Below are 71,562 nucleotides of genomic sequence, written 5' to 3'. Positions count from 1 at the left end.
TGACAGAATAGGAGTGAACTGTTCTGTTCAAATGTTCTTGGTGGATATGTCAAGTAATGAGAAAGAAAAAGGAAAAGTAAAAAGGAAAAGGAAAAGGAAAAGGAGAAGGAAAAGGAAAAGGAAAAGGAGAAGGAAAAGGAAAAGGAAAAGGAAAAGGAAAAGGAAAAGGAAAAGGAAAAGGAAAAGGAAAAGAAAAAGGAAAAGGAAAAGGAAAAGAAAAAGGAAAAGGAAAAGGAAAAGGAAAGGAAAATTATACAGTAGTCAGAGCCTCTCTAATAGTAAGAAACACTGGACTTATGGAACAGATCATTTGGAAAACTTCAGTCTTCATAACTAGCAATTTTTAACTGTAGGCTAGAGTGAGAGTCAGTCAGGAATTATGTGAGTGTGGTTATGTCAATGATCCTGCCTTCACATATATCTGGTGCCTTTATGCCTAGGTACAGTGAATCTGTTATTGCCAGATGACCTTTGTGCTCTTGCATCTCCTTCACAAGGGAACAGACACTTCCTAGATACTTCTCCAACCCTTTGGAACATAGCTGCAGGCATTGCTACCTGACAGGGACCTCCTTCCCCCATACCATGCACTTTCTCAGGTCATTAAGTTTCATTCCTTCCTTTCATGATCCTGAGAACAATCCTCACAAACGGTGCCTCAGAAATCCATCAATAGAACACAGTAGGATTATTATACATGGCTGGGTTGTGAAAGTATCACTTACACAGCCAGCTCTGGCTGGCTTTGGTACACCTTCAGCAATGAGTGCAGACACAGGGAGAATCTAAGAGCCTTTTTCTCCACTGCCTCATGCACCTTGCAGTGTCACTTGAATCTGATAAACCATTGGTCAAAAGGTGCTCCTTTCTGACAAAAGGCTTTCCTTTTGCCTTAGCACTGACATAAATATAAAACCAGCCAGCTCAGGAGTTTGGCTGGGTCAGATGGGTACTGCTGAGAGTCCTGCTTGCTGTTGGGCCCTGTCTAATTTTCCACTTCAACTCTGCATCCTGACTGTGGATGCTGTGGTGGTTTCTCACTTTCAGGTATCTTCAGAGCTGTTACTCCTCCAGATAAAAAATGATTCCTTTTATATTGATTCACTAACAGCATTTGGCTGCACTGGAAGTGGCCACTTAACCCAACAATTCTGTTCCCTTTAAATTGATCTCATCCCCATCTCTGTGCCTGGTCAGTCTGTTCCTGAATCTTTTTCTCCCTATAAAAGAGGCACTACCTCTTGCTTCATTTCTACCTCTTTCTGTATTCATGCCTTACTCAGCAACTTTCTGCCAATATTTATGGCTCTCTGTGAAAGAGGAATGACATTAAGTCATTGTTTATTCCTTCTTTGTATCTTGGTTAACAGCAGGTGTTTAAACTCTGCAATAATCTAAATACACTTATCCATTCCTGTAGTTTACAAGAGGTGAAATCGGCTGCAAGTTCATTTCCTAATCTTTAGGAAAAATAAATTCAGCCCTTTTCTCAAGATTTTTATAGAGAACATCTTCAATGCAGACTTTTGTCCTGGTATAGTATCCTTTTCAAAAACATCTGCAAACCACAGTCGTGCACTAGGATGATATGAAACAAAGAAAAACATACACCAAAGGATTTTCCTGTTCTCCTTTCTGCTTCTGGGTTTGACATAATGGTGACTAACCCAGAACAGCAGGTCATTACTGTAGCCTTTCTGCACTGTAGTTTTTCATACAGAGCCTACCTAAACCCCAGTGGGAGCTGACTGAAGTCCCTTCACTAAAAGTGTTCAGATGCATTGCTTGAGGCAGCAGCAGTAGGTACAAAACCACTTGTTTGGGACTGGGGAAGAAGGGAGGGAAGGATTTATTTCCTTTCAACTAGAAACACAGACTGAACAAAATGCTTCCAAGTAGTGAAAAATGGGATCAGGATGTAGAAGGAGTTAGGGACTCTGCTCTGATATTTGTTTTTTTTTTTCTGTGGTGAAAAAATGTGGACAGAAAATGCTCTTTTAATTTCTTTTGTAATTTTCAGAAAAAAGATTGAAGCCATATACCATGCTACCTACCTTTCAGCAGATCATACTGTGGTATGTAATTGGGTTGGAAGGTGATGAATTTCAGCTTGTAATGAGTATCAGACTGTGACATCAGAACCTGGCGCTTCTAGTAGCGGTTTCCACATCTGGACAAGCAACTGTAAGATAAACCATAGCCGCTATCAATGGAAGCATGCAATTAGCTTAGCAATCCTGGCAAATGCTCTCAGCAGCCCAGAACAGATAAAAGATGAAATCCACCTGTTGGGAATGAGCTGCAGCGGGCCAGAGCAATGAGCTGAGTCAGGAGCCTCTGGCACTGTCACCTCTCCTGATCTTCAGTGAATTCAGGAGAAAGGCTGACACTGTTTTGGCATTTAGCAGCAATAAAAAGGCTGCAACATGTAGGGAGTGAAAGACTGAGTTGCTTGGAAGAACAAAAATCCAGAACAACTAAATTCAGAACCAAATCTAAAAGGAGACTGTACTGAAAAATCAGGGAACATCAAGAAATTACTTGGGGGAAAGAAAAAATCCCAAGTACCCCTTCTGTATTTCTTTAAAATGAAAAAGAACAGCACAGAGGGTGCTGCACTGGCACCTCCAGAGTAACTTGGTGTTTGTGTGTAAGGATCTAAATAAGACTGTCGGCACAATATAACCATGTCTGCAGACTACAGGCTGGACAGAGCAAAATAATGTTGCTAAAGCTTTCAGAAGTATTATTTATACAAAAACAGAAAATTGCCCCAATTACTACAGCCTGTTATCAGAAAGAAAGATAAAAAGAAAAGAAAAAAAAGGAGTGTTTTTCTCAATAGAAGTCTTTTATGTTTATAAATGACAATATGGTGAAACGTTGAAATCCCTAGGAAAGTTACGATCCATAATCTTGTGGGGTTCTTTCAAGTTTGATAAATGAATGTCCTGCCAGCTTGGGCCCCTGAGCAGCAGTGGTTGCTGAGCTCCTTGAAAACTCCGGGATTATTTTGTCCTTCTGAAATATACCTTTTGCTGCCTCTCTTTTTTCCCCCATAAACTGCCAGGGTTTTCTTCCTATACTACAAATGTGCAGAAGTGGTGATGACAGCCAGGAGGATGTACATATGACTGAGTGCATAATCACTTCCACAAGCATCTGCTGCTAGTGCTTTCAAGAAACATGCAATCCAAGCTGGAGGCTATTGAGAATAGCGCTCATTTTCTCTTACTGGTTCCTTAGCAGTTTGTAGGTACATAGTTAGAAACAGAAACCCCCCCCCCCTTCCACTTAAATTGGTCATAATCTCTCCAAGATTCATGCTACAGAAGGAAGAGACCAAACTCTAATGAGTTCAGAATGGGTTCACTCTCTTAAAAGCATGACTTGTAAAGTTATGGGAAAGAATATGGTAACTTTTTTTTTCTTTAAAAGAAGAGGTTAAATGTAAGTATCTAAAAAATGTAGAAGTTTCAACCAATATCCCAAATTAATATTTATGTTTGTAGAATTCAAAGTGCTCTGCTTCTTTTCCATTCGAAAGAAAATAAAGCAGAACTCGTTTCCTGCACCAAATTTCAAATATATTCAAATTACTTTTTCTCCATTTCTCTGTGAGACATTCCAAGCTGTATCACTGTTCTTAGGAAATAGATTTTGTCCTCTGTACCAAGGAAGTTTATACCTGGAGAAATAGTTTCCAAAAGTCAAAATTTTCTCTAATACAAGGATTATTAATCACTGTTCTAATCTTTCAGATTATAGTTGTCATTGGCTAAATCAGATGATAGTTGTCATTTATTACATGAAACAGGGACCTGATTGATAGATTGAATACATAGCAGGTAAGTAAATATCCATGTAATTACTCTAGTATTCAAAATCTAGCTTTTATCATAGAATCATAGTTTCATTAGAGCTGGAAGGGACACTTAAAGATCATCTAGTCCAACTCCCCTGCAATGAGCCAGAGATACCTACAGCTACATCAGGTTGTCCTGAGCCCCCTCCAGACTGACCTGGAGTGTCTCCAGGGATGGGGCATCCACCACCTCTCTGGACAACCTGTGCCAATGCTTCACTACCCTTATCATAAAAGCTTTTTCCTTATGTCCAATCTAAATCTCCCCTCTTTTAGTTTGAAACCATTTCCCCTTGGCCTATCACCACGGACCCTGCTGAAGGATCTGTCCCCTTCTTTCTTACATAGATACTTTAGATACTGAAAGGCCACTCTCAGGTCTCCCCTGGAGCTTTCATTTCAGACTGAGCAAATGTAATTATACCAATAGTATCTGATTCTAGATTAAAAATAAATGCTTTGCCAAACCCAAGTTCAGATATGCTTTCACATGGATTAAGACTATAGCTAAACCTTGGCAAAACTGTGTATTCCAGTCAAGAGCATGGAGGAATTAAAAATAACCCTTTCAAATTTACATCCAGAGCCTTTCCTTTAGTCATCCCATTAAACTATTTGTGGAATTAAGGCAGCAGGTGTACACGTGGACGTTCGTGCATCTGCCTGATGAACAGTAACTTTACGTAACATGTTCACTGAATAATAGAATCATAGAATATCCTAAGTTGGATATTAGATATGGACCCATAAGGATCAAGTCCAAGTACACAGTATTTTTATTTTTCCTACTATATTCTGTACAAATTGGGCAAATGTAAGATGAATTAGTGATATGAATGAACATCACACACTGCAGGAATAATAAATTACTGGAATACTTAATCAAATTCCACATCCTTACCCATTGATTTTACTAAGATTTCTTATGTGATTGAAGAGACAAATTTGATGGATCAAACTCACATCTCCAGCTCTTGGAAAATGTCAGATGAACAGTAATTTATCAGCCAAAGCAAAACTGCTGAAGAAGCATTAGTTAATGCAAGTGTACTGCATGGACTGCCATTTCAGTAGATATCTCTCTAAACCAAAGAAGTGAAGCCAAGAGTCAGCCAGCATGGTGATGAGTACCACTGAAATGCCTGCAGTAGGAATCTGCTAAATAGCAGGGGCCCGCCTCATTCTTTTTGTGTTTGCTTTCCCTTGCATGTGTACTTAGATGAATTCCCATATGATATTAGCCATGCTTTAGCCAGCTGGATCATACTTTACAACAGCCTGACTCATTGACATTTTGGTGTTTGCTCTTGATTCATGTCAGCGGGACAGCAGAAGCTCCTGGCATTTTAAGTAGGCAGAGGGAGGAGTAATATGAGCTATATATCTATTTAATGTATGTGAGAACGCAGACTTTTCACTGTAGCCCAAGCTCAGCTGCACTGACTCAGAAGCAGTCCAAAGGTGCTCTCTGAGGACATCAGCAACATCCATCACACTCAGTCACTGTCATGCACACTGGCTCAGCATTGGCAGTGGGTGTGTTGGCAACAGGGCTGCAGATCCACCCATACTGCAGCTACTTCCTCCCAGCTCTAGGAAGAGGCAGGGAACGACAGGGCACAGCTTCTTCTCTTCACTACTTGGAGCGATGAGCAGGTAGACAGGGCACTCCTGATAGTTCAGAACAGCAGCTCAGCTCATCTCCTATCTCTCAGTGCCAAGTAGAGCTCTTGAAGTTGAGTACCCTGTCATTTTGTCACCCACTTGGTAAGAGGGCAGTCCTTGACATGGTGATCTACAAAGCTAGAGGGAAGCTGTGCGCTGCTGTTTGGGAAGCGGAGTCAGCTTAGGCTCATCCCCTGGAGGCTTTCTTGGTATCATTTCCCAGTGTCACCCCAAAGCACTAATAAATCTTGAAAAAAACTTGAATTTAGATGAGGTAAAATGAGGAACACAAAGTCAAAGCACTTAAAGTCTTTTACTCAAAGTGAAAAGAATGTCTGGATAGTGCTGACAGGCAAGGAATTAAGAGTACTAACTCTCCCAGACCTTAAGAGCAAGTTCGCTAGGAAATATGACCCTCTTTTGGGTCTTAGCAGGCTGCTAATTCATGTGTCTTTAACACACTTCTCAGTCCTGAGGTATATCCACTGGGAGTCGGACTGGATGATCCTGGCCTGACCTCAGAGCTGTTGGCCAGGTAAGATACCGACTCTGGATGGAAGAAGGATTTTCAGCACACACACCTGCCTGGGCATCTGGTTACAGGTCTGGTAGCTGGATTGTGCAGTTCCACAGCCATAATACTTAAGCTGGCTTCTCTGAGGACGTGTTCTCAAGCAGAACTTATGCTGGAGTGCAGAGCAGAGTTGGAGCAATGCTGAATCCATAGACATGGGTTTTTAAATGGAGTTTGTATGCATCTGTGGACACTTCTGGAACTATGAAGGGCTATTAAAAGAAGATAATGACATCTTTTCCCCATAAGAAGAAGGTTGTACAAAACAAATCCAGCTTTGCTCTTGCATAAGAATGGAGAATATTTTTATGAGAGAATTGAGCTTCTTTAGCATTCAGAAGAGACTTCTGTCTGTAGTTAAGTGGAGCATGTAAAGGAAATGGAGCCAAACTCTTCTGAGAAGCATGTGGTGGGAGGAAAAAAGGCGACAATATAATGCAGAACATGGGAAATTCCAGCCTAACATGAAGAAAAAGTTTTATATTTCAAAGAAGTTCAAGTCCTGGAACAGGGTCCCAGTGAATCTGTGGGTTCTTTGTCCTGGGGGGATACTCAAGTGCAACAGGACAAGGCACCAGGAATTCTACTCTAAATGGGCCCATTTGAGTGGGAGGTTGGAACAGGTCATCTCCACGCCCCAGTGCCTGCATAAACCCCTTCCTACAATGTTGATCATACAGTTTAAAATCAGAAAAAACACAATGGCCCTTCTTAACTACTATTACTCAAAATAACTAAATGTTTCTTGCATCTGTGGCTGTGGTTTACGTAGGAAGCCAAAAGCACATATTTGGTCTCTATCTGATAAGTTCTCCATCTGAATTTCTAAGACGACAGACACTTCTTAAAACACGTTGTTACTTCTTTTGGAATAAGTGGATAAAGGCTTTCTTGTGATAGGTGCTGTGCAAGACTGGAGTAAAGCGCAATGCCTGAATTCATACGCACATTTACACTCCTTTTCAGAGATCTATAAAAGACCTACAGGGACAGAAGTGGGTGTCAATATAATCTACATTCACTGCAAGACCTCAGCGTAAAAAAAACAACCAGAATCAAGCCTAGGAGTTTGATGCCCTTTGGTATCACTTAAATACATCCTCCCAAAGAGAACCTCACCACTGAGAGAGTCCCACCACTCCTTGTCTATCTTAGATTAAACTGGAAGATAAAGGGGAAAAAAAGGGACCAGATAAACAGTGGAGGTGCAAAGATTTTAAAAGATAGCTGCCATGTAGCTAGCAGAGAATTATGAAGTAAACTGTGGAAATTATAAAATAAATGTCTTATAGCTGTTGGGATGAATAAGGCAAAGGAGGATTCTAAATAATTTATCACTAGTGTTAGGAGTTTGAATGTTGTAACTTTATCTCCCAAATAATTATTTTGAAAGGCAGATATATATATACTTAAGCATTATACCAAGTTACTGTGTTCAGTCTCAGATCAGAGGTAGGAAGAAATGGGCACATATCCATCTTGCCTTTGGGCCAAGCTATTTAATCAGAACTGGGAATACAGACAAACCTTCTCAGCCTCCCCCTCTCCAGTGTCATTGTATAAAGACATACTTTGCAGCTCTCTCCATGAAAACGACCAGTAAAAATATCATGCTGCATGATTCCTTTTATCAAGTGGAAAATTATTTTTAATGTACTCCAGAAGAAAGGTAGCAAGTACGTACCAAGCGTTCTTGCAGTCATTATACAGGGGTATATGTCAGTCCATAAATCAATAGCTGGCCCAATGCCATTCACTTCTGAATAGAAACCAGCTCTTTTTGCAGAGTTCTGCTCATAGCAGCTGAGCAACAATGCTAAGTAGCATGTAGCTATCAGGAAAAAAAGCAGGCATGACAACACAAATCATGGAGCCCCTGATGAACATCTCTGCACATGGCTGCTTCTTCTAATCACCATCAGAATTTAATGAGACACCTGCAGTTTACAGACACTCATGTTCCAACATAAATTATCCTGAGAGCACAAAGTCTTCTTTTAAAAATTTTCTTCATTAAATTGCAAGCCACAAAGAGTCCATTGTCACTAGCAACACACTCCTCATTAATTTACAATTGCATGAAACAATATTCTTCTGTACATGACCTACCACAGATCTGAAGATTAAGTCAAAGCCTGTCAAGATTTCCCAATTAGCAGAGTTTTGAACTCTTCGGTTTTCATTAATAAAACAACGTTGAAGACATAGAAACTGATTCCTTGCAGTGCTTCAAATAGAGTGGTTCTTTATAGCCTGATTCATAGCAGGTGAGTTGGAGTGCTGCATGCAGCTGTGGGTCTGCTTGCTACAGCGTGCCGTACAAGCTCCCAGCTTCCCTTCCACTTCTGCATCACTCAGAGCAGCCTCTGCCTTCAGAAAACAAAGCAGTAGCCGGTTAGAAAGCCAGAAATTATGAAGGTAACATGGCTGCATTTCACACTGTGCCACCTGCTGTAGGCAGAACCATCTTCAATGAACTTAATGGGGCTGCAGCTTTTTACTATGTCTGAGAATCTTGCACAGGCTGTGTTATGCTGGCCTTGAAAGTGCTGTGCCTCCTCTTGCTTTATCAAATGGGATGCATGGGGAGCTGCTCCATGTCAGAAAGGCAGCAGTTTTTTCCTCCAGCATTATTCAGATCCTCATCTTCAGAACAAAAATCTACTGGAATAAGTTTATTTGAAAAATTATTTTTCAATAAAGGAGGTGGAACTTTCTCAGCTAAATGTAAGCGGAATCTTTGCTAGAGGAAATTTTAAGGTAATACAGACCACTGGGAGGGGAAAATTAACATTCAGGTCCCTACTGGCCACAGCCTAGCATCTCTCTAATGACAGACCAACATCCTTCTGAGAGTTTCAAGTGAGTTGTATTTGGACATCTGTCATCTGCTATCTTATTCTTGCTCTTGTTACCTCAGGGCAGCCAGGCACAGAGACAGTGCTTTAGCATTCCTTCTTGTAGAGAAGGGAACTTATTTTTAATAAGAAGAAACAAGCAAGTGACATCCAACACTGAATTTCTTGGAGTTTTGGCCTTTCTTATAAGACAGTGACAAAGTAGCCTACAAAAAGGCATGTTTCCATTGTAATCAAGTCTCAGCAGTTCAAAACTTCCTTCCTATGGGCAAGGGTGCCCTTGCTTGCTCAGTTCCTGCCAAGCAGGGTCATCTCTGCACCTCCTGCACCCAGGGCCAGCCCCATGACTGCCCTTTGTCGGCACAACTGGGTTATGCAAGCACAAAGTTGTAAGGTAGGCTGTGAGAGCCTCATAAAAACTTGACAGCCAACATCTAAGAGACATGACAAACCTCCCACCTCCAAATTACCTGAAGGTAACCTATTGATTCTGATTCTTCTTTGTGCGTGAATTGACAGCTGCCTATCACTGCCATGACCTCCAGGACATGGAGGCTGAGAATCCCACAAACATTGGTGGATTTATCCTCAAGAAACCTCTACAAAGTTAAGCTTTGTTACTATTCTTTTTGCTACATATTTTGAATAGCTTTTATTTATACTGATTTTTAGAGAGAAAATGGAGTAAAAGCTGTTCTTTGGGTTACTAATGCTCAGAGTCACAGCTCACCTCCTGGTCTGCAGCAGTGGCGGTAACCGAGGGGATTCCTGGGTTGGAGTCATGCCCAACACCTCCTTCCTTCAGGGTGAGGTGCTCCTGCCACAGCCTGGGGCCTCTAAGCAGGTTACAAAAGGTTGGCTCAGGAAGCTGAGATCAGGTTTGGTGCAAGTTTACTGACTTCCCTTTCAGGCTATGGAGGTGAGGTGGCATTTGGCAGTGTTTCAGGAGAAAGAACATGATGACATGTGGTAGGTAACACATAGCTACAATGGGTACAAGTGGGGAGTAAGAAGAATAATTATCAATGGCAGCGTTCAGGGAGCAGGAACCTTTCTTCCTGTTGAGACTCCCAAAGCAGCTCCATCAGGAAACTCATAATACCTGAGAGGCACAAGAAAAATATGAAACTTAGCAGGAAATCTGCTCATGATGAAGCCACCAAGTGAACTGGGGAGGTAAATCACTCATAGGCATGGACCAGATCCAAGGTAAACAGGCAATGACCCACCAGCCATTAGGGAAGGCTCTGGTAGTAAATTGCTCTGAAGAAGTGCACTGCTTTAAGTATTATTTTCAGTGGTGAGTTTCCACAGTTTTCTGCTTGGGAATTCTCTAGCAACTTTGTAAAGAATCACAGAATCATAGAATCATAGAATCATAGAATCATAGAATTATAGAATCATAGAATCATAGAATCATAGAATCATAGAATCATAGAATCATAGAATCATAGGGGTTGGAAGAGAACTGGAGATCAAGACCAACCCATTCTAAAGCAGGTTCCCTACAAGAGGTTGCACAGTGAAGCTTCCAGGAAGGTCTTGAATATCCCCAGAGAAGGATGCTGCCCCTCTGGACAGCCTGTTCTAGTGCTCTGTAAACCTCAAAGTAAAGAAGATCTTCCTCATATTTGTATGGAACTTGCTATGTTGCCCTTTTTCCTGCTGCTCCACACAACTGAAAAGAGCCTGGACCCATCCATTTGACTTTCTCTGTTTAGATATTTGTAAACATTTACAAGATCTCCTCTCAGTCTTCTTCAGGCTGAATGGTCCCAGGTCTCTCAGCCTTTCCTCAAAGGGAGCTCTGCAGAGCTTGTCTTGAGCAAGTTATCCTCTAACCTCTGCTGATGTATGCAGTTATTCCTCCCCAGATGTAGGACTCTGCACTTGCTCTTGTTGAACTTCATCCAGTTCCTCTCTCCCCATATATCCAGCCTGTTTAAGTCTCACTGAACGGCAGCAAAGAGCAAAATCTTCTGAAAAAAAAACCAATGTAAATAAAATCTGCTTTATGAAATACTACAGCAGCCCCATGTAATTTACTGGGAGCACTTGGATGACCTGGGTAGGAGGCTGTGCACGCTTCCTGCAAAGGCTGTGAGCATTCCAAAAGACCCAAATCCTGATGTCCAGCCCATCAACAACCTGATTCCCAGCGGCCTCATGCCACCTCTACATCCTCCCTTCCATAAAAACTCATCAGGCCACTAGAATATTTATATGATATATATATTTTTTTCCCTCTAAATGAGGCAGTATCTTTTTTTTCTTACATTTACAATCAGATAGGGGCTGTATCTGCTTATTCAGAACCTTTCTTATTCCCTGCAGTTCTTGATTCCAGGGAAGCCTCATTCTGCTGTGACTCTGAAACAGATACAACTGTGCCAGGCCACATCCAGAAGCAATTGCTAATCAGATCCTTAATTTGTACGTTCAGCTCACACGCACAGCAGGTGGGTGCAGGAATCTGATGGCTTTGGATTGTGAGAGGAAAAGGAAAAAATATGCTTGTTCTGTATTTGGCATGAAAATGATTAATCTTCTTCACGTTCTTTTAAGTTAAAACATGGGATATGGAGCGAGTGAGACTAAGATTTTAATCTTTTCACTGAAGTAAAATAATTAAAAGACTTTCACAAACTCATTTATTTCCACATGAAATATTCTATTTCAGGCATGCTTGAAAAAGAATTTCAGAAGTTGGCAATTCAAAGCAGGAGGCTGCATACTGATAACAGGAAATGTCTCAGTGCAGCTTCAGATCACAGGAACCCACTAAGCAAAGGAGCCAATTTTTCTTTCTACTTTTGAAGAAAATACCCCTGGTTAGAATGCTACTCTGAAATCAAAGCACATGAATGCTTGTTTTGCAAGAGAGACTCTATAAAAATGGACTGAAAGAGCTGCAGCTTCTTGGGTATCACACAGTTATTTACTGCAAAAAGAAAAGCTACCACATCCTTCCTCTTCTAATTACCTTTCATTTATTGTGTACAGACAGGAGATGTGATGCTGGGCATTTTAAAAACTGACTGAAGGTGAACTTTCTGCTGGTTGTCAAAGCGTATGATGTTCTAGGCCTAAGAGGGACAGAGGCAGGCAGACCTTCTCTCCATGGGGCATCAGAGCGGGAAAAGCTTCTTTCTGTGATGACAAAACACCTCCTAGGACATAATGGCCCAAGATTTCCTTGGCAGCTCTGTCAGGATTTTTCCTGACTGATGTTTCCACACTCACTCAGTACTTGGACATTTGGAGTTTGGCAGAACTGGAGAAAAAATCTGCAAGGGAATTTGAGGTTCAGAAAGTCACATTCACATTATTGACATTCTAATTTGCCGTAAACTCAGACTTAAGCCCAGAAGGAACCATTGAATGCTGCAATCTTCTGCAGATCACAGAGCACTGACTTTCATAGAGTTGCCCTTTGTGGAGGATTCATAAGCATTTGTTTGATTACTTATTTTGTCCGCATGAGACTTGATTGTTGATTTGAAGACATCCAGGCATGGAAAGTCCTCCACTTCTCTTCATAGCTTATTTCAATGGCTAATCACTCTCACTTGCTCCTCAATTAAATCTTCCTGATTCTGGCTTCCAGCCATCCATTCCCACTATGCATTTCTCATTAAGTAAGACAGCTAAGAGCAAGTCAGGGTCAGTTACTGGCAAACTACATTCTCTCTGCAAGAAAGTATGTCAGCATTTTTTTTTTTTTTTAATTATGAACTCTTTGTACATTTATTTAAATGAACTCAAAATAAAACAAAACAAGAACCCACTGACACCACCACCACCACCGAAACCACAGTGAAATTAAGTGGTAGCATTTCATTTCAAAAGGCATCAAGAGCTATGTGAGCATATGGTTTTAATATTTCTCTAGGCAGGCATTATCAACAATTGGCAAAATACAAAAAGATACGTGTTTTTCCTGTGCTCTGTATATTGAACATCTGCATTATTTTCTACCTCAAGCATCTGCTTATGAAGTTAGAGAAATCTGCTGACTAAGGAGGAGGCCAGAACAGCATGGGAAATTCAAAAGCCATTATCAGCCAACCACGTGAAGGGAATGACTGAAGGGAATGAAAGAGGGCTCAGAGTTTTACCTGTCTGTAGCAAAACTCATAGAGAAAAAAACCTCAAAGTCTCAACTATGGCATTCAGTACCTCTATTTTCTTCTTTGTAGTTGTTTCTTCTTGTCAACTCTACCCTAAAATCAAGATGGACAGAAAAATAGAGCCCTCAGAGCCTGGAAGAAACATGAATTACTCAAAAATGCTGGGAAAAAAATGAACAGAAGAGAGGAGGAAAAGAAATCTGGGCTTGCTTCCATTGAAATCAGTGGTAGCTTTGATCCCAATGCTAATGTGTGCTTTACTACATTGACTGATTTATTTCTTACACCCATTCCTTTCAGAGCCAATACCTGTCAATGTCACTCAGCATTTCAGTGTCTCTGCACTGGGGGAGGTCCATCTGCAGGCTGGGTTTCAAGGTACATAAGGACAAAATGAAAATCTGAGGTGAGCTCAAGAATGATTTGTGAATCCACCAGACCCTGAAGTCCACAGAGATGCAAAATTAGGCCAACAGCCCTAGGGCAAGGGCAGGAAGAGAATAAATACTCTAAATAAATAAATAAATAAATAAATAAATAAATAAATGTCTCATATGAATTTCAAAGCAGACCCCTAAAAAACAATCCAGATAAGATACGTTTTAATAACTGAGACATTGGTCTAACTTGAAATTGTTGCTCTTCAGCAGGCACAGGCAACGCTATGTGTAAGCAATCATCCTGAATGAGTGGGTCCCAGAAATACCATTACTGTGGTTATCTGACTGCACCCTTTCACACAACTGAATGAAACTGAAGACAACCTACATGCATTAATACGTTGTACCTTTTCTGCAGGATGTTCCAGCATCACATTAAGTGCTATTTCTAGAGACTGCCTGCAGCAGATTTAAATTCTGCTTGGGTTGAATAAAGGGAAGATAACGCTACTTCAATCTCTTCAAGTCATCTGGGTTTTGTTTTGATCATATTTCAGAAATATTCACATGCTTTCCATATTGTCTGTATGAGTATTTTTGTAACAAAGTTCTCTTTTCTAAGGTCATTTATTTTGGATTCATTGCAGCCATGCTGATAAACAGGAGACGAAGGGGCATGAGAACATATTTCCCCATTTTGTTGCAAACTCCAAACACCAAAATGTACTCTCCAGGTGCTAAGAATAGTTTGAGGGCAAATCTTACATATGGAAATTCCCATGACTTTTAATTAGCAGAGTCAAGAACTACAGGGATCAGCCACCTCTGTACCCATTCTTTAGATTATTCTTGGGGGAAGCTGAGGCTGAAGCACTCCTGCACCCATATCACGGCTCTCTGGGACAACCTGCCTGACCCCGAGCATGGGGCCTACCCTCAAAGCCATTCAACTCTCAGCCAGTTGTTTGCATTACACACACCACTATTTGCTCCCATATAAATGGCTCTGCTTGGTTTATGTTGCTATTTATCACTGCCAATCAAGATAAAAAAGGGAAAGAGTGAAACAAAGTCCTCAGCTGTGTAGGCTTCAGCAGCTGACACTGAATGGCACCATCAGGCTTCCTTGAGCATCTATACAGGCATATAGATATGATACTCTATGGCAAAGGCCAAAATCCACTGATGGCACCTAGGACAGAAATAGCTCCGCCCCTCAATCTTGAGCCCATTCAATTCTAATCCCTTGCATTGCTTAGATCCACTGGTACCATTAATCCATTTATTTCCACCACCTGGGATACTACAGGACCACTTCCCAGATATCATAGTATATCCAGAGTTGGATCCACAAGGATCATCAAGTTCAGCTCCTGGCTACACACAAGAACAATCACAATTCAAACCCTCTGTCTGAGAGCAATGCCCTTGAACTCCGGTGTCTGGGGCCATGCTTACTGCCCTGACCAGCCTGTTTCATGCCCACTGCCCTCTGGTGAAGAATCTTTCCCTAACTCCCACCTGACACTCCTTTAATGCATCTCCATCTCCATGCTGTTCCCTTGGGCCCTGTCGCTGTCAGAGAGAGCACAGCTCAGAGCTGCCCTTTCACTCCCTGTGAGGAGCTGCCATGAAGCCTCCCCTCAGCTACTCTACTCTACACTGAGCAAACGCAAGGACCTCAGGCACCCCTCATATATTTTTCCCTTTATCTGTGTACATGGTTGAAGAAATTCTCTTTTCAGCAGCAACCACTGAGCTTTGAGCATAAAAGGATAGAGGAGATGATAGAAGAAAAGTGGTTATGCAGCCAAAGGATCAGCATCACCTATCTAAAATCAGCAGCAATTGCCCTCAAACTTGCATCCTGGAAAAGCCACTGCTCTAGAAAACAAGTCCCAGGGTCCCTCTTTTAGAGGTCCCTTCAAATCAAATCCTGCAAGCATAGAGAACTGGCAAACTCCTTGGTCCTCCCTAGGCCATCACCTGGGGTGATGCAGGTGTGGAAGCCAAGGTAGGATTGTGTAAAATTTATAAGGAGAAGGCAAGGGAAACTAAACATTTCTGACTAAGAATGAATTACCTTGATTTCAAAAGATGAAAACAGTGAAAAGAAAGGTTACTTCAGTTCTTGCCAGATTCTCTTTTCAAATGACACCTGGCTCCACACTTAGTCACATCTCCCCTCTGAAGTAACAGAATGAACAATCTAAGCTGTATGAAAATCACTGCTGGCCTAAACATGACTCACTGGGAATGAAAGCCAGGCTCATTAATTACTTTCTGCAGAGCGTTCCCCATAGTGCATTATTCATGCTGAAGTCTTGAGCGTGCTGTAGTTTCTGAGGCAGAAGTGGGAAGACCTTCATTGGACTGCAGGCTCTGAGCCTTTGGACTGAGCGTGCACCAACGTGCAGGAGAGGAGGGATGGATATAGCGCAGAGCTCAGCATGACTGATTAACTGGTGCTAATACAAGTGCCGTCATAACCCTAAAGGGAGACATAATTCCATGTGCAAAGAACTCAGCGGGAAGCAGGCAACCAAGGTGCGGTTATAAATTGTGATGCTCACCTGCTCTCTGCTCTTATCAGAAGCCGGAGCCTCTGACCACGTGTCTCCCTGGACAAGTGCAAGCAACACATCATGGCACCACACTGCCTTCATGTTTGTACAGATCTCCTGAGCTTACCTAACTGATGCAGTCAAAGGTGATAATATCTACAAGTAACAGTGAATTACTGCATAAATATCTTAGCCTATGTTCACGAAATAAAATTTAAAAAAACCCTCAGTGCTAAACCTTTGGCAATGAGCATATTAAAAGAGTGCTGCATTATTATTCTGAAACCCTCTCTCTGATGGTGCAAAGAAGCATTTACAGATGATGTGAAGGAGCCACACTTTGCGTCAGATTTCCCTTGGGTACTCTGTGAAACTGCACAATAAATGAGCATTGCTGTAACTTAAACAGATACCAGCTCTTCAGAGACATGAAAATAAGAATGTTGTGCTGATAAAATGTAGCCCTGGCAGGTCTATTACACTCTTCACAAAACGTAATAGTTTTTTTCCAACAGGAGCTGTCTTAAAAATTAATGATGCATACTTTCAACATTATGCCATTACTGATGCACAGCTAAGTGGGTTCAGATGAGACTGCAGCTGGGCATGTGGGTGGGTATGTCCCTGATGCACTGGGGGGTGAGCTCAGCAAAAAGCTTTCCTGCTGCACCTTTGTTTGTCTGTCTTATCTATGGTGATGTTTTATCAGATCTCCCAGCCTGTGTTCTCCTGCTCAGTTGCCAAGAAGGCTGCATCAGATCTCCATCTTGAGTAAACAATTGCATATGACAGGACACAAATGCATCTTTTTGATTGAAGCTTGGGACAAACACACAAATAATTTCAGTTGCAAAGCAGAAAAAACCTTCTTCTATAGCACCTTCTAAACTTTTTGGTTTGAACGCTGAATGCAATACTTACTTAAAAAGATGTAATCAGATCACAGCTTGTCTCTGAGAAGATGCAGAGTCATACAGCACTCAGTATCAAACTTCCCATTGTATTATTGTCCCTGCCTAACAACGCAGAAAGTAAATGGCTTTTAATTTGGATTTATTTAAAATTATTGATCTCTGCAGTCGCACATCAGACATAAAGGGCTCTCTGCAGTTTAGTACAGCATGGTGCCTGCTCCTGCTCCTCCAGCCCAGCAGCGGTCTGGGAGAGGCAGTGGGACCCATGCTCAGAGCCATGGGTTGCAGGTTTGGCTCTGCAAGACATGAGGGTTCATTTTGTGAGGGTCAGCATCCCACACCCTCCTGTGGCCTCAGAACTAACCAGACACTGGTAGGTCAATAGCCAGTGAATGCAAGCATACCTAGTATTAACAGTAAGGCTGAAACTCATTTTTCTCCTTTACGTCTGAAGGGTGGTTTACACTATTTGAGTTTACACTGCTAGCATCAATCGATTCCTCTCTAAATGAGAATTAATGAAGATGTATACTTACACTATGCTGGGCTGGCCCAGTGCCCAGGAAAAGGGAACCATGCATTTCCCATTACTGGATGCGTTCAGTTTCACTGACGGGCAAAATCCTGATTTCATTGTTACTCTTTCCAAACTGCAAAATCTGCAAAGGTGGAATATCCAATTAGTGCTAGAAGACTGAAAAATAATAACCCAGGTTTGGCCCACCAGACCAAGTGCTTGGCTTCTCTGGGTGGCATTTTGGTGAAGGCATTCCTAAAGGAACTGTGAGGTTTGATACAAAATGAAATGCTTTTCACACAGTCACTGAATGTTTTGGGTTGGAAAGGACCTCAAAGCCCACCCAGCCCCAACCCTGTGCCATGGGCAGGGCTGCCCCCCACCAGCTCAGCTACCCGGGCCCCATCCAACCTGGCCTTGAGCGCCTCCAGGGATGGGGAATTCAGACTTTTGTCAGCCTTTGAAGTCTGATCTCCCAGGAAATAAAGCTTTTGGAACTGAGTCTTACTTCAGTCTTTCTTTCAATGAAAAGAGCACCACATAAGGTTAACAAATGTTTGAGTTTACACACATTTCAGCTCTTTACAGTGCTGGTCATACATGCTACAAGATGCACAGTGAGCTCCAGGAGGATATTTAATTTATAGAAGGCCCGTTTTTCTTTTTTCTTCATTATTTTCCACTAACTGAATGGCAGAAAAGGAAATGAAATTCATTTTATAGTATTTTTTTTTTCTTTTGAAGATACAAAGTACACAGTATCAGTTTGAATTATGACATCTCACCCTCCTTTTCCTGTTCTTCAGCAGAGGCTGAATTTTGCTTCATGTTCCTCCTCCAAACTATCCTGCAGCTGTGTTGCTCTGCCTACAATAAAAACATAGAATCATAGAATCACCAAGATTGAAAAAGGCCTCCAAGATTGTCCAGTTCAACCTTATGCCAATATTTGCCCACTAACCCTTGGTATTATATCTACAGGCTTTTTGAACACCTCCAGGGACAGTGACTCAATCACTTCCCTGGGCAGCCTGTTCCAGCACTTGACCACCCTTTCAAAGAAGAAATGTTTCCTAGTATCCAACCTGAAATATCACTGCTGCATAATAGAATCCCAAATATAACATAAAAAGTTAAATAGGTACCTGTATCTATTTTGACTGCGCGGGGACAGGTACCTTCTGTAGCATCTCCCCATGGGATAAATTTCATTCTGGAAGGTGCTGGAGCACATGAGCAGTTTGAGCCAATTCTGCTGCAGCAGGCTGAGCTGAGTCAGGTGGGCAGCAGCTCTGTACAGTCAGTCATCTTTGCACGTGCTTAAATCTGCTGTAACATCTTGTATAATTAAGGAAAATGCATTTCACTGGGCCAAGTGCTTTCTGGTTAGTTACAGTAAAGTTCAACTGCAGCACTTCTACCCACATGGCTGCTTCAAATAGTTTAATAGTACTTAAGTAAATTCATACATTGATATGCAGTTGAAGCCAGCTGAGCTGGACTGCTCTCACACAGCCTGTCTGTCAAAGGTATTATACAACAGGGAGATGCATTCTGCAGAACATTCAGATGCATCAGCTTCCAATAGTTTTCAATTTCTCTCACTGAAGTAAGCCTAAATCTTTTTTACACAGAGCCTAAAAATAAGTTTGTCGCTCTTTTGAAAAACAGTAAGATCATTGCAAGAAGCTACGTGTGTTCCTGATAGAATTGGGAACAATTTGCACATATTTTCCAGCAAAGTAAGGCTGTTTTGTCCCAGAATCTAACGCTGCCCTGGGGAGATTAAGCAGCTCAGAGTTTGCATCCAGTTCTGTGCATATCCCAGTGAAAATACATTTGCTCATCCTGGCTGCAAATTTTTAGGTGAGAGGTTGAGCCTCTGCTCTGCATTGTGCAGACTAGCAACACTACAGCTTTGCAACAAGATAGAACAGTGGAGCTTTTTCACAGCTGCGACACATCATTTTCCTGAACAAATAGGAGAGATGCCATGAAATTCTTCATGGTTCTCCATGAAGTGAGGACCAGCATGCTGATCAGCACACGGCCTGAAGTCCTTGAATTACTCCATTCACTCCACTACTCTGTGATACAGCGAGAGGGGGCTTCAAGCTGACTGTTTTAAAACCAACTATTAACACAAGCTGGTACAAACACTGCACTAAGGGAACTAAATAGCAAGCTTCCCTGCCTGAATAATTTGTAACGTTCTAAGTTTAGATTTGACATGGAGCTTGAGCACAGGCCAGTTTAAAGAATGTAAGAAGTGCCTTTGACTTGCATCTGTTACATCTGTGGAAGAAAAGGACACTGTCAACTTATGAAAATATGCATAATACACCAGATTGCACTCAGAAAGTGCATATTTTCTAAATAATGTAAACTCATTACAAATGGTTCAGCTGTAGTTCTCCGAATCCTCCAATACTGCAGACAGAGAAAGCTTTGTCAAATTAAGTCTAAATTGACTTAGACATAGAAAAACTGATCAAAGAGCCACGCAGAATGATAAAACCCAGTAGCCATCAAAGGGTGGGCAATATCTTCTGCCTTTTGACCTCGGACCATTTTCTAACTCCTGAAGATTTCATTAACTTTTTACAATTCCACCTGTTAGCAATGTACAACAGGATATTTTGGGGCAGGTGGGTGAGTCTGTCTGTTCCTTTCCCCTTGAGAAATCCATCCTGCAGACATCACAGGCAGAGGCCCTGGGTGACTCCAGGCAGTGAGAGCATTGCCCAGCTAAATGAGAACTCATTACAGGAGGAACTGAGAGAAGCCCTTAACACTGCCCCACACACAGCAAAAGGCAGTAGCGAAGATCCCTTCAGCATCAATAACCCCCTGCAAAGGCAGTCCCAGCACTAACCCTGCCTCACCATCAGTGGCATTTTCACCACCACTCCTGCAGCTGGTGCATTTTCACTCTGTACCAAACACGTTGCTGCATATTTATAAGGGCTGGAAGGGTTAGAGTAACAGGTTCCCACCCACAACACAGACTAGAAAGGATTTGGCCATTTAGCATATATGAATTATTCAGTAGTTTATTTGAAGTGGAACAAATTGGATCTACAATAATTGTATTTCCACTATCTGGAGTATTATAATAGATAACACAAAGTGATGCAAACATTTTGAAACATGAGACTGATGCAGAAAAGGAGATAGCAGGCAAATGCTAGAAACAGGCGGCACTTAAATAGCAACTATAGGAGACAGACCAGATGACGCACAAGTTTATATAGGATAGCATAAAGACAGTCTTTCCATAAGCTTTTCCATATTGTGAGAAAGAAAAAGATAGATTACATATAGACAAACCTGTGAAAGAATAACTAATCCACAGCATTCTGAATAGTGGCTTTGTATACCAGTTCGCATTCAGTGTAAATATAGTTTGGTTTCTTGATGAATACATTGCTCTTCTTTGTGTTATTTGTGTTACTTAGTTGTTCTTGGGTTTTTTTTTTTTTAATATATATATTATGCAATAAATTTACAAGTCATTGAAGTGCTCACTGTCTTTAAATGCCGGCACCATTAAATTAGAGCTATGCTAACATTTTCCATTTGAAATAAACAACGATAAACAAAGCTTGTCACTGTAGAATAGAAAAATCCTAACGTGAAACATGAGGCAAATAAAAACACAATGATGGCAATATACAAAGTTCTCATAAAACACGTGAAGTCTCAATGTACCAATTCCTTTAGGAAAAAAAAAAGGTTTTGGCAACGTATTACCAAAGCAAATGTTATACTACAGTTTTATATTGTTTGAGATTAGAAACTGGCGTTTGCCTCTTAATTTCCACGTAACACAATAATACTTGCTTACAAACAGCAATAACAGGACCAAAATAATTTATACATAAATTTGTAACTACATTTATTTTGATAAAATTAAGTGGCAGCAATATATATTCAGCATGAATCGCTCAAAATTGTGTTGTGGATTGGACTTTAAAAACCCTTTACATCCTGTAGTTTTATATGTGAGAATGGAAATTTGCTAAAAGATATAACAGGAGCTAAAAAGCTGTAATCAAATCCAGCTTTGACATTGTTCCCCAACTATAAAAACTGGAGTGTTTATTTTCTAACTATTTGACAAACGGAAGTTACTTAGGAATGTTTTACTGGTGAAACAAAGAGACGCAGATAATATAGCATGCAATTGTGTCATTAAATATAATTATGACATAAAAATAGAGACTTGAAACTTCAGAATAACTTGGAACAGCAATCAAGCGTGTAAGCAAGTGCTAGGTTAGACATAATGAGATTAAAGAATTCCAAACAATTAGCTGAATTTCCAAAGCCATTTGAGGATTATTAACCTAAATCGTCTTGAGTAGAAAGTGACATATGGATTCACTTGACCATATGTTTTTAACCTTCCATTTTTCATCCAGAAACAGGTAGCAGTGACATGACATAAACAGAGTAAAGATCACAAAGCTCAGACGTCCTTAAGTACGTTAATGGACTCTTGGAAGCCTGAATGAGGAAAACATAGAAAAAACTGATATCACAAAAGAAATCAAAAGACAACTCAAAACTGCACAGCTAATATACAAACAAAAGTTGGTGTATCTCCGTACTTGTGTTTTCTTTATACAGTTTGTATCTCGAAATTCATGGTTTTCTTTTTTTCTCTCTCTTTTTACACAGAACAAATGAAAAATCTGTCCTTGATAATGGCATACTCAGTTTTACCTTTCCTCTTACATACAGTTTTTTAAATTTAAGTTTCTCAAAATATTCTTTTTGTGGTTCTGGAGGAGAAATTTCCATTGTAGAAAAATGTTCACAGAGTCTTAACTAGCTAAGTCTTAGCTCTATTAAGTAGTAAAAGTAAGAGAGAATCTGAATAAACCATTGTCCTTGCAATAAATTGGATTAACCCCAATTTGGAACAAGCCTGCAGCAATGAAAAATAGACAGGATAACAGCAATAATGTGATAACGTCTACTTTTTTGGAGCAAGGCTCTAACAATTTACTAATGCATACAGACCAAAGGTTATTTCCAATCTGATTTGGAAATAAGCTTTCCTCCATTATAAAATAAGTTGTTTTATCTTTGAGAGATTAAAAAAGTTATATAACAAAAAATATTACTTCAACTTTAAATTTTACATCACAAAAGCACTTGAAAGATGGCTTTGTTTAAATTTCATACTATATTGTTTGAATTACAAGAGAAATTCCTAAATGTTGGCTTGGGGCAATCCATGTTTTAGAAGAAACAATCTAACAGTGTTCCAGCCCCGATATACAAAACTGCTGAGAATTCTTACTTAATTCCAGTTGTGTTCATACAGTATTCTTACATCAATGGTAGAAATTAATTTCATGTAAAATATTCATATTATTACTCTCTTGGATGAATTTTTAGCTTCTTATTTGTTAAATGGAATTTGGCAACTAAAACCAAGGGTCAGTATCCTACAATAACATGAGAGTAGAGCTACAGGAAGAGTTCTGTAGATGAGTGGCTTGGGAACTTCAGCTCTGCTATTTTGAGTATGTTCTTCCCCAGAGAGGGGGGGATTGTCCATATACAGATACAAACAGAATGAATGAGAATGGCTTAGTGTTAAAATTAAATGTTAAGGATCTTAAAATATTTTGTGCTTCCTTCATGACACCTTATATGCTTTATCAATATATCTCCTTTTTTTCACTCCAGTAAAATGGGGAAGAAAATTACTCTGAATTCTTCAAGTATTTAACAGGCTGTGAATGTGGCATATCAGTAACAAACCAACCCTTTACAGAAGACAATTGTAAAAATATACATATGTATTTCTACTGTCATGAATTACAAGATCCAAGTGATTCTTGTCAACCACATCACTGAATTCCACTCTAGGACTTTCTCACCTACAGCTCTTGCTGCACAGTAAATTTGCTAACTTAAAAGTAGCTCTCAAGTGTTGAAGACATGTATTCTGAATGCAAGTGCAGCAATACATTATAAAGAAAAATCAAAGCAAAAATTTTCAGAAATGAAATTGTAGGCACTGATCCAACAGCAGAAGTTATTTTAGCTCTAGTTTTGTTTTTAAATTGCCAATGCCAATGATGAATCCATACCAATGGTATTCTTAGAAATCATATATTAAATATTTGATAAAACAAAGAGGAAGGGTTTTAAACTAAAAGAGGAAGGATTTATACTGGATATAAGGAAAAAGTTGTTCTACCATAGTGAATCACTGGCACAGGCTGAGGTGCAGAGAGATGGCAGATGCCCTGTGCCTGGAGGTACTCAAGGTCAGGCTGAGGTCTCTGAGCAACATAATGTAGCTGTAGGTGTCCCTGTTCACTGCAGGGGAGTTGGACTAAGAGACCTTTAAAGGTCCATTCCAACTCAAACAATTATATGATGCTATGATAAATACTTCATTGATAACAATTTGTTCTCCAGTGTTTATGCTTTACCTACAATAATCAACTCAGCCATTTGGTGTCTAAACCATAAATATGAAGAAAAGTTGTAATTTTATGTATGCTTAAAAGTTAAAGTTCTGGCCATTCTCAGGAACACTATCTCTGACAATTCCCAACAAGTCAGAGACTTTGCCCATACAGATATCTATACTCAATCTGCTGAAACAGATCACATCTCAAGAAGGGCCACGCCTCAACTGTCTGGCTTTGAAACTAAAACAGGGCAGATGAAATGCTAGATCCAGAAACAGATCTGCTGAATACCAGAATACAAAGGCCCTGTATGAAAATCATCCACACACACAACAGACTTCCTTCAGGGAGGCAGACAATTGATAGTAATGTTCATCTGAGGGAAAAGTAAGGCATAAAGTATACCTCTGAGACAACATGCATATTTGGCTACTTGTTAGCATCTATATTGAAGCCAAAAGCTGGATTAAAAGACACACAGTTTATATTTTCCTTTTAAAAAAAAAAAATTTGTATTTTCTATTTGATTTGTATGATGTTTATATTTTTGAACTGTTGTGTCTGCATGACCATTGTGTTCACACACCAATATTGTTCTCTGAATAAACATACTTCTGCTTATCTCTAAAACAGTGAAATGGAAAGGCTTGCTCCTTCCTGCATATTTTACTCATAATAATGTGCAATATGCTACCAGAGCAACGAAACAAGAGGTTTTCATATGTTATATGTATCCTTAATATTCATAGGAAAAGTTTACTCTATCCTGCAAGACAGTTATCAGCAACAGTCCATGCCGTGGGTTCAAATATCTGGCCAAAAACTAAACTTTTTCATTTTGTATGACAGGCCATTGTGTCCTTGGATTAGATCTTGGCACCACAAAAGCATTTAGCTACTCTATTTCATGCAGTGGTATTAAATAACGTAGATAGGCTCACTGTAATGGTTTATTGTTTTAACTTCAGTTGAGGTTCAAATGAAATTCAGCAGAAAATAAATAAATAAGGTTTATTTTAGACTAAAAGAAAAAGAGCCAATCAAAATACAAATTAAAGCCAAGTTCACAGCACTAGAATATGCTTTTGGCTGTAACTAAAAGGGGAAAAAAAAGAAAAAAAAAAAAGTGTCCAAAGAAAACAAGGACTTTGGCTTCTACTACCTCTTTATTTTGTTCTAGAAGCCAGTTGTTTAGTAAAGTGATTCCTTTAGAGACAGTTGCTATCATAATCCATAAAATACAAAGGTTATTATAGACATGTAATAGTATTTTAATAATGAGAAAATATTTTAACTTTGTAATGAACATACCCAGAATTTTCTTCAGTACTCCATCCTGTCCTAAATAGAAGGCTTATTTCTTTTGACTTTCTTTAATTTCGAATGCCCTTCTTCTTTCTGTTAATATAATAAACAAGCAAAAGATTGGGAAAACAAAGCAGTAATACAAGCTAAGCTAACAGCTCAGCTGGAAAGTTTCTTCTGAGTGTTCCTCGGCCTCCAGCCAAGGCACCCCCACATCTATCTGCACATCCAACTCACTGGTGCCAGTACTGGTGCTGCAGTGTGGGTACGGCAGGCAGCCAGCGAGGACTTGCAGCCACCTCCCTAAAGCAGGTTGGAGGACTCAGGTTGATACACAAAGTGCAACAACCCTTCATACTGTGAATGGGTAATGAGACCTCAAACGGTCATCAACTGCTTGAGATTAAACATAAAAGGCAAGGGAACCTGGCTGGAAACAGAGAAAAGCGTGTGCAACATATGCTCCTTCTGACTTATTTTATAGAGTGATTATAGAGTATGTTTTGAAGGACTGACAGTGAAAAGTGTAGCCTAGAGATACAAGTAACAATTAAGAATAAGAAAAAAAAATTAAGAGGAATTTAAATTACACACCATTGTCATTAGAACAGAATTTAGAGAAAAATTTAAAAAAAAAAACTCAATTGGTATTAGGAACATATTTAATTGTTGATGCCCTTTCTAGTAATAAAGCATCTGAAATCATTAAATAATTGAGAAAAAAAATAAAACCCAACCTTTTAAAGTTCCACATTGATTCATAAATAGCCTTTAGGAGTTCATTTCTACCCAAGCAATGCTGAATTGAAGTATGTGAGATGCACGTAACATTTACACAGCCAATAAGAATGAATACCTATAGTTAAGCTAGAGAGGGTAGAACTTTTGTCTGTAAAATTTTACTTCAGAAATATATTTACATTTTGTAACATCATTAAAGCTTTCATTCTAGGATTAATTTTGGAGTGAGCTCAGTAATATTTCTTCATTTCCCTGTTTTAAATGAAACATGATAAAATAATAAAACTTTCCTTTTTCATTTCTTAATTTGAGTTCTCATAGACTGTACTAAAGGTGTATGTGTGTGGGTCTTTTACCTGTCTTTTTCTAGCAGAACCTTTCTTTACAGATGCATCCCTGTTGCTCTCATCCATTGAGTGAGTCAGTTTTGAGGTCACTGCTTCATCACGTGTCAGATATTTGTGCCCTGTTAACATCTTAAAATATAGAAGTTTATATGTTCGTTTGAAAAACAAACAAACAAAAACAAACCCCACACAGTATTCTGTCAATCAGATCTCACCAACACTACGCATTGTGATCTCTAATGTCTATCACTACCAGTGTGAATTATAACCATATTGCTCCACAAAACAGGTTTCATCTTGATATCCTGACTTACCCTGTTCAGCAAATGCTGCATGTCTTGTCACTCTAGAAGCTGAAATGTGTATGTTAGATGGCAAAAAACATATGCCCCTTAATTTCCTGTGGTTTGGCATTTAGGAACTAATAAATCTGAAAAACTGTGCACATGGAACAGCAAAAAATGCTATGATATAACACACTACGTTACATTTTATAGGTGAAAACACTGAGAAGCACAACACATTCATGCATGAACCCCTGCGGGACATCATTCCCATAAAAACTGCACTGTATTATCAACATGCAGTAAGAATCATAGACAATTCAGATTGTAGAGAATGCCTTGAGGTCATTTAGTTGCAAATTTTACTTAAAACTGCAATAACTTCAAAGTTAGATCACATTGCTTTGGGCCTTACCCGGTCGTGTTTTAAGAATCTGAAGAGATAACAGTTCTACTTTCATGCAACTTGCTCCAGTGCTTAACTACTCTTACTCTGGAGACTTTTTATGCCCAGTAGGAATCTTCCATGTTGCGACGTGTATTTTTAGCAAAATTTAGATTAAACTTGTATTTGCAATACCTTCCACGTTCATCTAACAGAGCACTGCTTTATACACTGCAGACAGCACCTCACAATCAGTGACTGCTCATTAAAATGGTTTTACACTGACTGCACACTGAAAAGTTCACCGTATTATTCTCAAACAAATTTTAATACACTGATAAAAAAAACTGTGCTAAAGAAATTAAAACTAATTACCCCACCTTAAAAGTCCCACATAAAAAAATCTCAGAAGATAAAGTAAAACATCGTCCCTTCCAGAACAAAAAGAGCAGCACTGGTTCAAAATGTTAATATATGAAGTAGAAATATTAGACAATTATACTGAGAATGATGGTAGAACACAATGCAAGTCATCCCCTTTATCACTCGTTATTTCAGAATATGCTCAGTTTGTGAGAACCAGTGATAACGAGTGTACTTTACTGTACCTGATCATAGATGGAGTTGGTATGAAGACAGCTTGTCTTGGCAATACAGTTCTTAGAACAGTAGGAAACTTTGCTTTCATCATTTTTACCAGTGCACACTGTATCATTTAAGGTGGATTCATGAATATTCAACCCTGGTCCTTCATTTGATTTCTTTGATTGTTGCTGTGATAAACTGGAATTTGTCATTTCATTCTCTGATTTACCAATCTGCAAATATACATTCTTCAACTGCTGTTGCTTCCTGAGAACTTTTGTGGTATTTTGACTTGCAGAATTTTTTCCCCCTCTAAAACTGGAAGTGGAAGTTGCAAACGCATTTAGTTTTGGACTGATATCAGATTTCTGATGCACTGACCTAACATTCTTAAGCAAGGAAGGAGAATTTGCCTTATTGTGACCAACTTCACTTGAACTCCACCCTACAGCTGAGTTACTGGAAGAATCAGACTTAATCATTTGTCCACCAGTCTCTGTTTTCCGCTGAAATACAGATACATCTTGTTTTACATATGCTTTCTCAGTAATTATCTGAAGTGAGCTGCTGCAAGTAGCAGGTTTATAAACCTGAGTTAAGCTGGACTTGCAAACAGTCAACACTGAAGATTTAACACTTTTTACTGGTGATTGTTTTTCAACGTTTTTTCTTTTCTTCCCATTAGTTTGATTTGTGGCGTTTCCATTCGTCTTCATCAAGCTTCCTTTGAAAATTGGTATAATTTTGCTGAGCTTTTTTGGAGAGAGTTCGAAGGCTGAACTTCCAGACACTCCTAAGGAATTCTGAAGTGGTAGTTCTGATATTCCTGCTATTTGTCTATCAATCAATTTCTCAGTCTCTTCAACACTAATCTTTTCCACACTTCCTTTGGTACTTGAAGCGTGTGGTTTTGTCTCTTTGATCAAATGCTCCATCCAGTGGCTGTTTTCCATATTGCGTGAGGAAGAAACGTTAGCCAAAGTCGGCTTCTTTGGAGGTGTCTGGGTCAGGGATACCACACAAACCATCTCACCAGCCAGTTTCATAGATTCAGATTGTATTTCCTGAAATACAAGAAGAGCTGCTAAATGCAGTTATCTGGGTTTAAAAATCTGATCACCTAATGCATCTCTATATAATATATACGTGATACACATCACAACATGTAACCATGCAAATTCCTGTTTTGAATTAGAACAATCTGTATTTTTAAACAACATTTTGTTGTAACCATAGTTGAAGATTTGTTTTCACCTTTCCTAGTTTTGTTTTGTTTATAAAGTATGTTGACATATTGCATTTCTCAGAAGGAAAGGCTTAAATTACAGACACTGTCATAAAATCATAGACTCAGAATCACAGAATGGTTTGGGTTGGTGCCATGGGCAGGGCTGCCCCCCACCAGCTCAGCTGCCCAGGGCCCCATTCAACCTGGCCTTGAGCGCCTCCAGGGATGGGGCACCACAGCTTCTATGGGCAGCTGTGCCAGCACCTCACTGCCCTCTGAGTAAAAAAACTTTCCCCTCACACCAAATATAAATCTCCCCTCTTTTAGTTTAAAATCATTCTTCCTTTTCTTGTCACTACCAGATCATGTAAAATGTCTGTTATTATTTTGGTTTAATGATTCTCAATTGGGCAATGCCCTTTCAAAGGGGTCTGCAGAGAGTTTGTCTGATAGTCTCTTAGGACTGATAAAGGCATCAGTATTGTGAACAAAAGATGTCCAGATGCCTATAAGAACTGCAGATGACAACAAGGAACCATCGTAGCTTTGATCATTGAAAAGAAATAAACAGGAACTGTGTTCTGAAAGAGGATTATAGTATTTTAGAATCTCTGCAACTTCTGTCAGTATTCTTCGTTTAGAATTAATTACTTCACTTCTTTCACATACAGCTACCCAAGAAATTTGAGTCTCACAGCCTTTGTTAAAACTCCAGTTAAGGGTATTGTGCCTCCTCTCCATCAGCAGCCAGAGTAAATATAACAGCTGGAGTGCTTTTAAATGCCTAACTTTATACAACCTAATTTTCTCCTTAGTTTATTTAAAAAAATAATTTGCAAAATATTTTAAAAATTGTTATTATTGCAGAAGGAAAGTGCTGGAAACTTGATTGTAAAATAAGGATGATAGAACAGCAAACACTGATGACAACAAATTAACACTATGATACTAATACTAATTCTAATGCTGATTTCCTTTTTAATGTATTTGTCAACTGAGCAACAATATCACGACATAAATAGAAGTATAATGACAGATTACACATTTATTAAAAAGAAGTTGTCGTTATGAAAAGTACGCGTTCATGTTGCTAATGAGTTCTGAATACCACAAAGCTCCCTTCAAATCAGAGTATGTGCCATCAGTATTTTTATTAAAAAAAAACCACAAAGAACAAACAAAAACCCTTACATGTGCTGGGATCCGGGTGAGTTCCTGTGTAGCATAAAGTGCTTTACTTGTCATCCTTACTGGAAATCCACACAGATGTGAAAACTTAGCCTTCACATCGGAAATAAAAGAGTTCAACACACTTTCTGAATCTGTCCTAGGGAAATACTGCACTGGCTGACTTCGAATGCATCTTAGAGGGTACCTGAATAGCGTTCAGGGATACATAACAAAGTTCTTTGTATTTTCATAATTATGAATCACTTTAGGGAAAAAAAAAGGGGGGGGACCATAAAAGATCTCTAAAGATTTTTTTTTAATTATTATTATTATTCAAAAAATGTGAAGAAAAGCATCTACTTTCTCAAGTGACCAAAGCCTACAAAGTTACAGGACTTGAAACATCCTTGCTACTGCAATAATGACACATAACTTAGCAAGAAAATCTCTTTAAAATAAATCTTTGCTCACCACAGTTTTACAGAAACAAGACATAGCATTAATTTAACTGTTCCTTTTAAGTCACCATTTAGACTAGCAGTATCTTGCTTACAGAAGCTGAGAAGCAACCTGATCTATTTGACGTCCTATTATTCAGTTATAGCAGAAACAGATGTAATGTTTTGTTTCAGTTTGACCAGTGCAACAATTCCACTGATTTCTATGAAGTTGTAGAAGAAGTAGTGCATTCAAAGACAAAAATGTAGGTCTCAGCTAGGAGAGTATTAGAGAACATGTAACAAAAAGTATTCTCAAAGGATACGTAAATAACCTTTCCCCTATTGGCTTGAAGTAAACACTCAAGTATATTTTTCTCTCCTCAATATCATCTGGAAGAATATAGCCATACTAAAAAATTAAAAAAGAAAAAAACAATCCATAAATGTGCATTAAAATATAAAGTTTAATATAAACACAAGGAAGAGAGGGAAAATACAAAAATGGTGCTTTTTACCAGATTCTTCCAGTGCATCTGAAATTCTTCATATGAGCGGAAAGGAGATTCTGGAGGAATTCTGTGGCTGATGCTTATGATCTGACCCATTTTCATGCTGTGCATGGGTGAAAAAAGATGCTTATAAAGGATGTCAAAGTTCATTTGAAAATACATTGGACTTTTGAAAAAAGAGTCATGCATTGCAATATGAGCTGTCCAGGAGGTGGTGGAATCACTGACCCTGGAGATGTACAAGAAACGTTTGTACGTTGTGTTGAGGAACATGGATTAGTGAGAACTATTGGTGATGGTTGGACTGGGTGATCCTGTGGATCTTTTCCAACCTTGGTGATTCTGTGATTATTTGGCATTTAAAGCATTTCTGTATTATTCTCAAGTTTTGAGAACTAACATCTTTAGTTCATAAGTTTACAACAGAGCAACAGCAAAGTTTTCTGAAATATGGAAAAGAGCTTGGAACCTACAGGGCTGATTGCTCTCATCTGTAATACCTGCTATCACTGAGTATAAAACAAATGTAAATGTATCATTACTTCTGAAACTTATGATGAAAATCACAGGTGTGCACCGAGACAGCCTGTGGCAGAGATGAAAATATTTTTATCTTTAAATTTACAGATTCTTCTACAGTTATGCTCAAAGAAAAGTAACATTGCAACAACAGCAAAGAGACGACTAAAGTTGAAATAACATTTAAACACACATTATGATTTACTGATTTTTCTTCCACAGTTTCCATAACACTGAGACCTAAAAGTAAAATTTCCTGAATGTAAAACATGTGTTCTTACCACTAGCACTGAATTTACAATTTGAATGGCAAACATTCCAGGAAATGTTTGTTTCTGCTGGAATTTAAACAAACGCCTACCTTGGCAAAACATAGCACCAGTTACTTAATATGGAATGACTGTCAATAACTGTGTTTTCGTTGCTCTCAAACTGCTTTATGGTGTTTGTCAAAATATCAAAATCTCCCAGCTTAAAATAGGGAAAAAAAAAAAAAAAGAAAAAGTTAATTGCAAATATCTCTATAGCAGTACAAAATTTAGGTATCAAATTTGATATCACAGTATACTGAAGTTTATACATTATTCATTTATCAGCTCTCACAGACTGCTTATGAAATAAGCAAAATGTACAGTATCTTATGTAAAAGCCTATGCTTCCCAAAGATAGGTAAAAGGCTTAAGGGCAATTTAAAATCAGTGAAAATTAAATGTTGTGTTAATAAGAGTACAGAACAAATTTCTCAAAGTAAGAACTGTCTCACTTTCAGGCAGTTTTAAAAATTAAACTCAGAAACTCATGTTTGACAGCCTAGGAACTTCATATGTTACTCTGCATAATCAAATGCCAAGATCCCAGCAACAGAATTAGAGGCACAGAGCTTCACCCCACCATCCTAATTGTAAGTCACCTAGCAGAAATGAAGATAAAGATTAGTAAGATAAATACAGCCGTATAAAATAGAACTGTGTTATACCTCGGGGGGTGGTAACCGAACTGAGCAGGCCTCCACACTGATGCAAAGCTGTGTCTCTGACACATTCACGTCTAGAACTAAAAGAAAAACAAAGTCCAAAGCCCTGTCCCAAACTATAATTCAAGTGTTGGATTACCAAACCAAATAATGATTTAAAGCCATTCTCAGTTAAATACTGAGTTTAAAAAACAAATCTAAGCATGGAAATAAAAACTAATTGCATTTTAACAATGAAAATAAATCCAACAACTAATTGCAAACTATAAATCTCCCTGTGAACTCAGGGCCATCCATGCAACTGAGAGCTTGAAACCTATATGTTTTATATTAAAAAAAGTAGCTATTTTCAAAGCAAGCATATTTAACATAAAAATAACCATTGGCTGCACTGAGTCATCAAGCTCAGTATTACACTTGCAGACATGGTTAATATCAAAGACTATATAATCAGGGCAAGCACTTACTGACATTTCTCTGGAATATTCACCTGCCTGTGGTGCAGAGACTGAACATATTACAATTCCAAATACATACTCTTGCTGCAAATTTGATGTAAAAATATGTATCTGTTGTAAATTGGGTTCAGTATCTCAAAATGTAATCTTTCATTTTTTATACTAGTTTTAAAAATAAATTTACATTTGTATTTTCTGCAATCGTTTAGCAGCATGCTTTAATTTTGTGAACTGCAAACCCCACACAGTCAGTTTTGTTCCTTTTCCTATCTGTTATTTTTGGGCTTCCACACTAATTTTAGGCTGGTGCATTTAATTGAAGTAAACATAATGTTTTACTGGTAGGTTTTAATCTATGGCCACAGATTAGTAGTAAAAAAATATATACTTTTCTGTGGGTAATTTTTCAAGGGTTCAGACAAACTGACAACAATTACATAGAAAAAATAATCTGCCATCAGGTCTATTTTGTCTGAGATTACTTCAGGAAGTTATATGGAAAACTTATAGCTCTCTATAACTTCCTGAAGGGAGGTTGTAGTGAGCTGGGGGTTGGCCTCTTCTCTCGTGTAATCGATGATAGAACTAGAGGGAATGGTTTTAAGCTGTGCCAGGGGAGATTGAGGCTGGACATTAGGAAGTATTACTTCTGAGAAAGGGTAGTCAGGCACTGGAATGCACTGCCCAGGGAGGTGGTGGAGTCACTGACCATGGGAGTGTTCAAGAAACGTTTGGATGTTGTGTTGATGAATATGATTTAGCTGGGAAGTATTGGTAATGGTTGGACTAGATGATCTTCTAGGTCTTTTCCAACCTTGATAACTCTGTGATTCAGAATGAAAAATGAAAAAAACACTGTGTTGTAATAAGATTGGAGCATCATTTCGATCCTAAGTTCACATCATTACACCTTACTCACACAAGCTTACTCCTAACTGAGACCATACTTACCAACTGCATTTTGCCTTCCCGTTTGAGACAAAAAATCTTTTCCTTAATAAACAAAAGAGATAAACATTATTTTTCTAAACCACAAGCATCTTAAGCAAAAAGCAAATTAGATTGAAGTATCTTCATGGATAAAAATTCACAGATTTTTTTTTTTTCTTCTAAGAAGGAATTGAAATATATATACGTATGTATATACATATATATGTAAAATTATTTTTAATTGGCTAAAGAGTTAATAAATTTCTCAAATTCAAAATCAATGCTGCATAGTACTACAATATATTTTAATATCTATCATGAATTTGGCCAGATTTAGCAATACATATATATGACTAAGTAAGCTGCACGCACCAGGAGTGAGCTGTTGTCAAAGTTTTACTGAAGCCAGTTTTATACGAGCTACCATCTATCTTTCTATCCATTAATCCTGAATAAGCTCATTTCAGAGAACTGCATATTCTGAAGACACTGAAAACGAAGATACTGCTCATACTGTGGCTGGATAAGGCACGCGCGTTTTTCTCAGTGTATATTTTGAATCATCCACACAATTGCTTTTCTTAGAAGGAGTGCACCACAGTGTCCAAAACACATCAGTCTTCCCATATTTCTATAATTTACAATTATGCTACACAGCATAGAGATGCCAGACAACAGAATTCCAGAAGAACAAAAACTAGTAGGAGATATATATGATAGAAAAATGCTTCTCTGCTAGAAAAACATAAGCAGGCGCAAAAGTTCTATTGCAGAACCTGAAGAGCAGACAAAGTTCTTAGGAGACATTCAGTGCTGTAGAGGAACTCCTAGGTCATGGCTTGACCTGGCAATTGAGCACCTGATGAAGGGGTGTGGCTGATCCAGGGAGCACAGGCACATTGCTTGCTCCTGTGCTTCCCATGTGACCAGATGGAGTAGACCTTGGGTGGAGCCAGCATGGGCACAGGTAAGGTCCAGACTCCATAAGAGCATCTCTTGGACCTAGGCTGCTTCTTGACAGGAAGTGCTCTGTAGCCAAAAATCACCTTCACCAGTCAGGTGAATCTGACTCTACTGTATGTGACTATTGGCCACCTGTGAATACTTTGCCTGTTATCACCAGAACCCATCAGAAGCAGTTTCACTACTTTGCGAGCAGAACAACTGTGATAATATCTGGTTTGGAAATGACTAATCTTCATGCTGCATTTGGTCAGAATAATTATTTAGCCTATTATAAAGAGGAGAAGATGAAGAAAGGGGATGTTATTTTGTTTCAGATTTTAAACTTGAATAAAGGAACAAAGAAACTATGAAAATGTGATTACAGAAAAGAAGAAATAAGAAGTTAAATTAGGAGAAGTAAATGCAACAACAGTGATAAACAAAACTAAATATTTGATTCCTGACATGGATTAGTAAAATACCTTGCACCAGGAAATGACCGGCCTTGTTCCACCTGGGTGCAAGTCTAGCTGTAAGTGTGTAGGAGAGGCAAGTTTGGAGAATGGTTGGATCAACTCTTCGTGGTGCTTCCAGCTAGTAACATCAAAGAGAAAAGGGGGGGAGGGGGGGGGAAAAAGTCTTTAATGTATCTTTTGAAAAGGCTTAACTCAAAACTTTAGCTTTGCAAGGTGAACTAATTTCAACAACGTATCTCAGAAATCCAGATATGCATTTTCACTTCCAGATTAAAAAAAAAAATAAAAAAATACCTACAACTGGCTGTGTCTGAGCTATTAGTTTTGATTGCAATTAGCTTTTGTGAGTTAGCAATTTCAGTACATTCATAAAACCCACTAAGCGCAAACTAAAGGATAAAGTGTTTATGACTACTGAAATATGACAGTATATGGAAATACCACTTGCAAGACACGCTAGTAACAAACTGACATGATTTAAGAATGGTAAAGCATTTGCAGAATGGTCTGAAACATGTTATTATGCTTCTAGGTTCTATTTGTTCTCGGTGCTTTAGTTTGATTTCTGAGACAATCAATCCTCTGTGGGCTGGGGAGTGATTCAGCTCTCTGAATACCTCACTAGCAGAAACTATAGGACATGCAGGTAGCTTTGCACCAGCAGAAAGGCTCTTTGGTCTGTCTGTCTTGAGGTCAAACGTTAATGCTTTTGAACAGGATTAGGACCCCACTACAGCAGAGGAATCTAGTGAAATCACTTGGGGAGTTTCTTAAAACTTTTTACTGGTTGAATATACTGTAAGGCAGAACAACAGTAACAAAGATGATAACAGATATTCAAAAGGTTATTTATGAGGAAAAAACTTACCAATATGGATGCCTAAACTGGGAAATGCTGAGGCAGTCTCCAAGAGATGCTGCCTTTGTGGTGATCAGCCCTTAAATGAGGTCTAGAGGAGATGGAGTCAAGCTCCACTCCTTCCAGGAGCACAGCTCAATTACTCTCACCTGTGCTCCCACAGCTGACCCGACACTTGCCTCAGCTGGTTAATGAGAGGTTCAGGCTGTGATTACCAATTTCCCATACAGTATACTTGGACTTGTGAGAGACAATCTGACAACAGAATGGGCTTTTCTTCTTTAAAACTTTGAAACTTCTCTTCTGTAGAGCAAATTGTGTGCTCTATGAAGAATACTCTCGTCTTTGTCATCAACAGTCACAGACAAATGTAACTGTCCGAAGAACTCAGACATCTTCTAGCACTTACAGTAGCTTCTTGTCTCTTTACATATGCTTCACATAATCCTGACTTGTAAAACGGTATCTAAAATAAAACGGAAAAGAAAATTCAAGTGTCTGAAATTGAAGAGAATTTTATCAAATCATACATTCTGGCTCCCTGGTAACCTTGCCATAGGTAAGCATATCGAGGAGTACTTAAAGAACACATCCTATACTTTAAAGGGGAATAACAGCTAAAATACATTCAGGTGTTTGTCATACCATAATCTCATTTCTTGGTGAAGACGTGTTATGCAGTAAGCAGAAGACTGCCTAAAACAAAATGGCAGAATGTGGCCCTACTGCTCTCCCTGTGGTATCTTACCAAGTCAATTTTGTTCCACAAGAGGTTCACCACTCAAAAAGATTATTTTGTCAAAAGAAAAAAAAAAAAATAAAAAAATCACCTAAGCAGCTGTAAGGTGGCTAATATAAAAATGTTGACCAAGATGGTAATAAATAGCCAAAGGTTATTAATAAAGAAAACTCACCAGTGTCGATGTCTGGACCAGATAGCTGAGGCAGTCTCCACTGGGAAGCAATTTCCAAGAGATGCTACCTCAGTGGTGGTCAGCCCTTAAATGAGGTCTCAGAGGAGGTGGAGTCAAAGTCCACCCCTTCTGGGAGCACAGCTAGATTACTCTCACCTGTGCTCCCGCAGCTGACCCAACACTTGCCTCAGCTAATTAATCAGAGGTTCAAGCTGTGATTTCCCATACACTAGCCATCTATATTACTAATGCATGGTAGAAATTATGTAACTTATTCTTGGTGCTCAAAAAGAGACCTTTGTGAAGACGTGGATATATGTAACTACATACACTTATTTATGCAATGATTACTGACCGCCATGATAACTGAAATTTGATTTAATGTTCCAATAACAGGTGCAGAAAGGACCTCTTGGTACAGGAATATCAGCTGTCTGTAGAATTAAAAAAATAGGAAAAATTGTCAAAAATAAGGTCTCATTTTTAGTATTTTGGTTTTTTTCTTACTAATGTAGAGATAATACATGTGATTTTTAATCAGTTTCCAGTGGTTCAGTGTAATTTGTCAAACAAATCCTATTTATTTACTCTTAACCCAACCGCAGTGGTCTAAGACAAAGATTACAGGCCTTTGGAAAATTAACAGATCTGCCTCAAAGCATTCCATCTGGCAGAGCTTCTCATTTCTTCCCTTTGCAGGGAATGGAATAACACCTTGTGAGTGCTAAGGAATGTACACATTCTTTCTGAGTATTCTGTTCATCGTCTCAGCCTACAAAAAAGCATTACAATACCTCGAAAGATGTACCTAGAGCAGACCGAGCTTGCATGCTTACAGAGTGACTTTAAATATTTATTGATTCCAAGTAGGTTGTTTTGTTAGTTTTAGCTGATGACATTTAAAAACATAATAGTATTTTTTTTTTCTCCAATAGCCAGCACATCACCCATCAAAATTCACTGTGTTTACTGCTAATGACAGCTGTGCTGATTTTACTACAGTTAACTCTAGTTGCACTAATAAAATCACAGAATCACAGAATGACCTGGATTGGAACGGACCTCAAGGATCACGTAGTTCCAACCCCCCTGCCTAGCAGGGCCACCAAACATACACCTTTACTAGATCAGGTTGCCCAGGGCCCCGTCCAACCTGGCCTTGAACACCTCCAAGGACGGGGCATCCACAGCCTCCCTGGGCAGCCTGTTCCAGGACCTAACCACTCTCCTAGTGAAGAACTTCCCCCTAACATCCAACCTAAATCTTCCCTCTTTTAACTTAAAACCATTTCCCCATGTCCTGCTATCGTCAGCCCTTTCGAAGAGTTTACTCCCCTCCTGGGTGTAAGTTCCCTTCAGGTATTGAAAGGCTGCAATGAGGTCACCCCGCAACCTTCTCTTCTCTAGGCTGAACAAGCCCAACTCCCTCAGCCTGTCCTCATAGGGGAGGTGCTCCAGCCCCCTGATGATCTTCGTGGCCCTCCTCTGGACCCTTTCCAAAATCTTTATGTCTCTATATCTCTATAATCGCTGAATAGCAAACACCAGTCACCAGTTCTGAAAATAACTGAGAATTCATTACCTGCAGACTTTTATCTGCGTGCTCCTCATTTCACTTTCTGGTAACTGGGGGCTCAGTGTTATTGTAGCAGCACAGAGTTTCTGCAGCTCTGGCAGACTGGCAAAGAATAGAGACTGATGCCTTCTGCCATTCATGTTCTGCTGTTGATTTCACTGAAACAGAACCTGGATCTTACAAGAATGAATTACATTCTTTAAAGGCAGGTATTTACAGGATTTTGTAAGTACACGATATCAGGTGAACAACTAATCAGTTAGTTATCTTCTGACAAAATTAGATAGGTAATAATTACTTGGTGAACAGAAGAAGACAACTCAACGTAGTTTTCTTATAAAGAATATATTATGCTTTTTTTTTTTTTTTTTTTTTTTTTTTTTTTTTTTTTTTTTTTTTTTTTTTTTTTAAAACCAAAATGTCAAGACTAAAGACAAGGGTGAAAATATCCTTTACACCTTTTAACTTTGGGCTGGAATCCATCTGAGATTCAAGTGCTGAGGAATCCTGTGAAGTTTGCCCTCTTCTGGCTAGCAAGAAAATTGAAGTGCCAGCAGTTCAGCAGAGAGAGACCCTCATCTAGCCACAAAAAGACCCCTCCCTAGTGTTACAGGAGACCTCTGTACTCCCTGCTTAAATCCACCTCTCCTCAGGTGACAGTTCAATGCTGTATTGCCTACACGAAAGGCATTATCTTCTTATGCAATACTGCAGTCTGCACTGATTCAGAATTGAATTAAGTTATGTTGTTTTCCTATTTTAACACTCAAGAAAGGTATGCAGAATGGCATTTTTGTCTCAGTGGGTACCTTAGTTATGCTCTAACACAGTTATCAAAAGAACAAGAAAACATACCTGTTGTTTGGACTGCAAGCTGACTAGACATATAGTGGTCCTAATGAAGTGGTAACTCACACCCTAAGCTTTGCCTTAAAATACAAATTACTGACTACATTTTGTGTGCAAGAGTATGAGGCAGTTTGGAGCTCAGGCTCTTGAATTGCATATGACCAGATAGTTTATGAAAAGTCAGAATGCAGAGCATGTGCCTGTTGATTGCTGTAACACTGAAAAGGCCAGCTGCAACTTTGTAATTTTTGGATTTTTTTTTTTTAAAAAAGCATTGAAAAGAGGAACCCAAACAGCCAAAAGTTCAGACAGAGGACATGACCCTATTACTCCTTCTTGCTATTTCTCTCACAAACAGACTGAGAAAGCAGTCATTATAAACTGTTATCATTCCATAACGGTTTGCACAACTGAAATAGTTTGCTGTCATAAACTGGGAGTAGCACCTGAATCACACTCTGTAAGCTTTCCTTTACCTAAGTTACGTTTGAAACAAACAAGCAATCCCTCATCCCCCACAAAAACGAGCAACCAAACAAGAAAAAAAGGCAACACTGGAAGGACTGAATCAGGACACAGCGACCTGAAGTAGTTTGCTTTCTTCAGAGCTCAGAGAGCTGCTCTGGAACTGGGTTTTACCTTAAGTAACACTAGAGGAAAAGAGGGCAACTGCGTGTGGAAGATCGCCTCCGAGGGAAGGAGTGGGACCCCTCAGAGCAGCGGGGAGGCGCTGAGGAAAGCCGTGAGGGCACACCTGCGGCAAAAGGTTTGGGCAGGAGGTTTGGGCAGGAGGTGTGGGCGGCTCACTGAGGCGCTGCCCCTCACGGCCACAGAGCGGCACCAACACCAGCTCCCGCCCGAGGAGCCATGGCACAGCGCAGCCTGAGGGTAACACAGCAAGGACAGCCCGCCCACCTGGGGCTGACTGAGGAGAGGCGGAGCACTGCGGTCATGCGGAAAGCGCCAATAGCGCCCGGGGAGGAGGGAACCGAGAGCACACACCACACCCCTGTGGCCACCCCGTTAGCCCCTCCCTTTACATGGGATCCGCCAATTAGAGGTAGGTATCGTGATGACTTTTTTGAAAGACATACCGTTTCACTAATGAGAGAGCAAGAAGTGGAGGGGGGGCGGGCGGTGATAGGCTGTTGGTTGGGCTGTATTTGGCGTTCGCGCATGAGAGCGGGGCTGTGTTGAGTCGAGGTGGTAGTGTGCTGTTTGTGTGGTGGGGACATGGTGGGCTCCAGCGAAGCCGGCGGTGAGAAGTGGCGGGGCCGCTACTATCGGCTGGAGGAGGTGCAGAAGCACAACAACAGCCAGAGCACTTGGATTATCGTGCATAACCGTATCTACGATATCACCAAGTTCCTGGATGAGGTGAGTGGCCTCAGAGGGCGGGCGGCGGCTGTCCCTGAGCATCGCCTGTCCCTGAGCATCGCCCTGGGCAGTGACAGGATCCAGCTGCTGCTTGTATTAGCATTGCCTTGTTTGCAACACAGCTCTATCAGTGGAGCCGCCTTCCCGAGGGAAATGCTTAAATATCAGGGTGTTCCACGTGTTGGTGACTCTGGGGAACGTCATCCCTGGGTTAAAATGTTTCATAGTATACTTTACTCTTTGCATACTTCTGACTTCAGGAGTGAGGTACTGATTTCTGTAGCCCCTCAGACATTTTTAAGGTATTTACACGTGATGGATAAGGAGAAACTCATGTTTGCCTCGTGCTGATGCATTCTGGGTTATGGTAAATGCTTCTCAGCAAACCAGGAATTAGATTAGCTGTTTCTATAGCATTACTGGTCAAACTCCACCATTTTCACCTATGGCTTTTTCTTTCAGGAGCTGAAAAGCTTAACATATGTCAATAATAAACTGTAGATTACTAGTCCTTCTGAGAAAGCACTGCTAAAACATCATCTCACTCTTTCCTGATAGGAGATTATATATGAGTATCAGTTTACCAGGGAGTGAAGAACTGGGAGCAGCAGCAAGCTTTACCAGTCCTATTCAATCCTTTTATTCCTATTAATTCAATAGGAAATCCTTCTAGCTGCCACCTTAACCTATGGAAATATTCTTTTACTGCTTCTGGAGCTGAACGCTTTCCAGTGCTTCACTGTTAAAGACAACTTGGATGTTATCATGCTTAAAATGTGAAAGGTGGTACTGCCTTTCACTGCATTACAGTCATTAAAGGGGATATTTTCTCTGTGCAGCTGCTGTCTCTACATGAAACTTGTAGATGCTTAGTGGAATTTGGGCTTGGGGAACCATCAGCCTCAATCCATACTGGACTGAATTTAGTAGGTGGTCTGCGGGTGGGGTATGCACAGTGTGACAGCATTGGCTGTTTCCTAAGAAACTTAAGAAGATACTTTGAAACATGGATGAGTGCTGGAGAGGAAAGGGGTTACATACTTGCATATCTTAAAGACTCCAGGAACAAGTTTTTGTTTGTTTGTTTTTTGTTTTCCTTCCAAATGGAAACTCTCTTAAATCTTATGATTTGAATATGTATATGAATTTTCTTTGCTTATCAAGGAATATCCTCTTAAGATGAATAATCTAAAGAGCCCAGCTTTTGGAGTGTGCTGTCTGAACATGTTTGGCATGAAAGACCATGCTTAAGACTGGGAGCTTCTATATTTTTCATTTAAAGGCTGTTGGATGCATGTTATTGAAAACTTAGGAAACTTCTTCATATTTTCAGGCCTAACATCCTCTAGGGAAAATTAGCTACTAGGAATGATTGTGTACTCACAGCAGGGTCTTATGGCTATATCTGTACTGCAGATAATTAAATATATTTATAATACTAAATGTAAATTAATGAGTTAAGCAAGGTGGTAATGCTTGATGGTGTTTTTATGTAAGTAAATAAAGCAAGCCTGCTGCACAGGCTTTGACAGCAATCTAACAAGCTAAACGAGTAGTTTAGTCTATTTAAAAAAAAGAAATTATCAGTGTCCTAATCTCTGTTTCCTGTTGCTGTAAGAGCGCTCCTAATTTCTTTGATGGGATCTTGGTTGGGTTACTTAAGCTTGGCAGAGAAGCCAATGTGAATAAGAACACCTCTACCTCAGAGAAATTATGTGCTCTGGAAGCATGCTCTGAAATGTGTTGAATATTCATCTAGTGTTAACTAGACAGAATCACAGAATGACCCAGGTTGGAAGGGACCTCAAGGATCATGTAGTTCCAACCCCCCTGCCTGGCAGGGCCACCAAACATACACATTTACTAGATCAGGTTGCCCAGGGCCCCGTCCAACCTGGCCTTGAACACCTCCAAGGACGGGGCACCCACAACCTCCCTGGGCAGCCTGTTCCAGGGCCTAACCACTCTCCTAGTGAAGAACTTTCCCCTAACATCCAACCTAAATCTTCCCTCTTTTAACTTAAAACCATTTCCCCTAGTCCTGCTATTGTCAGCCCTTTTGAAGAGTTTATTCCCCTCCTGGGTGTAAGATCCCTTCAGGTATTGAAAGGCTGCAATGAGGTCACCCCGCAACCTTCTCTTCTCCAGGCTGAACAAGCCCAACTCCCTCAGCCTGTCCTCATAGGGGAGGTGCTCCAGCCCCCTGATCATCTTCGTGGCCCTCCTCTGGACCCTGTCCAAAATCTCTATGTCTTTTTTGTACTGAGGGCTCCACACCTGGACTCAGTACAACAGATGGGGAGTCTTCATGTTTAAGTTACTTTGGTTATTTCAAAGCTTGCTTTGGAAGCAAAGTTCAGAGTGAAAATATTAATGGTCATTGTCGACTTCTTTCATACGCTGAGAACTTGTGCTTTCATAGCACTTCTTAAATGGGATGGAGAGCTCTCTCAAAATGGGTTTTGGAACGCTTATTGAATTAAGTGCAGATAAAAAGACATACTGTTTTACTATGCTAGAAATGCCCAGGGGGGTGGTGGAGTCTCCTTCTCTGGAGATATTCAAGACCCGCCTGGACACCTACCTGTGTGATGTGGTGTAGGAAGCCTGTTTTGGCAGGGGGTTGGACTTGATGATCTCTAGAGGTCCCTTCCAACCCCTACAATTCTGGGATTCAATTCTGTGAAATGAAAAATGGTCTCTCTGCCGTGTGGCAGTGAATTCACGTTTGTGTGATATGGTGATATTCTGGAAGATGGGTCTAAATTAATGAAAAACTTACATCAAAAGGTGCCAGCAGTAGCACAGTGTTAAGTCTGTCTGTATACCACGTGAATTCTTATTGCAGAAATCTAGATATTAAAGCCAGTGTTATGGTGAAACTTGCGGGGGGATTTGAAAATGCTTTGAAAAAGAGCAATTCTTAGCATTCTTCTTGTGAAACACTGCAGGCTGTAATTGTTTTGGAGAAGAGGGTGCTCAACCAATGAGTGTTTTCTTTGCACTGTGTAGAAAGCCCTAATGATGGCTTTCAAAAATACAGCTGGTAAGGAGCTGTAACTTTCTGTTCTTTAACAGTTGATGGAATAATTTGGAGGACTTCTGACTGCATGAAAGTGTCCTTAAAAGACTAACAGTTGTTTGCTTTTTAACGCAATAGAGCCAAAGGTTCTCCGGGCATTTCTGTCTCTGCTTCTGGTGTATTTTGTGGAATACAAAGCTGGTGGAGGCCTTCAGTTATCTGCTCAGAACTTAAATTGGACTGAAAACTCGATTCACCCCACAGTATGGGGGGTGGGATGATAAAGATTATGTATTATGGTAGTTAAACTTAAACCATCTTGAACTATGACACTGGGGAAGTTGCGTGACTGTAGCAAGAGGCAGAAGATCTGATAGGTGTTCTGGATGAAGTAACTACAGACTTTTGACCCAGATAACAACAGTGAATTTAACTGCTTTGTTGCTTTATCTGAACCTTAATGTGCTGCTGTAAGGGATTAGTCTATGCTGCCGTTCTACAAACTACCACTACACGTGTAACTTATCTGTGTTGTTAAGTTGGGATAGTCTTTGGAATGAACTAGAGTAGTTTATTTGAGCAGCAAAAACCTTTTCATTTCCACTGAACCACAGATTTATCTGCAAAAAATACTTATATCAAAAGGATTTTAATTTAGGGGTCATCGATGGAATAGTCCATGAGGGTCTGGTTACAGAAAGCTTTTTGTATTGAAGTGGAAGTTCTGGTAGCAAGTGTTTTGCTTATCTTATGGAAGTATGAGCAAAGGCCACGCACAGATGAACTTTGAGAAACTCATTGAGCTGTGGTAAACTGTGAGCTTTTGATGGAGTCTTCTTCTCTGGAGATATTCAAGACCCACCTGGACGCCTACCTGTGTGATGTGGTGTAGGGAACCTGCTTTGGCAGGGGGTTGGACTCGATGATCTCTAGAGGTCCCTTCCAACTCCTACAATTCTGTGAAATAAATCATTTCTTGTCATTTGTGAGGCTTTACATTTCCTGTTTTTTGTTAATGTGAGTCTTTTCATTAATTGCTCATTTGCTTGTTTGCAGGCAGGTGGTAAGTTTTCATTTTTAAGCAGAGTTACTGTCAAAACAACATGTGAAGTTTCAAAATACTAATAGGTTACTAGTAATATCTAATGCTAGTTGGATTAAAGTGGAAATGTGTTTAACTCTAGTGTTGCCCTGCTCATAGAAGGGGAAAAGTACCAGTGGTCCAGCTTTGGTGGCAGAGGTCAGAGTGAATTTGACTCCAGCAGCTGATGTGTGGGGAAGCGTTCGTCATGATCACACTTCCTCTATGATGACAATGACTACAAAACCCATACATTCAAGGAATCAGGTGCTGATCAAGCAAATCCATCTGAGAGGGGTGGAGTGCCTCTTGGGGCTGTTTGTGTAGCTGTGTGATTGATTATAGCAGTACAAGGGAGAGATTTGGGAACGTAGTAGTGGATGACTGGACTGTAGTCAGCAGCCTGCAGGTAGTTTGTTAAAGCAACTCGTGAAATGGCTTTAACATAGATGCAGTTGTACTGCAAGGAATCGACTTGTTTGGCCACTAGCTGAAGTTAATGGGCTTCTATCTATCTACTGATGTCCATGAGTAAGGCATGGGTTCATTTCAATGCATGAACTTGAATGTATGTGGTATTAGTGCTTTGTAAATTGCATAGCTGTGCTTCCTTTTTGCTAGTTGCTGATGGCTTTGTCGGCAAGCATGTTTTCCAATAAATTTTGCTTCCTTTTCTGATGTAGGCTTATGTATACTTGACAATAAACCTTCCACGTGGCTTTTTGTGGTTGATACAGCATGACATGTATCTGTGTGTAGTGTATTTCTGAGAGCATAATCCTTAAACATAGTATAAAAACAAAGTTGAATGAGTTCTGTTAAGTATTATTACAGCAGTATCTAGGAGAGCCTGTTAGATCCAAGTTCAGCATCTTAGACTTGGACTTGGATGATCTCTAAACTTTTGTTCGCTCCTTTCCCCTGAATACTTATCAGGCTGGATCCAAGGGCAGGATTTCAGTGAGCATTCCATGTTTGCACGCCTGTTTGCGTAATCTTTACTCTGCATGCACTCTCTTAACCTTTTTGGCACAGCTACTTCGCCTTATATCTCTATCAGTTGCTTAATCTTGCTTTTGCTGAGTCATGCTAGAGATCCTTTGCTATTCTAGCTTTTTTCAAGGGGAAAAAAAAACCCTTTCTCAATCTGTAAAAATAAACATGTGCCCTTGTGAAGATAACTTTAAGCTCTGAAGTTCTGGCATAGCTGGAATACTGTCATCTTAATCTATATGAACAAGTATGAATGCCTGTACTCGGCATTGGTGCGGCTGCACCTCGAGTACTGTGTTCAGTTTTGGGCCCCTCACTGCAAGGAAGACATTGAGGCCCTGGAACGTGTTCAGAGGAGGGCTATGAAGCTGGTGAGGGCTCTGGAGCACAGGCCTTACGAGGAGCGGCTGAGGGAGCTAGGATTGTTCAGCCTGGAGAAGAAGAGGCTTCCTGAAGGGAGGTTGTAGTGAGCTGGGGGTTGGCCTCTTCTCTCGTGTAATCGATGATAGAACTAGAGGGAATGGTTTTAAGCTGCTCCAGGGGAGATTCAGGCTGGACATTAGGAAGTATAACTTCTCAGAAAGGGTAGTCAGGCATTGGGATGCACTGCACAGGGAGGTGGTGGAGTCACCGACCATGGGAGTGTTCAAGAAACGTTTGGATGTTGTGTTGATGAATATGATTTAGCTGGGAAGTATCGGTAATGGTTGGACTGGATGGTCTTCTAGGTCTTTTCCAACCTTGATAATTCCGTGATTCTGTGATTATTTTGTAAAAGAGGAAGAATTGATAACGAGTTAGTATGGAGGATTTTAAGTGAATGCTAACTTTAATTCCTTAGTCTAGTAGAAATGTTAGTGTCACTTTAATCTCCTGTGTAAGGATGGCTTTTCTGTTCAGTTACACACTAGGTAAGATAACTTTAGATAGTAGAAGTTTTGCTTACGTTTATCTTGTTAGATTCTGTAGTCAGGAACCTTAATAATGGAACTAAGGCACCAGTGCCTTAATTCCTCTGTCCCTTCTCAAGTGGTAGAACTTAGTTTGCCTTACTCCAAGGCTAAAGCAGTCTTGACTTGTTTCTCCCAAATAGCTCCCCATTTCCAAGATAAGCAGTGCATCTTCTTGGCATGTTGCTTATCTGATTACTGAGGAACTTTGTTGCTGCGAACTTGCTGAACTATAAGATGTGATGTGTCTTGCTGTATATATGCAGTTGATTCATGGATAAAAATGTAGAACTGCATGTAATCGCAAAAGTGCATCCTAGGGAAGAATGAAAGTCAGTGCTTAGAAGGGAGTTTGGTTAAGGGAACAGTGATGAGTTGTGGCACTGAGAGGCAAGAGGCTTCTTGCCATCTTGGTGGCTTTATTAGCAGTGGAGTCTTGGGATTCCTCTGCTAAAATGAAACTACCATTGTTGTGTCTTGTATGTGCTTCCAGCACTGCTTAAGCTGCACCAAAGCAGCTGGCTTACTGGATAATCATGCTATAACTTTTTATTAGGGAAGAACTCCTGGAGGTTAGGAGAGGAGGCTCCATCCCCTGGCTGAAGCTGGGATTACCTAGGTCAGGTCAGGTTTCTCAGGGCTTTAGCAAGGCAGGCTTAAATGGTAGAAATTCTGCATGCCCTATACCCAATTTGTTCCACTATTTGATGACTGTTTTTACATATATCTTCCTTGCTGCAACTTATGTTTGGATAGAAATGTTTCCTGTGGAACTGTGAACACAGAGTGTAACTTTAGGTAACAGTTTGGCCCTGCTAAAACACTGACTTTCTGGTAATGTTCTAAATGCTGCTTTAGCTGCTAGGGTAATGCTTCTTGCTGGTCTGTTGCTGATGAAGTAAAGACCTTTCTTCTTTGATTTTGGCCTCTGAGAAAGCTAAAGCTTTCTAGTTATTTAGAGAGACTTAGATTTGCTTTAAGAAGTCTAGCAAGGACTTCTGCTTATTTTCAGAAATAAAGAAATGAGATTCCATATTTAGAATGGGGGATAGTTTTCAATAATGAATTCACGCTGATTAAAAATTGCAGCACCCGGGTGGAGAAGAAGTCCTGAGGGAGCAAGCTGGGGGAGACGCTACTGAGAACTTTGAAGACGTCGGCCACTCTACAGATGCAAGGGCACTGTCAGAAACTTTTATTATTGGGGAGCTTCACCCGGTGAGTATGCAAGAATACCAACGCTTGTTATTTTTGCGTGTATTTATATTGCTGTTATTTTGCTTCAAAATGTGGAGAGCTGCCAGTTTGGTTGGGTGCTACTCTGTAGCTCTGGATGGAGCTGGGCTGGAGCGAGTCCTTCCTTGTGAAGAGAGTTGGCTAGTGCAGAATGAGGATGGTCACATCTAAAACTTGGCTTCTTTGGAGTATTTCACAGCTTATTTTTTTAATAAGTTGAGTATGGAATCATGATGTTTCTGGTGTACCCTGTGAGCTTTATAATGAGACTCTGTAATTCCTGAAAGTTAGATATTTAACTGTCAGGAACCTTTCTTATGTCAGCATGCAAGCGCTTACTCAGCCTCTCTCACATATTTAGCCTTGAGAAAAGAAGGCTGAGAGGGGACTTGATCCAGGTTTATAAGTACCTGAGGTGTGGGAGCCATAGTGGTGAGGCTGATCTCTTTTCAGTAGTGCGTGGGGACAGGATTAGGGGTAATGGGATGAAAGTACAGCATAGGAAGTTCCACACAAATGTGCAGAAGAACTTCTTTACAGTGAGGGTGACGGAGCACTGGAACAGGCTGCCCAGGGAGGTGGTGGAGTCTCCTTCTCTGGAGATATTCAAGACCTGCCTGGACGCCTACCTGTGTGACGTGGTGTAGGGAGCCTGCTTTGACAGGGGGGTTGGACTCGATGATCTCTAGAGGTCCCTTCCAACCCCTACAATTCTGTGATATTCATCACTGTAAATGATGTGCCAGGCTTCCATCTCAGCCTAGAGCTTTATGTGTCTGTTTAGAGGACTGCTTCATCAGAACTGTAGAATTGCAGCATGGCTGAGGCACGCCTGCTCTAGCAGAATGCTCAAGCCAATGGCTCCTGGAGATGTCATAGGAGGAGACTCCACAGCCTCTTTGGACAACCTGAGTTATTGCTCAGTCATCCCCACACTAAAGAAGTGCATCCTGATGTTTAGATGGAAAGATGGAAAAATAAGTCTGATTTTTGGTCTTCCTTGTCTTTGGTCCCTTGTGTCTTGTGCTGTGTTAATGTAGATCATGCCACTTTTCCCTGTACTCTTCATATTTACTGTTCCTACGACAAGTTTGCTGCCTCAAGCTTTGAAGGATTGTTTCTAGCAACAGAACTGCTGCCATGGCTGCCTTCTATATGTTGCTTATAGGCTCTTCTATGGCAGTAGTTGAAAACCACTTACTGTAGCCCTAGGCAGATAGTGTGCAGAGAATGGTACTTTCCTTCCCTGCCTGTTCTCTTGTCCTCACTGATATGTTTTGTCTTGTATTTGTGGTGGATATGTACTCTTCAAGACAGTGATATCACACAGATGTTGGGATCACAGTCCAGTTCCTGTACCTATCTGAGTTTCTCTCTTAATGAATGTAACTAGTGTAAGCCTCTCCTACCTCTCCTAATATGAAGATATTCAGGTCTGGTGTATATTTGCAGTCCTGCAGACTTGCCTTCTGTTTCAGATGGCAGCTGATACTGGTAAAATTGTATCCTGGCTGCCAGTCCAGTTCATTCTTGTTTGACAGGTGCCTGTTTTCATTTGGTACATGGAATTATTGAACTGTTTGTTTCATAAACTTAAAACTGTTATGAAAGTGTGATTTCTTTTGTAGTAAATGTGACTGTCCCGTGTAAAGCTTTGTGAGTTTGTGAAAGATGAATAGAATAGAGTCCTTTGCATTGGAGGTTGTACTAAACTAGTTAGATAACTGTGCTTAGTAATATGAGTAGGCTTGGTAGGAGTAAACTAGTGCTATTGCAATCCGTGCATTAGCTTGAGGAAACGGACTGCCCAGAAATGAAAGAAATGCGAAAACACTGGTAGGAGAAATAATGGGATATGTTGCAGACTCAAGTTTTACTTCTTTATTTAGTTGCTGTGCAAAATACACAGACATCTCTTTTGTAAGTCTCTTTCCTAGGGGAAAAATAGATACACATTAACAGATGAGAATTGTGAACTGAATTGAGTGATTATATGGGGCTTTTTTTGTTGTTGTTGTTATTATTTATTGGTCTTTTTTCTCAGTGTTCTGGGTGCTCATCTGGATATATATATTCTTTGCTTATTTTCTTGCAGGATGATAGACCGAAGCTTCAGAAGCCAGCAGTAAGTGTGTTTCTTGACATGTTCCATTATTTCTTTTGGGTGTTAGGTGGTGTCTCTCTAAATGGTATACTCAGCAGCTAAAATAATTAACTTAATGTAAGTGTAGTGTTTCAGATCATAAGTCTCTTAAACCTGTTGATCTGGCCTTATAATTTTTCCTGTTAGCTGTTCTTTTCTCTAAGTTTTGTGGTTTCTAACAAAGAGGTTAAGTCTTACAGCATTATACTACAACAAAAAGATGAGTCCAGAATCTGTCAGTGGTTTCCTAGTATTCAGTTTAAGAAAGACATTTACAAACAGGATAGATTAAGCTTATACTTCCAATCAAAACGAACAAAAAGCAAATGGCATAACAATGTATTGGCAACGCTGGTAGATGCAGAATCCAGTCAGATTTGATAGCTGTAGTATAGATCAGTTAATTTAAAGCTGTGAACCCTTTTCAGGATGCTGTTTGCTTCCCAACTACTGCAGCAGACATTGATGTCCTGTCAGTGCAGTAGTGCATTTGTTCCAGCATATTCTTCTGTTGTCCTTAAGGCTGTGTTGGCATTCAGCTTGTGAATTCCTAAAATCAATCTCTAATAAAGAAGCAAGTAAATCAGAGATGAAACTGTACAGTTGTTGCTGCTAAGCAAATAGAGGCCGGTTGGTTGGGACCATCTTCTGGCCTTGGCACGACTGTTTATACAAGGTGTTAGACCATGCTCCACATGGTTTGACTTTAGAGTTAGTTCTTCGTGCAGGTATTCAGAAAATCATTAGCGATGTAATTACTGAGCCTTTTTACTTTAAGCCTACCATTTGTTGTGCATCAACCTGTGATAGGCTTCTGGAAAAGTAGCCTGTTTAGACCCATGCAAAGATGTGAGGAATCTTTTTCACTCTTTGACAGGGCTGTAAACATTCTCATACTTAAGGAATTCATTTTTTCAGTGATGGGATTCTGTTCAGTTTTAATGCTTTAGATCTTCAGGGCCATGTGCAATTGCTAATCCAGAAATGAGTAAGTAGTCTTAAAAGCTGTGCAGCCAACACTTGATCTTACAGTGATTCTTTTTCTGTGGAAACCTAATTTTAAAGAAAAAAAACAAAACAAAACAAAAAAAAAAACAACAACGCATGTCTGTATTGAAAGGTATAATTTCTCTGTAATTCTTAGGCAGTCTAAAAAGCCACACTAACAGACTGAGCTTAACAATCAGTTTTGAGAAATTAAGGGGCCAGTTAAGTATGGACAGGAATATGTGCTTGATGTAAACCTCTTTATGCTTTGCTTTCCAGGAAACTCTTATTACCACTGTGCAGTCTAATTCCAGGTACAGTATGGCATCTGGTACCAAATACGAAATTCCTCACAATAATGTTTCTGAAGTTCAAAATATTATGGCATCTCTCTGCAGGAAACACAGATGTGGGAGGGTGCTGCTGCATAACAAGTCCCATTTTGTATATAGTCCAGTTTGGCATCTGTGTGCCATTTTACATTGCATGTTAGTGTAATGTCTAGATTTTTGGTTTTTCTCACATTGATGTTCACGAGGTGCTACCAAATTGCTTCTGCTTTACAAGCCATCATTTCTGGCTGCTGTTGGGTGAATAGAAGATGCTCGATGCTGTTAGTGACATATCTTCCATTTTTAAAATTTGCCCCGTTGAATCGTAGAATCACCAAGGTTGGAAAAGACCTAAAAGATCATCCAGTACAACTGTTCACCTATTACTAATAGCTCCCACTATACCATGTCCCTCAACACATACAGTCTTTCCTTGAACACCCCCAGGGTCGGTGACTCCACCACCTCCCTAGGCAGTCCATTCCAGTGCCTGACCACCCTTTCTGAGAAGTAATACCTCCTAATGTCCAGCCTGAATCTCCCCTGCTGTAGCTTGAAACCATTCCCTCTGGTCCTATCACTAATGACATGAGAGAAGAGGCTGACCCCCAGCTCACTAATTGTTGCATCTAAGAGAAAGAAGAGGGTTGTGTCCTGCAAGAAGGAAAACCTGTCAGTGATGTAGGGGGTGGGCATATGTTTATTGAGTTATGATTTATAAAGTTATTCTTTGCTTACTGTTGCCTATTGCTGAAACCTCAGAGGAACTTCCCTGTGGAATGAGAAGCTGAGTATTTGGAAGCTGTCGCGTGTTGTGAAGTCCTAAATTTCTGTGAAATAGTTTTGAAATGAGTGATATTCTGGGCAGCATGCCATGACTCTATAAACACATCTCTAGTCTTCCTCTTTTCTAGCAAACAAATCTGTTATAAGCTTTAGTGCAGAGTCTGAAGAGGTTAAACTTTTTTCCTTGGCTGGAGTGTTACTGGCCTAGGTGCTCTGCACTCATCTTAACATTACGTGTTTCTTGGGGTGGGAGGGACAGACAATGTTGAACCAGTGACTTTTTGAAACTTGTTGGGTGTCACTTCCTAAACTACTTGTTTCAAAAACTTCTTCCTAGTTCATGGTCCAACTGGGTGATCCCGGCAATAGCAGCAATTATTGTGGCCCTGATGTATCGTTCCTACATGTCAGAGTGAGCACCTTACTGAGAACTAATGCAAGAAGAGACTGATCTGGGAGAGAATAGAAGCAATCCTAACCCAATATATTTCCTGACAAAAGCCTGATGTCTGAAGATGAATTCAACTTTTTCAGAAGACTGAACAATTCTTTTCTGCTGTGCACTTTTCTTAATGTTGCCTTCTTATTTGCTGCACTGAGGTAATAAAAAGGCAGCATTTCTTTCTGTATAACAATATCTTCTGAAATGAATGATCTGATAACTGTATTAGTTTCTGTATTAAAATAGTTTTGTAAGTAGCATACTGATTCTGGTTATCTTTTTAATCTGTAATGGGGTCTGTAGGACTTTCTTTGCATATAAATTTTATAGCTTTAAATTACTACCAAAACTTTGTACATGTATTTGTCCATGTACAAAACCTAACTTAAAAATCATGTTGTCTTCTTAAATGTAGAATGTTTGCATAAGAGGCTAATTAAAATAAACATAATGGAAAAAGCCGAGTATGGTAATGAATACAGGTGCCAGGAAGTGGTTGGGTCCTGCTAGTCAGGCTGTAAGATAACTTTCCTTCCCTATTGCCATGTGCTCCTAGAGTTGTTACAGGTATTCCTGCTGGCAAGCTGTTCTGTTTGATTGCCATGGGAAAATTAAAATATGAAATCCACTGGCCCAATTATGTCCGTCTCCATTTTGTGAACTGTTGAACTGTTGTGCTAAAAAGGCAGACAGTGCAGTGTAAGTTCCACTACAGGTAATGTAACTGCTACTAAGTAATACTGTTCTTGCCAAGCACTCAGGCGACTCTGAAACTTGTTCTGGAACTTCTAGACTTGTATGCAGTCTTCAAGTTTATCATGGTATGTCGTGAGCTGGGGGAAAAAGTGATGCTTAGAGTCTGTTTCTGACTGTTCTGTTATGTGCTCCTTGGTGCTTTACTATGGAGAAACGCACATTTTCTGTGCTAAATACAGGACAATTGAAAGCCTGCATTGTGATGAATTTTATTTTTATTTTTTAGTCATATGTAAATGATCATGAATAAAAGTTTAATTGCTTACTCCTTCTTGGCTGAAATACACTCATTTCAATCCTCCGTGAAGTTCTTGGAAGGGATGCTTTTCAGGCCCTTTTCAGAAGAACCTGTTTGATAATGCGTCCTCAAAGTGAGATCCTTTATCAAAGAGGGAAATTGCATCTATAATGTGTGATAGTTTATCCCAGACCAGTTAGTGTAGGTAAATGATTCTAACCCATCTGAGGTAGACAGCATGTGCTCAACACCAGCTAGTGGAATTAGCAGTGGTCTGCCTTTGTAAGCACTGACAGTCACCAGCACTTGTAGCCCCATTGTTTTGACTGCCCTCTGGGAGCTCCATAGAAGATCCATTCAGTGTAGGTCTTGTGTCAAGCTGAGAGAAGGGAGTTCTGTGAATTTCAGATGATAAACACATTCCTACATATGCCTAAGACAGTAATATGTCAAGGATTCCTTACTGGGGGGTTTCTTTTACCTTTGAAGCAACTAAGGATCTGTTAAAACCTCTGTTCTTGCAGAAAACATCTCACACTTCTGACTGTGAAAGTGCTTATTATTTTACCTTGGTATTCTTGAGTTTTCTTCTATCAGACTTAGTTTACAACTATGGGAATTTACATTTAGAGTAGACCCCATCACTTTATTTGCCTTGGAAACTTGACTTGCACTATAAATGTCAGTGGCTGGGATTTAGTCTAGCACTAGTTTCTTGTTCTGTCCTGTTTTTGCCCCAGCTTTTTCTCTAAATGTAAGATGAAGCTAAGTTGAAAGTTCAGACTTTGTTGGCTTGTTACAGGTTACCTTTAAAAAGGATATATTAACTCTTAAGTTGATATTTACACTCATAAACTAAGTCTGAAATACTGAAGTTTCTGTTAATTTTTAGAGTAATGTTTAAATTCACATCAGAGCAAGAAAAAAATGTTTCAGAAAGCTTAACCTTTCAAACAGTTTTGTAAGAATTTCAGAAGGGGATAATTATGTTCATGTCAGCAAGTAGGGTAATGCAATCAGTGGGTCCATGCCGCAAAACACTTGTTGCAAAAGATGCTTTTTTCCTCTATACTTAAGGAGTTTTACAATGGTATTGATCTGTTTGCATCCCATATAGCTGATGCTTACTAGAGGCTGGATCTTACTATGTTATGCCCTGAAGTATATTCAAGCTCAGCAGTCTAAAAGAAGTGCAGCTGGCACAGAGAATTTCCATAGTGTGAACTAAAAATGCAGTGCATGCAGATAAAGGTAGTCAGTGTTCTTATGGTCTGACAGCAAAAAGAAAAGAGTGGGCAGAGACCAATTTATTCTCAGAATGAGAATCCTCATCTTCAAATCCCATTAAAGATACTTGCTCTAATTTACTCTATTTTTCTGGTAATGTTCTTTAATACTAATTTTTATTTGGACAAGCTGGTTTTGGTGATCAGTGTTTTAAATCAGATGTCATCCCCTGTTTACTTGTACAGCACCACTGTTTATACTGCTCTTGTATCCTGAAATCATTTGTTCGTGTGCTGTGTTTTTGGCCTTAATTTGACTATGCTCTGTTGTTCAAAAGAGTACATAGTGAGAAGAGAGCTTCTTTCAATGGAGACAGCATTGGCTTCCTTTTGGTTTGTGTGGAATAAAGCCAGCACACTTGTTTGCTTTCTCCCTGTGCTATGTTGGGAAAATAAAATACTGTCTTTTTCTCTGGCCCACTTGCTTTGGCACAGCAGCCTTAATGCCTTTCTCTGGCATTCGGTGCTGTGTTGCATTCGGGATTTTGCAGAGTGCTGGAGAGGAACTGGCAAGAGGCTAAAAACTAGGCAGATGGAATCCAGTCACAAATCTGCAAGTCTGTGCATTGGCAGAGACAAAAAGAATAAAGTCACTACTCTTTGTTTTCTGAATGTTTGATGTTGAGGGTAAATGGGTGTTTATGAATTCAGAATTATGCTGACAAACTTGTTGCAGTGTTTTCTGCAAGGCTGGCGGTGAGGATTATTATCTGGAACTGTCAGAATGAATGAGCTAAACATACAAAAGGATTTTAGAAACCATACAGAAGAAAGGAGGAGGAGGAAATTCATACTCCTGTATTCTTAGCTTTGATGACTGATCAGATCTAAGTTGAAGCTAGTAACCAATAGATCATAAATTTGAGTTTTGCTTTCCTGATTTTACTTTCCTTTCATGTTAAGTTGTGTTCCTTCTCATAGTTAATTCATTATGTGTTGAAATATTTCAAGCTGTGAGTGACCTGGCTTATACGTGGGTGAGCAGACAAACACCTGAATTCATGAGAAATGGTGAAATACAACATCTCATAACGTGACCAATGCTGAATTTTCTGTTCTTTCTGAAAACTAGTTAGGCTTGTTCTTGATCACCTTACGTGTAAGAGAGTGCATAAAGCAATTCTTGACATTTTCTTTCCCAGCTTGTCGAAACTGGGATATGCAGTGCAGCTACTGGTCACTATTGATGGCTTCTAAAACAGAGCTCAAAATGGACTAGATTACACTGTGGAGTCATTCATGTATAAGGAACAGATTTTGACTTTCATATAGTGTAATTTCTGCTCCTGTTTCTTCCAGTCTGCTGTGCTCAGGCAGAAAGCAAAATGCCAGAAAACCTTAGGGAAACAGTTGTGGTATCCCTGGACAGAACACTGATCCTATTATAGGGTAAAAGCACTACACAGTATCTCTGGAATTCCATCTGCTTAGGTCCTGGATAGATGCAGCCTTGTATTGTTTGAAATCATGAGGTTGTAGCCATCAGCTGTGGGAAAAGGACTGACTTCAAGTAGGATGTCTTTTGGAAACTGCTCCAGGGGCTGGGAGGTAGGTAGGCTGGAAAGTAGTAAGCCAAGCAGGTGGAGTATTTTTCAATGACATCTTGAAAATAGGGAAGGATTGTTTCTCCTGTCACATGCAGTTGTCACAGACTTCTGAAGCTAGTTGATGCTTTGAGCATCACTCATCGTGCCTTAACTAGGCTTGCAGGGATTACCTTAAGAGCATGATGCGTATTATGATCTCCTTAGGTATTAAGAGTTGACATGAGAGAAAAGCTCAGTCTGCATCTCAGAAGCCTGTAGGTTGGTGGGTTGGTAATTTGAAACAAGCAAATCTGTCCTTTCATTTGTAAACTGAATGGATTCACTTGTGTTTACTTGGATCCATTTTCAGAGTAGGATTGCAATGAGTAGCAGCGTTTCATAGAATCACCATGGTTCTTCTCCAAGCTGAATAATCCCAGCTCCCTCAGCCACTCCTCATAAGACTTGTGCTCCAGACCCCTCACCAGCTTTGTTGCCCTGCTCTGGACACACTCCTAAGTCTTGATGGCTGTCTGGTAGTGAGGGGCCTGAACTGAACACAGTACTTGAGGTGCAGCCTCACCAGGGCTGAATACAGAGGAATGACCGCTGCCCCTGCTGGCAACACTATTTCTGATACCAGCCAGGATGCCATTGTCCTTTAGGGCTACGTATCCATGCTGCTGTCCCATGTTCAACTGAGCGTCAACCAACACCCCCAGGTATATTTCTTCATGCAACCTTCCAGCCACTTGGCCCCAAGCCTGTAGCATTGCCTGGAGTTATTAAGGCCAAAGTGCAGGACCTAGCACTTGATCTTGTTGAACCTTATCTCACTGGCCTCAGCCCAGCAATCCAGCCTATGCAGATCCCTCTGTAGGGCCTTTCTACTTTCTGGCAAACTGACAGTTCTTCCCAGCTTGGTGTCATCTGCAAACTTACTGAGGGTGCACTCAATCCTCTTGTCCAGGTCATCATTAGCAGTTCTGAACTCTGGGGCCACCACTTATGACTGCCAACTGGATTGAACTCCATTCACCACCACTCTGGGCTCAGCCCTGCAGCCAGTTCTTTACCTAGCAAAGACCTTACCTGTCCAAGCTACGGGCTGTCAGCTTCTCCAGGAGAATACTGTGGGAGACAGTGGGAGTCATTTGCATGGGTCAAAGGAGTACAAGCACTTTACAAACAGTACCGGAAAGCTGGTTTGTCAGCAGTCACACTTTCTGGATTAAATTTTAGGTGATTCTGTAGAATTATTTTTTGACACTGTTTAAGTAGCAAAGACACTGGAATAAGGACACAGGTTGTTACGTATGTATTTTCTTGCCTTGGTGAGGACATCAGACCTGAGCATATGGATTAGCAAGTAACTAGAATACAAGCTAGAGTGTTTAGATTTAAAGCTAACTTACTAGCTTCTTCATGGCAACTCCTGGTGGTGAGCTGCTCATACTGAATGCAAAATAACTTTCACCACCTTCCTGAGAGATTTATGATCATACGCTTGAGAAGCTCAGCATCTAGTAGGTGTGAAAGTCTGACTGAACAAGGCTTACCTGTCTCAAGACCTGATGAGTCCAGCGTGTGTCTCAGAGCACACATTCTCAGGATCAACCTCTTCATGACTCCGTTTCTTTATTTTCATACAGAAAGCTGGTGGCAGGGAAATGAGTGTCAGCAAGTTAGAAAGAAAAGGAATAGTCACTGGAGAAAATGGAAATAGTTTGAAGCAAAGAATATAATACAGGGTTTTCTTTCTTAGCTGTGTACCCTAAGTGCTAAGCTGCAGACAGCCTTACTCTCTTTGCCATCAAACTGGCATTGTGTTTTCTGTCACTGAAACAGATGAACTCCTTGAGCACTGTTCATGAACAAAGCTTTACAGCTTGAGTGAACTCTGACCCAATGTGGAGTGAGCATGGCTTTGGAAGCACCCTTCTCATAGGTGTCATCATGTAGGTGCGTGCTGTGCCATGGGTATGGGCTGCGTGAGGCACAGCAGCACAGCTCCAGACTTGTCACAGGTTTCCAGGAGAACATGTTTTAGTTTGTTCTTCAAATCAGTGCAAGCCCATTAGGAATCCTTTAAAAACAGATGATCTTCCTTCTGGCTCATCTGAATTTAAGAAAACCCACTCATGAGGTTAACATCAATAGATCAGCAAACTACATCCTTCTTGTCCTTTATAAAGCTGTGTATTTTTAACTCATCAGTGCAAGGACTGTGCTTTTGTGTGTAAAATGCAAAATACAAACAGACTGTGATCCTGCTTGTGGTGCTGAACTGCTCTGGTAACACCACTGGAAAGATTGTCAGTTGCAGGGCAAGCAGGTAAGCTGATGAACCGAAATTCCCTTATAAATACTAATCTCAACATGTCAGAGTTTTCTTTCATTTTGTAAACTACTTGAGTGATAAAAATCTGAAGTACAGCATGAACTTAGACTCCAAACGTTGTCTTGAATTGAGAATAAAGTATGCTGTGGTGTATTATTTTAAGTAAGCAAGGGTGGTATGCATGTCTCCAAATACCAGTCATTCTATTGCTGGGGTAAAACTCTTAATAATCTAATTTTCAGTCTACTCATACAATGCCATTAGAAGAAGGATAAATTTACTTTCATATTTCTTTCAGTAACACAACAGAGAAGGTCTTAAAAGGTTTTAAAATGTTACACTAGTATGATGAGTTTTAGTATTCACTGATCGTGGCCTGGGTGTGGTGTTGCTTTTGGAGACCAGTGACCAGGGATATTACAAAGAAAATAGGATTTCAAGAAGAACTTGATTGCTACATAATGAAACTGTGGGGTTTGTTTTCTTTTTAATTAAACAAACCTTAAATTGAAATAACTTCATGTATTTTAGAGATCAACCCAGATCAACCCTGTCCATGCAACAAAGTGCTGTCCAAATTCTCTGGAATAGGCTTTACCTTTAATGCAGAAACAAGTTTCCTTAGTCAAAGATACTTTTTGTTAGTGATTTATTTCATAAATCAGCCATACATAGATTTGAAATCCATGCAAGCAGCTGCTCAGCACATGACAAAATTTCTTTGCTAGGATTATATAACAAAATAGGCATTTATCTTCATCTCTGTGTTGCATCGTAAACAATGTCAACAGAAAAAACTATCAAAACAAGTATTTTTGGCTTTTTAGTGGCTAAGGCTTTATTCAAAGATACACCTGGCTGCCATCCTTCTCTGGATTTCTCCATTTCACAAAGTAGTTTGAATCTTATTTTTACTGTAGGCATTTCATATTTCTGCCCTATTAGTAAAAATACCATAGGGTACATTCAGAGACTTCACAAGTTCATAACTTGATTTGATTTCTACTCTGACTCACAAAGTAGATCAGAGATTATGAGTGTAAAATAGAATTGGTGTAAGGTCTTTAAATTACTGGCAGTATAAAAGTTCAATGAAGTGATGTGCAAGATAGCATGCCTCTTGCTTCTTGTTGCAGAGGTAGCTGCACCCCAGCAGCACAGCCATGAAGGAACTGCAGTCTTTATTAGAAATACTTGAGCAAAGTAAACAGATTTACAGAGCTAAGGCGGCAAGGTCTTTATGTTTGCTTAATGACAAGATCCAGTTGGACTCTAGTTGCTCTGTGCTGCTGAAAGGACATACATATCATTTTAATTGCTTATGTAGCTGCATATAGATAGATGTGTGTTAATAATTGAGACAGGAAAGCTGGTATAGAAAAATCAACTATCAAGCATTATGTTCACCTGTGAGAAAAGGGCTCTGAAAAAAACTTTTCTCCTTGAATGTTTCTTTTCAGATATTTACCTACAAATGAATAGCTCTCTTCCACCATTTCCCTCCTCAAAGCCTTCTTCCTGGGGGCAAAACTTGTGCCTGCATTTTGTAGCTGTACAAAAGCACAGCATTCAACCTGGCCAAGGTCTCAGCCCAAACAGAGCTGCTCTGCTGTCAGACAACATGACCAGCAAGGAACAAAAGATTTTCTAAGAGGTTGCAATGATCTGTTTTTTCTCCTTGTCAAGATCAAATTACTGAAATACGTGCTGTGCAGCATTACCTGGCTTTTGTCAGCTCTGCTGCTGCATTCTCATCCTTCAAAACCCACTGGTCCCACTGCATGCACAGCATGTCATAGCCAGGGGCTGCGGGGGATTTGTATGGGTCCTGTACTCATGCTCTGGTATGCACTATACCTTTAATTCAAAGCTAGGCAGAGGCAGATGAAAACTCAGTGCTTTTAAAACATTTTGGAGCGAAGTGCTTCTTGAACACGAGTTCAAACTAACACTCTGGCCTTCCTGAGATGGAAGGGCTCTGGGTCACAGAGGACCTTGGTTTTCTGCTAGGGGAGTCTTTGCATGATTCTCAAGAACTTGGCAGAACTTTCCTTTTTTGTTTCAGCGGAAGAAGAAATACCGCACACCCACTTCAGAAAAGGGGATTTTGTATTTGTTTTTAGTGAATACTTGCCAATGCCACCAGCATATTGGCTTAAGGCAACTGCTGACTCACTCTGAGGCCAAGTGTTTAATTAACTACAGCTGTAGAAAAGTTGGGTTGTAAAGATGAAGTTTCAGGGCTGCTCATTGTATTTTTTTCTGTGTAGCTGCATATTTGCAAGACTATGTTCACAGGCACCCTAGAGTGCCTCTAACCTCTCAGCACGCACATTTCTCTATGACTTACGAGAGTTGCTACAGGAGCTTCTCTTTAAGGTGTGCCAGGATCAGCTGTGTCAAATGAGTGCATGTTTGTGAAATGAAATCTGTGACCTTAGAGGTGTGGCTTTGTGAAGCAAGGATTGTAGGGATCTTATTAAGTTGAAAAATTGCAAAAAAATCCAACAAAATTTAAAAAAGCCAGGATGTGGGTGGAGGGTCATAACAAAGCTGATGAGTTGAATGAGAATAGTGGGGGGTGGTTTTGTTTGTTTCCTGTAAAAATTACCATTTACAGAAACATCTAAATCTGTAAGAAGATGAGAAGGAAAAAATCCTTCAGGTTTGTTTTTCAGAGTAATAGTATGTCAAAATATCTCTTGGTTTTAGTAAGCTATTTGTAAATATGCAGTGGGTAAACAGAAAAGCAAGGTTTGAAATAAACATGATTTTTAAAACACTTGGGTTCTGATCCCTTTTAAAAGCGAGAGATGATAAGAAAGTTTTTCCACTTTCCTATACAGTATATTTTCTCACTGCTGATGTGTAGAATAATGTTGATAGGAATATAAATGGGTATGGCTTTGGGGTTGGTTTTGTTTTGTTTTTGGTTTTTTTTTTTGATCACTGGAAAACTTGATTAAACCTTTCAGACTCTATCACTGCCCCGCAATAGAACCAATCAATCTTTACATGGTTATCCAAGCAGTTTACTTTATTGTTCCTCCTCCTCCCAGTTGCCCTAATGGTCCAATAATCTTTTGTTTGCTTGAACTTCGCCTGTCCTGGGTAGTGTGGAGGCAACAGCACTGGGACAAGAGTTCAAGGCAAAAGAGTTAAATCGACCCTGTTGCATGACAGTTCCACTCAGAGGCTGACTGCTTAATTCACTGCTTTTGTTGCCTGAGAGCTTGCTGTTGCCTCCTATCCAAACTACATAGAAAAGCACCCCAGGCTCTTTGCGCTTGAAGGCCTAAGCCCTGGTCTAGAGAGACACTAGAGAGCAGGAGCAATAGGGGACTTAACTGGGAACAGTGAACTGATCTGGCCTATTCACACACAGTGTCTTTCCTTTTCCCCTCCTTTCTGGCAACTTGACCAAGCTTCAGCCCCCTAAAGGCAGGCAACTGCAGCAGGGGAGGCTGTCAGAGCATTGATGGGACTAGCCAGGCTCACCTCTGGCCTGCTCCTTCTCGCAAGAGTCTGCAAGCTGAAGCAATCACCCATTGCAAGGATTTGGGATTGTATTGAGGCAGCTGGTGGGTTGAGAGAAGCAGTAGCAGGCTGAATGCTAGCTGATGCCTGCATGGGTCACCAGGCTCTGCCCTGCATTGGTCAGGGAATGAAGATCAGTGCTTTTGTTGGAATTAGGAAATATAGCTACAGATGCAAAAGGATCACAGTAGATAACCTGCTTAGCTCAGCCACACCTGATGGACCTTCTGGAGGCCAGGCTTTGCATTTTGTGAAAGAGTCCTGCAAACTTGAGCTTTGACCCATACCTTAAACCAAACTGACTTCAGCCTTAGCCAGAGTCCAGCTGCCCTCATTGTTCTTTGCCCAGATACTTCCATGCTTGTGCAAGCTCAGTCACAGTCAGAATGGGTGTTTGGCTCCCAAGCCTGTGTTTTATTATCTGATCACTGCTGTGCTGGTTATGGTCCTGCAGCCCTCAGCACTAGCCTGTGCTCCTCACCTCAAATTTTGGGCCTGTTCTGCAAGCCCTGCTGTCATGCCAAGCTTATATTTCTCTGCATTGCATCATCAGGGTAAGGTCATAAATATTTTGTCAGAAACACAGAAGCTAAATATTACTTACTTCTCTGTATATACAAGCTATGGCTGTACCATGTGAAGACAAGCAAAGCAAGTTAGGTGTAGCTACCTGGTCCTTACAAATGCTGTCACAGAAACAAACACAACTAAACAAAGGGAAAGCTCTAGGCAAGTCTAAGTAAATTAAGCCTGAGAAACCTCACTACTGAAGCTCTGCAAAGTCAGAACAGAGTCCATGCCCTGTAAACTGCAACAACAATGCTGTCTTCACAGGGATGTAGCCCCCAGAGTACCTTGGACTGACTATTTTTTTGAATGTGAGGACACAGCATGAGAAGTTACCCCAAACCTGACCCTACCCTGTGCATCCTGTGTGCTTGGGATGTCAGTCCCAATTGACAAGATCAGGCTAGCAGAAAGATGTCAGCTGGGTTTGTTACAGCAAGTCCTGCTTTGTGGTCTTTGCATGATCATGTCTCATATGCTTACTGCTCTGTGGTGCCATGTTGGCAAGCAGAGACTAACCTCAGGCATCCTCATCCTGTGCATGGGGTCTGCCCACTGCTGTGTGTGATGTACCACCCACAGGCCCTAGCTACGGAGGACTGCCTGAGCTAGGTCTAAGCAGTGGAGATCCATGACCTGGTCATGCTTTATTTCCAACTGTTTGTGTAGCTGCAGGAATAATGGTGCTGGAAGCCAGATGAAAATATTGCCTTATGTCCAAAACTAAAGATCCTGAAAGTCATACTTGAGTGTTGTTTAATCCTTGAGTCTCTTAGTATCTGGAGAAGAACCTTTGACTGAGTTAAATTTCCCAGTGAGTAGAATAGCATGATGTTCAGGGATGTCCTGGTGTTAAACAGGCTAAGCAAATTGGTACCCTTGATAGATTTCCTTCTGCTTAAAGTCCCTGAGGTTTTGATCGGAGAGGAATGGCTTTAGAATCCTCTGAGTACATGGGCAGTCTGAGTGAGGCTCAGCACACTACGCAGGTGGGGATAAGCTTTTCTTCTAAGATGTGAGGAGAGAGTAAAGGGAGAAGGAGCCTGAAGTCTGTTCCTCATGTGTGGAGAAATGCTTTAATGTTTTGTGACGCCGAGCTCAGTAGCTCTGACAAACATGTACCGGAGGATGTAGCCCTGCTCAGCTCAAAACTGCAGCTTTGTGCCACTGGGAGCTGGTGTATAGCCTAGTCTGTAACTCAGTGCACTAGTGCGAGCCTGTTTTCTTAAGGGGGTGGTTTGCAGTGGCCATGATTGTAATGGAAGAAGAATGGAGATGGGTGGGTTCAGCAAGCTTCAGCAGCAAAAACAGCCCTTCAGTAGGGTCAAGATCATCTGAAATGACTTTTCTTAAGCAACACAAGCCTTTTTTTTTTTTCCTTGATCCCGATCCTCTGTTTCACCTGGGTCCCACCTAGATGAGAAATTTCATGTTGCTGTTCAGAGTGATGAGTGTTTAAAACACTTTTAGTGTTTTCTGAAACAAGTCATATTTTTGAGCAATTACATTTTCTGATTCAAAACATTAGCATTTTGCACTGCCTTTCAAAGTAAATATGCAACACTTCGAATTCTGCAACATTTTGAAACTTATCTTGAAATGGACATTGATTTTTGCCAATCGTTTTTATTATTTTGCTTACTGTCAAATCTGAGCTTCTGAAAATGAGTATTTTCCCTTCAGGCAATGTATTAAAACAATAACAACAACAAACCAATTACTTTTACAGCTCTTTGAAAAAGCTGTCTGTTAATCAAGTGCAAAAGAGTTCAGTACTTCCAGTCAAACTTTGGACTGTTTGATTGCCAAATGTCTATTAATCAGTAAAGGAAGTTTTTCAAACTCTGTGTGGGAGAGAACCTAAAAGGAAACATCTTGATACAATTTTAATGTTAGCCCTTCAATTACATAATATAACGCAATTCATTTTTTCATCCTCAGGGAAAAAAAATGTACCACTTTGATGATATGAAGGTGAAAGTTAAATGCTAGGAATAGAAATTAATCAGACAACCGTAGATTATAATCCAAACAGTAGATTATAATCCAAGACTAGATGTGATTCTGGTGAGTGGGATAAAGTTTTTACTTTAACATAATCCCTTCAGTTAGTTTTCTTATATCATTTTGTTGATAAACTCTGAAAGTCCTTGATCTGCATGTGCTCTAGTTCTGTGCTGGTTGTTTGTTATGGAAAGAGCATGCATTTCTGTCCTTGGAAATACTAAGAGCTTGACTAGACATGACCCTGAGTATCTGATCTAATTCTGAATTTGAATCTAATTTCAAGGTTGGTTACGCTTTGAACAAGGATCAGACTAGATGGGATCAGGAGGATCTTTCCAACTCACCTTTTTCTGTGATATTCTGTATGTGTGTATATATATGTGTACACAAGCAAGTACTGAAAGAAGGTTACCCCTCAACTCCAGTCTAAGCATGGCCTTTTCACTAACAAAATCAGTATGAAGTTTGTTTAGTACTCCTGCTGTAATAGCGAGTGAAAAAATGATAGTCTGTTAACTTGGTCTTCCAAAGCATAGATGTATAAAAAATTAGCTATATAGCAACCAAGCTATTTGAGTCAGGGGCTTCTGCAAGTTAATTTAATTTTCCATTATATATTGGGTTTTTGGAGGAAAAAAGTCTGGAAACAAACATGAAGCCTTGTCTGTCTGCACAGAGAAAAAGTGACCTGCAGTAGCTGGGCAGAGGTGGTGGCCTAAAGCAGGACAGAGGCAGGATGTAGGAGTCTTCACAGATTTATCTTGATCAGTCTTTGTTGATAAACCTGCTATTTCCACAATATTTCTTTTCCTCTCTCTATGCCTGTTCTACTTCATCTTTTCCTTTTCTCTTCTAGTTCCTGTTGTCTAGGAAAGACATTTAAATTCTGTCTAAATCCTTTCTCGGTGTCCAGAATTTATGTTCTGAAATATATGATCATCAGAAAAGAAAATACTGTTTTGAGAGAAAGTCTCCTAGGAGACATGATGTATTACTCTATCTTGGTTTCTCAGCTATTCAGTATGCAATCACAGCGCTACTCCAGCTTTTGAAACAGACTAAGAAGCTTGGGAAGTTAAGTGGATTTTGACAGCAGTTTAAAACTGAAATTATGGCTGGTATTTCTTCAGTGCAATCTCCGAGGGTTTGATGATTCTTAGATTCAGGCATTCATCTGTGAAGCCTGAAGTGTTGCAATCTTATACTCACCCACAATGAGAAGAAGTTGTGCAAGTGGATGAAAATGGCTTTGCAATGGGTTAAAGGAACAATGTAATTGTGAAATGTATTATATAGAGATCAGTTTAGGCTGCTGCTGGTATAAGTGAGCATAACCCTGTGCTAACCCACAGATTTACTCCATCTTTTAGCGTGGGGCATTGGAGCAGTGAGAGAATTACTAGTTACACTGCTGGAGATGAAAATAAATGCAGAAAGCATGGATGGCAAAGTGAGGCTCTGTCTGCCAAGAAACACAGGTTTCTGACTAAAGTACCTTCATTTTCCCTTCCTTCACATACTGAAGCTCAGGGTTCAAAGTAGCATGGTATTTAGGTGTAATATTTGGATGGTAAGGAGCATAGCACTAAAACAGAAAATAATGATACTATGAACTGAACTCTGGCAATTATGTTTCATTGAAAGGGAGTTTTCAATTAAAAGGACCGTAATTAATACCAGCTACACAGAAGATTTCCTCCATACTTCACCAGAGAAGGTTGCTGTAGAGCAGCATGAAATGGTGTTTCTGGAGATGGTTTTCATTTATCCTGAAATGAAATGTTTACACTCAAAATGAACAAACAGTCATGCAGAGTAATAAAACAGCAGTGGCTCATGCAACCCACTTCTATTCAGTGGCTTCAGTAGCTCCCCCTGACTTTTCTGCCAAATGAGGTCAAAGATAAAATATAGCATGAAATCCCTAGAAGCCAGGATTGAAAATTGAGTTGGCTCTCTTGTTAGCCAATCTCCTTTATCTCTTCGTTTCTCTTAGCAGTACAGCTGGGTCTGGAAATCATCCCCAGTGATATGGCTTCAGTGGAAAGGCACACATACATATGATGTTTTCATGTCATTAATGAGCATTAACTTGCAAATTGGCTTTTTGGACCCATCCTTTAAAACTGGACAGAACAGGGTTACTTCATTGTCTTGACTGATGGTCGACAGCCAAGTGAACACCGGTGTAAGACAGAGACTAAATAGGGGAAGAGCAACAGAAAGTGGTTTTTACAAATGCCTCCAGATGCTATTGTTTCTGTCAAATGCCCGTGGTTTGAGGACTGGTGGTACAAATAGGCCTTCTTATCTCCTTTCTTGTACTCCCCTAGCTGAGATAGACAGCTTTCTTTCCTGGTTTTTGTTTGCAGACACCTATAGTGGGAGACCAGAGATGATTTATCTGGACATCCTCAGAAAGAAAAGGAATAGTCTTCTTTCTCTACATCCTACTCAGCTGTTACAACTTTTGCATCCAAACTCAAGTCTGTTGCTCATTTTGCAGCTCTGGAGAATAGTTTGCCTATCTGTGTTACTGAGAGGAGCGCTGTGATGGATTTCCCTCTAGTGATGAAATATGTCAACTACAGATTATTCCACAAATCTATGGTTCTGGTACAGTGATAGTGCATATTTCTTCTTTCCTTTCAGAGGTGTTTTGTGAGGGGAGGAAAAGAGAATCAGATATTTCTTGGATCTGGAATACTATGAAATGAGAGCATAAACAGGACCCTTTACTATTGGAAAAAAAAAAACAAAAAACCAGCAACCCTTTCCAGATTTAACAGAGTTGTACATTACATACACATTCACACTAGGTTTGGTGCTTACTCTGGAGAAAATCCATATTTACGAAAGGAAAATAAGTAATATTGTGCATTTTCTGATGGAACAGGTAACTCTTTAGTCCTCTTCATAGTGTTTAGAAAATACCTTGTATTCTTCAGGCCTGACCCTATTTTCAGACTTCTCATTCTGTACCAAGGTTTTAAAATTGTATCAGAAATAGAAGCTCCAGGGCTCAAAACTGGCATATTATATTTGGTGTGGATTCATCTACTTTTGCTCAGCCAATGAAGGAATTATTTACTTAACCTGAGTGCAAAATACAATAACCGATCTTTTGCTATTATTGCTTTCTATACAACTGTCACTTTTAAAATCTAAAGCATGTGTAATTGAATAAATCTGAAGTTATTGGTTATTTTCAAATAAGCTCAGCAGTAGAAATAAGTTTTGGAGTTATTAGAATTTGACACTGCCTGTAAAAACAGGGCCAGCCACTAAACTCAGCCACTAATGCCTGCCCTTAGGGCAGCAGTGTGTGAGCAGCGCCTGTAGGGACACAGAGTGCTGTGAGAGGCTGATGTGCCTTCTGCCCAGCTACACCTTTGCTCATGCCATATTAGAAAGGGGGCATTCTACACCTTGCTTAAGGTGTCCATTATGTGGATTTTCTTAGATGTAATAAGGGAAACAGGGTTAGAAGTCACAGTTTTTGAGAAACTGGAGATAGGGATCTGTTTTATCATGCAGACAAAAGAGAGGTGCTGTGTTTGGGCAGCAATCATCAACCACCATCATTGCACGGGGTGCAGCCCTTTCTCTACTGCAGGAAGAGATCAAAGGACGTTAGGGAGTGGCAGGCCAAACATTGCCACACTAACATAACTAGGACAGGAAGCAATGGAGGAGGCTGTGTGGGTTGTTATGGAGCTGCCATAGCCAAAGCTCTTCAGGTTCAGATGAATGCATATTTTTAGGTGTAACTTTTCTTGGTGTTTGAGTAGAGTGTAGGTTAACTGACCTCTTGTGGTTTTACGTGCCTTAGGGTCAAATAAAATGATGTTTCTTGTGGTTCAGTTGTAATGTCTGATCCCTGAGGCATCAGTCTTGCATTGCGGTCCCAGACTGACTCATGTAAAGAGTCAATAAAAAATGAAATATAGGGAAATAGAACATCTCTAGCCCTGGTTCATGTGGTGCCGGCAAAGAACAGAGTGATTATAAGATGGTTTAGAGACCAGAATTTGTAAGGAGGTAAGTCACCGAGTTGCTAGCCTTTAAAACAATAGATAGTCTGGTTTGCCTTAGCAGCATGTTTCCTTATGAGAAAGACTTCCTTGTATAATAATATCCTTAGTTCTGCAGGAAAGGTTCAATGCAAAGTGTTAAAGAAGGGTCAGCAGTGAACAAATCCAGGGGTGCCCCTCACACATACCGTCATCACTGGGTAAACTGCCCCATGCTTGTGTCCACTGGGACAATCCAAGGGAGGCAAGGCAGGGCTGAAGGAACTGCAAGCTTCCAGATACCACCCTGAGACATAAGCCACATGGTTTTGGAGGGTAACATTCAGCTCTGGTAGGGGAGATTTACATGTGATGTGTCATTTATGTACCTTATCCTCCTTTTTCCTGTTCCTTGACCTTTTCAGTTGCCCTTTTGCAAAGCTTTTTCCACTCAGATGAACATCCCTAATCACTGTTTTGCTATATTCACCTTCAATTTTTCTGTTTGTGATACAGTTACTGAGATCATTTCAGTTTTATAGGGCATTACTGAGGTGGCTCCCTTAGCCCCAAAGTCCCCATCCAGCTGGCTGTTCAATTTGGACATTTCTCTTGCAACATTCCCTCGACCAGGCAGGTCGGAAAGCAAACGGGATCCTGGGCTCCATCAGGAGAGGGGTGGTCAGCAGGGATAGGGAGGTGATCGTCCCTCTCTACTCTGCTCTTGTGAGGCCCCATCTGGAGTACTGTGTCCAGGTGTGGAGCCCTCAGTACAAAAAAGATATGGAGATTTTGGAAAGGGTCCAGAGGAGGGCCACAAAGATGATCAGGGGGCTGGAGCACCTCCCCTATGAGGACTGAGGGAGTTGGGTTTGTTCAGCCTGGAGAAGAGAAGGTTGCGAGGTGACCTCATTGCAGCCTTTCAATACCTGAAGGGAACTTACTCCCAGGAGGGGAGTAAACTCTTCGAAAGGGCTGATAATAGCAGGACTAGGGGAAATGGTTTTAAGTTGAAGGAGGGAAGATTTAGGTTGGATGTTAGGGGAAAGTTCTTTACTAGAAGGGTGGTTAGGTCCTGGAACAGGCTGCCCAGTGAGGTTGTGGATGCCCCGTCCTTGGAGGTGTTCAAGACCAGGTTGGACAGGGCCCTGGGCAACCTGATCTAGTAAATGTGTATGTTTGGTGGCCCTGCTAGGCAGGGGGGTTGGAACTACATGATCCTTGAGGTCCCTTCCAACACAGGTAATTCTGTGATTCTGTGATTCTGTGACCACTGTGAAACTCAGCAGGATCTCCCTGTGCCCCCACTAACTTTTGCAGGTCCTTCTCACTGTCATTTGCCACCTCCAGCCATTTCCACATGTACTATTCAATTCACGTCAGTGTGGACCAGGGACCATCTGCGCATGTACAACCCCAACAAATCATTTTCTTCCTTCCACTTTGCACCTTCAGTGATCTGCCTCTCCCCCAGTCTCTATATGTCTCCACGCACATTATGCACTGAAAATATGATTGTATGATCTGCAGAATACTTGGCATATGCAGAAAGACAAGCTTAACAGATAGTTAAGGATCTTCCATTGATTTCATTATGTATTTTGAAAAGCAGTTTTCTGCAAACCTGGTAAGGGGTTGTGGGAGAAAGAGGGACTTATGGTTGTCAGATGCAGAATCACAAAATTGTAGGAGTTGGAAGGGACCTCTAGAGATCATCAAGTCTAATCCCCCCTGCAAAGCAGGCCCCATATAGGCTGCACAGGTAGTTGTCCAGGTGGGTTTTGAATATCTTCAGAGAAGGAGAATTCAGAAATTCCCTGGGCAACACGTTCTTGTGTCACCCTCACTGTGAAGTTCTTTCGCATACTGGCGTGGAACTTCCTCTGCTCTGGTTTATGGCCATTTCCCCTTGTCCTGTCCTCACAGACCACTGAAAAGAGGTTGGCCATGTCCCTTTGACTCCTACATAAGATATTTATAAACATCAATCAGATCCCCTCTGAGTCTTCTTTTCTCAAGGCTGAACAGACCCAGGTCAACCAGCTTTTCCTCATAAAACATACATTGCATCATAGTATTTTCTTTTTAAAGATAATTCTAAAGTTCAGATTTGTTGTTCTCACAATACTTGCAACAAAACTATTGCCCAAAGATGGAAAGGGTGTAGAATCTAAGAAATAATCAACATGACTTTCTGAAGACCTAAAAATCATTAAATATTTAAACTAATCTCTCTGAGAATCTTAATTATATTTAAAGAGCAATTCTTCTCATATGCATGACAACAGAAATGGTTTCTTCTGTGTCAATAAATCCGCACGCAGGCTGTATGTGACATCACTTCTGCATATTTTAGAAATTAAAATAAATGATTTCTATCTTTTAGAGTTGTTGGCATCACAATGCTGATATAAAATGATCCTTCTGTAATTAGATCCTCTTCATTCCCTCTGATGAGATCAAATCCTGAATTGTTAATTTTAGATATATTACCATACAAAACTTCAGGGCTCCTTGCATTTCTTTTCAGCTGCACATTAAA

At 40.2% G+C, this 71,562-nt stretch overlaps 2 protein-coding genes and 1 long non-coding RNA gene across 6 annotated transcripts in view; 1 reads left to right on the top strand and 2 right to left on the bottom strand.

Annotated features, from left to right (window-relative positions):
* Positions 1–2,410, bottom strand: part of LOC116652940 (uncharacterized) — a 5,203-nt gene extending 2,793 nt beyond the window's left edge. Inside the window, exon 1 of the long non-coding RNA XR_014943443.1 lies at positions 2,055–2,410. This is a non-coding gene — a long non-coding RNA (uncharacterized LOC116652940). The remainder of the gene's footprint in view (positions 1–2,054) is intronic.
* An 18,094-nt stretch (positions 2,411–20,504) lies between these two features.
* Positions 20,505–40,460, bottom strand: C2H18orf63 (chromosome 2 C18orf63 homolog). 2 transcript variants are annotated; one of them, XM_015855165.3, is made up of 15 exons: positions 40,040–40,460; positions 38,558–38,709; positions 37,331–37,409; positions 36,471–36,527; positions 35,209–35,320; positions 33,803–33,844; positions 32,397–32,473; positions 31,782–31,891; positions 30,908–31,004; positions 30,716–30,801; positions 29,974–30,157; positions 27,578–28,618; positions 26,310–26,429; positions 25,219–25,305; positions 20,505–21,976 (listed from the first exon to the last, which is right to left on the bottom strand). In XM_015855165.3, exons 2-14 carry the CDS (start codon positions 38,689–38,691, stop codon positions 25,249–25,251), a joined length of 2,196 nt encoding a protein of 731 aa, XP_015710651.2. In that variant the 5' UTR covers positions 38,692–38,709; positions 40,040–40,460; the 3' UTR covers positions 20,505–21,976; positions 25,219–25,248. The 2 variants fall into 2 exon arrangements, with proteins under 2 accessions (XP_015710651.2, XP_085395917.1); XM_085539791.1 differs by having other exon boundaries at positions 38,558–40,460.
* A 118-nt stretch (positions 40,461–40,578) lies between these two features.
* CYB5A (cytochrome b5 type A) lies at positions 40,579–53,773 on the top strand. Of its 3 annotated transcripts, none has more exons than XM_015855168.3 (5): positions 40,579–40,777; positions 47,913–48,041; positions 50,155–50,184; positions 51,469–51,503; positions 52,645–53,773. In XM_015855168.3, the coding sequence occupies exons 1-5, from the start codon at positions 40,634–40,636 to the stop codon at positions 52,721–52,723; spliced, it is 417 nt and encodes a 138-aa protein (XP_015710654.1). In that variant the 5' UTR covers positions 40,579–40,633; the 3' UTR covers positions 52,724–53,773. The 3 variants fall into 3 exon arrangements, with proteins under 3 accessions (XP_015710654.1, XP_085395925.1, XP_085395926.1); XM_085539799.1 differs by having other exon boundaries at positions 50,104–50,184; XM_085539800.1 differs by lacking the exons at positions 47,913–48,041; positions 50,155–50,184; positions 51,469–51,503.
* Positions 53,774–71,562: the final 17,789 nt, after the last annotated feature.

This window comes from Coturnix japonica, chromosome 2 (genome assembly GCF_054131305.1).
Source record: "Coturnix japonica strain WE chromosome 2, WE-NBRP24, whole genome shotgun sequence".
Lineage (NCBI taxonomy): Eukaryota > Metazoa > Chordata > Aves > Galliformes > Phasianidae > Coturnix > Coturnix japonica.
Note: the sequence above shows the minus strand (reverse complement) of the source record. Positions and strands in the feature narration are given on the sequence as shown.

What these genes read in the sequence shown, in the direction of transcription:
- C2H18orf63 (XM_085539791.1), bottom strand. Translation starts at nt 38,691, where the DNA reads ATGAATGGCAGAAGGCATCAGTCTCTATTCTTTGCCAGTCTGCCAGAG. An exon ending in ACGCAGATAAAAGTCTGCAG is followed by an intron (nt 37,410 to 38,557) that starts GTAATGAATTCT and finishes TTAATTCTACAG; the next exon opens with ACAGCTGATATTCCTGTACC. An exon ending in CGGTCATTTCCTGGTGCAAG is followed by an intron (nt 33,845 to 35,208) that starts GTATTTTACTAA and finishes TTGTTTATTAAG; the next exon opens with GAAAAGATTTTTTGTCTCAA.
- CYB5A (XM_085539799.1), top strand. Translation starts at nt 40,634, where the DNA reads ATGGTGGGCTCCAGCGAAGCCGGCGGTGAGAAGTGGCGGGGCCGCTAC. An exon ending in TCACCAAGTTCCTGGATGAG is followed by an intron (nt 40,778 to 47,912) that starts GTGAGTGGCCTC and finishes TAAAAATTGCAG; the next exon opens with CACCCGGGTGGAGAAGAAGT. An exon ending in CGAAGCTTCAGAAGCCAGCA is followed by an intron (nt 50,185 to 51,468) that starts GTAAGTGTGTTT and finishes TTTGCTTTCCAG; the next exon opens with GAAACTCTTATTACCACTGT.